The sequence below is a fragment of the Vombatus ursinus genome, unplaced genomic scaffold (assembly GCF_900497805.2).
Source record: "Vombatus ursinus unplaced genomic scaffold, bare-nosed wombat genome assembly UNPS02014786.1, whole genome shotgun sequence".
Taxonomy (NCBI): Eukaryota; Metazoa; Chordata; class Mammalia; order Diprotodontia; family Vombatidae; genus Vombatus; species Vombatus ursinus.
Genome location: NW_020954564.1, coordinates 35,144,932 through 35,217,020, shown reverse-complemented (window position 1 = coordinate 35,217,020; position 72,089 = coordinate 35,144,932). Strand labels below are relative to the sequence as shown.

The window sequence follows — 72,089 nt, the reverse complement described above, 5'->3', positions numbered from 1 at the left end:
ATATATATATGTATGTGTGTATGTGTGTTATGTATGTAAAATTATTTTATATGTACTTTTTATCAGTTTTTTTTCTGGATGCAGATAGCATCTTTCTTCATATGTCCTTTATAGTTAATTTGGGTATCTATGATAGTCAAAATGGCTTATTCACTCAAAGTCATTGTTAAAACAATATTGTTGTTAATGCATATGATAATTTTCAACTCTATGACAACACACATGACACAAATACAATCTCAATGACATGCAGGATTTCTAAAGAATCTAGACTTGATTAGCCCAAAGGGTATGACCATATTATCTAACAGATGCTGAATCCAGGGTCTACTGAAAACATTATAACTCTTTATGCTATATGAACCCTTTAAAATGTATATGCTTTAAAAATCATAAAAATGTTATAAGTGTATAAATATTACATGTGAATAAATGAATACTATGTGTGCATAAAATAATTAACTCAAGAAATATATATATAAAGAATAGACATAGTCCACATACAAATATACTTATAAAATGAATCTACCAAAGGGCCTATGAAACAAAAGAGCTTATAGCCTTCGAGACCATATACATATGTGTGTGTATATACACTACAATAATATAAGTGAAAACAACAGTAACAAAAAAAGAAACTGAATGCAGTGTAATTCTAATGACCAACCTTGGCCCTATAAAAGAGTTGAGAAAGCGTTCCTCCCTCCTTTCTTTGCAGACAGGGGCCTAGATGTATGGAATATTGCATGTGTTGTCAGGCATGGTCAATGTGTTGGTCAATTTCACTAACTGCTTTTTTTCTCCTTTCTTTTTAATTTTTTTTTAAATGCGGTAGTTCATTGGATAAGAGAGGTTTGAGGAATATATTGGGAAATGAAGGAAATATGAAAACAAAGGGTATTAATAAATTTCTAAACAATCAAAATACAATTTACATGACACATATAATTGGGGGCAAAGGTATCAAAAGTGAGAGATAATATATTACACTGATATTCAAATCACTGAAATATTAATGAATATTGAAATATTAATATTATTAATATTAGATATTAATATTAAGTAGAGGATGGCTTCCAGTGCATTGGATGAACCCTTTGTGGAGGTCTTCTGCAAGGACACAGATAATAATTGCACTGGATGAGAAGGTGTGGATGAATGGACTATAATATGCATCCATGGAGAGAGTAGGCATAGGAGACTATAGGTCCATCAAAATATCTAAGCACCCATTTCTCCAACTCTACTCATTCACTGTTATTTAAGGAGTTATACTATAGTGGAAAGAACATTAAATCTAGAGTCATGAGAACTGGATCCACATACCGGCTGTGTGACACCAACCTGAGGGAAGCCTATTCAGCTATCTGACTTCTCAACTCTAAGATGAAAAAATTGGACTAGATCACTGCTAAAATCCCTCTACCTCCTGTGAGCGGCTGTGGCTGTGACTGTGCGTGCCTTTGTGGGAGAGAGAAGGTGGGAGAGGGGAGGAGAGGGGAGGAGAGGGTCGGAAAGAGACAGAGACAGACATAAAGACATAGAGACAGACAGAGTCACAGAGCACTTACTAAGTATTTACTATGTGCCAGACACTGAGCTAAATGTAAGGGATATGTTAAAAAAAAAAAAGCAAACAAAACAATCCCTGCCATCAAGGACCTTACAATGTAATGGGGGAAGCCCCAACCGGAGGTGCCAAGAAGGAGAAGGGAAGGCTACCTACCTGCACAAGGGCATGGCAGTAAAATTGTAGGATCTGTGACCTATGGTCACTCACTAGTTTTCATTTAGTGTGTTTTTTTTTTAATTTAGTGTTTTCTTCAGCATTCCTAACAATAAGCCAAGGATTCAGAAAAGCAGTAGGAGAGAAAAAGAAGATATCACTGGCTATATATATATAAAACACAATAAAAAACTCTGAGATTCACATCTATATAGGCTATAAACATATCCCACCATTACCAAAGCAAAGGAGTACAACTGTTCTCCCTTCCTATTTCCAAAGGCATTTCAGCAAACTCTGTTGTGCCTTATTGTTGCCCTTAAGACTGTGCTTGATGGTATGCTAAGTTGGGTGGGGAGGCAGATGGGGTGGGAGGGTTAGCGGTGGGAGTAGCTGTAGTAGTAGGGAATTACAGGAGGGGAGGGGGAAGGAAGGGACAGAAGAACAAAGTTCCTCATGAACAAGAGGACCACACTCATGAAAATGCTCTCCAAACATAGTAATAATCCTGAGTGAAACCTTCAAAATTTGGATGATACAATAACAATTTTTGGAAAGAATAACTTTGAATATTGTCCTAGAAATAATGGAATGGTTTAAAATGTCATTGAGAAAGAAAAAAGAAGACCCTCATTCACATGTCACTAGAAAGATTTATTTTTTTAAGAGTACGGTAGGTTATAATAATAATAATAATAATTCACAATTATCAAACCCGTGAAGTAGGTAGTACAAGTGCAATATCTCAGTCAACAAGTATATGCTAGGCACAGTGCTAGGAGCTGAAGCACAAAGTCAAAAATGAAATAATCCCTGCCATCAGACCTTATGTTTTCTCAGGAGAAATAACATATATACATATAAATGTGAAATGTAAATAGATACACATACACATATAAAAGTAGAAAAAAAATCCACAAAGTAAATATGAAGTAATTTCAGGGAGAAGGCACTAGCTGTTGGGACGGCAGCACTTGAGTTTCAAGAGAAATGGGGATTCTGAGAGGTAGAAATGAGGAGGCAGCGTAGTCTAGGCATGGACAACAGTGTGTACAAAGGCATGGAAAGAGGAGATGCAGTATTGGGTGTGAGAAATAGCATGGAGGACACTAAAGCTGAACTGAAAAGTATTTAAAGGGGAGTAACATATAATAAGTCAGCCAATCTAGGCTGGAGCTACACTGTGACAAAGAAAATAAAGTTCAGAAATGTGAAGCCATTTGACCATGGTCCCATAGGAAGAGTTAAAACCATAATGCAACCCCCGATTTCCTGACCACATTTGGGGTTCTTTCTACCATGTCACTTCCCATTGCAGCACAGTTATGAAAATCATCTTTTTCTTGCCCCAGCTCTGTAATACTTAGGAAAGCATTCCACCCACTCCCCCCTCCATCCCCTACCACCAGGACACTCAGCAGAACAACCCCTGACTTGTCTATGTGTGACTCAAGTACTTTGATGGTTTCATGGTTCCATGATCTCAATGACATGAGTACTTCCTCCAAGAGTGTAGATGACAACCTGCCCATGTCTGTTCATCCTGTATAGTTTTTTTCTTCTATAGAGAATAATACAGGGACCCAGAGACCTTCCTCTAAGTCAGGAGTTCTTAACCATGGTTCCATAAACTTGTGTGTAAGGGGCAGCTAGGTGGTACAGTGAATAGAGCACTGGTCCCAGAGTCAGGAGGGCCTGAGTTCAAATCCAGCCTCAGACCAAACACTTGACACTTACTAGCAAGTCACTTAACCCCAATTGCCTTACAAAAAAAATTTTTTTTTAGATATAAACTTGTGTGTATATATATGTATTTACACATATATGTATATGTGTCAGTGTATGTATATGTGTATACATATATGTGGATGTATATTGTGTGTATACACACACGCATACACACACAGGGCAACTAGGTGGTACCATGGATATCTAGCCTCAGACACTTACTAGTTATGTGACCCTGGGCAAGTCACTTAACCCCATTTGCCTCAGTTTCCTCATCTGTAAAATGAGCTGGAAAAGGAAATGGCAAAGAAATGCCAAGAAAACCCCAAATGGGGTCATGAAGAGTAGGACATGACTGAACATCATATGTGTGTGTGTGTGTGTGTATATATATATATATATATATATATATATATATATATACACACACACATTTATATGTATATCCATACCCATACCCATACACATATATACAAGTTTATGGAACCTAAATTAAGAACACCTGACTTAGAGGAATGTGTATATGGAGATGTGTACATATGTGTGTGTGTTTACATGCATGTGCATATTCATACATATATACACATATGTATTGTATAGTTGTGTATATAAATACAAAATATATTTTTATAACTACATTTCAATATAATTGGTTTCTTTTGTAATCCCATGTGCTTTATTTTAAACATTTTAAAACATCATCCCAGAACTAATGGTGTCTGAATACAGACAGAAGCATACTATTTTTCACTTTCTTATTTTTTTCAGTTCCAGTTTTCTTCCACAAAATGACTAATATGGAAATGTTTTACACAATTACACATGTATAACCTATATCAGATTTCTTACCATCTCAAGGAGAGGAAAAGAGAGGGAGGGATAGAATTTGGAACTCAAAACTCTTTTTTAATGTTAAAATTGTTTTTACACATAATTGGGGGGAAAGTAAAATATCATTTTAAAAAAATCATTCCAAGAAGCATTCCACAGGCTTCACCAGATTGCCAAAGGTTTCCATGATCCAAAAAAGTTTAAGAATCCCTTTTTACCATTTCCTTGGTAGCAACACTTAAAAAGAATCTGTTCTGTTCTCACTTACAGTGGGATCTGTCCACAGCCTTTTTTAAGTCATGTTAACAAGCACTTATTAAGCACCTATTCTGTGCCGTGCTAATTTCTTCAAATCTTCTCCGCCACATCTTGTGAACGAACGGTAGTCTTTGGTGATGCACGGCACCCTGATTACCCCAGCTCTGTGTCTCTGTGTCTCTGCTCTTTGGGTCACTAGCAATTCTGACACTCTTGATTCCTGAATAACATGATCTCAGTTTAAACCTCACTTCATACAGTAGGCTTTCTCTGTTTTTCCCCCATTACCAAAATTACTTTATATTTACTTTTTACATATGCATATATAGATATTGCTTCCCTAAGTAGAATGTTAGCTCTCTAAGGGCACGGGATGTCTTGTTTTTCCTTTTTTCCTGTCCCCAGGGTTTAGAACAGTGCTGAGTTGCTGTTGCTGTTGTGGAGTCATGTCCAACTCTACGTGAGCCCACGAACTTTATCTATGGGGTTTTCTTGGCAAAGATACCAGAGCACTTTGACATTTCCTTCTCAAGTATATCCCCATTTTGCAGGTGAGGAGCTGAAGCAAAAAGGGGTTGTGACTTGCCCAGAATCACATGGCTAGTAAATGTCTGAGGTTAGATTCCAACTCAGCTCCCCCTGATTCCAGGCCTGGTACTCTTATCTACTACATTACCTAGCCAGCTAGCAGATATTTTTTAAACGCTTGTTAATAAATTAATTGATTGATATCCAGTTACTACTTCTATATTAGAAAAAGGCAAGAAAAATTGTTGATTAAATGTATGATTAATTTTTTATGGATATACATTATTTTTATATGTCAAATTTAGAATACAGCAAAGTTGTATTTATCACAGGTTATATGTGAACTTTACATGGCATTGGTGCTTCTATGATAATTTACATGGACGGTTCCATTGTGCCCATTGAAAAGGAACTGGAGCATAACTTCATTACTATAGAGATTTATAGCTGTTCTCTTTCTTTTTTATATATTGCTGGTCACATAGTTCACAGGATGTCATGTAGTTGATAAGAAATGTAGCCCCCAATTATGATGTCGTTCCTAAGGGAATAATAGGCTTTGCTTTCTGAAAAAGAAAATCTGTTTTATAATGGTTTCTGGAAATATACTATGGTGAAAAATAAGAATTATGTGTATACACATATATGATTGGCTTGGCTCCTGGATTTGCATAACCTTTGCAAAATGCAATGTGACCTATAACAACAATGAGGCTTTTGGATCAAACCCATAAATTATCTAGCAACATCTCCAGAAATCTTAAGGATGAAAAGAGTTTTATTTGGACCCTCCCATATGTGCATTGGCCCCATCTGTATTTCCCTTCTTCCCTTCACTGCCCTGTTACCTCCCACCTGGTGAAGAGAAGAAATGGGATGCAACCAGATCTGTGTATTGATCCCTGAACCTAGACTTGCAAGAAGATAAAATAGAAAGGGTCTATGAAAGTAATCTATTACACTTATAGTTTGCACAAGAGAACTTTCACTGAATCCCTACTGCAGTGTCCCATTGTGGAGTAAAGGTGACCTTGAGTTTCTGAAGGTCAAATCTAGGAGAGCATAAGCTTTGCCATATCCTGAAAAACCAGAAAAGTTTGGGATTTGAGTCCAGAGAGGGACTGTGCACCTTTTATCCCAGGACCAGCCTGGATAAATCTGGCAAAGTTCTTCACCAGGTTGGACACAGGATGATAAACTTTTTCACCTCAAGGAACTTTTGAACTAAATATACTTAGTTGTAGACAGGTTGTAATGTGAATTGGTAAAGGGAGTGCCCAAATCTACAAAATCAAAGATCCTTGAAGTAGGTGTACAGTGGAAAGGGGGCTGGATTTGAAGTCAGAGGACCTGAATTTGAACCCTGACCTGCCACTTACTAACTATAAAACTTAAGTAAGGCCCTTCACTTGTCTGGGCCTCATCTTCCTCATCTGTAAAATGAGGGAGTTGGTCTCAATAGCCTTTTAGGTTCCTTCTAGGTCTAATTTTATAAACCTATAATCCTAGATAGTCTATGAAATGGAAAGACATGGGGCATGCAGGTAAGACACAGCATATTACCAGTGTTGACTTGTATATAAGCAGTAATATAAAGGATATTATTGAGGACCAGGAAAGTATATGGACTGGATATATAGTGATAGAAAGCACAACTCATGCCCTCTCTCTCACTCCAGTTTGGAAAACCACAAGATTGCTTTCAAAGTATTTGGTAGGTCTACTTTGGCAAACCTACAGAAGACATGAGTAAGAGACTCAAAGGAAAAGAAATCATGGATGGCTTATGATCTGAATCAGTAGTAGGAGTGCCCACATCTGTGAGATTACAGAACTATCTAAGTACTTCTGGCACTCAGTGCTTTAAAAAATAACTTCTCAAAGTGTTTTATACATTTTCTCAAATCTTATTATATCTACTAAACCATAAACTCCTAATTTAAGGATCATATCTCATCTGAACTTTGCATCTCCCCAGTGCCCTACATATGACCCTCTGCATAGAGTAGGTGCTTAATCAATGTTGTTGCACTTTTGGATCCTTTTACCTGCCCTATCTTAACTGGTTTTTAGTTAGCTAATGTATATAAAATGCTTTACAAACCTTAAAGTGCAATATAAATTTGACCTACAAATAAATAATAGCTCAAGCATGAGCAATTATTATTATGAGCTTCATTTTATCAATGAGGGGAAAGGGGAAATGCTCAGGCCTTTATAGTAACTAAGTTTCCCATTTCTCAGTGTTGTTCTATAAGACGCAGAGTGGGTTAAGTATCTCATGAGCTTGGAAGCTTGATTTTTAAGCCTTGGAAATGGTCATTTTTGTGATAGCCATAAAAAAATGAAACAAAGTAAAATAAATTTAAAGAAATAAAACTAAAATGGAAGTTGGCTCCAACTATTGATTTAGCCCACAAAATAAACTTTGATGTTTTATGAAGCAATATTCCAATTCCTGGGTAGAAAACCTCTAAGGCAGGAAACTTACCAGTTTATCACATCTGAAGGTCAGACAGCAGGCTGTTTAACCTGATTCACAAGGGTATTATTTATAAGGAAACACATAGTCAATCTAAAATTAACACAATTCTTTTTAAGTCATATGCAGTAATACCAGCTGATAACCATACCTTGATTTATACCTGCTTTCTGAACCCCAGTGCTGGGGTGAGCTGACCATTTAATAAACAAACAACAAAAGAATTACTGAACAGTAGTAATAAAGCAGCTGCTGAAGTGTCATAGCAAGAAGCAAAGAGACACCACACTTAAAGCTTGCCTTCCTCCCCCAAGCTGCTCCAACTCACAGTTTTCCCAGCATTCTTTCCTCCCCTCAATTTTAATGATCCATTCAACCAATTGAGTTAGAGGGGATATTGTTATTATTTATTATCATCTAATAATAACTGACTTTATGTAGCACTTTATATAGGGTCCCAATTACAAATTACCTTATAGACATCATTTCAGTTGATTGAATACTGTCATTTTAAAGTTAGGAAATTAAGGTTTCAAATAGAGGAGTGACTTGACCAAGGTCATCAGTGACCCAGGAAAACTGAAATGTCAGGTCTCCTACTTCTGAGTCCCCTACATCATCATGATGTCTTCCAGTTCTAGAGTGGCTTAGGGAGGATCCAGAGTCAGGCGCATTTTGTCATTTGTCAATAAATTGCCTCTTAAAGATATATGGAATAAAGGCAGGTACTCACCTAAGCACTCCCAAATTCCCTTGCAAACAACTTTAAAACAATGTCTCAAAAGAAATTCTGGAGCAGCAAAACCAGTAAAAGGATGGAGTGAAAACAATTTTCCAGCATAAGACAACTTAGAAGGTCAGAAGAAAAGGATGAGAGAGGAATGCAAGCCAGTACAAGCCACACTCTGCAAACCAGCAGGAGGTCTTGGGGGCAACTGAATTAGCAGCAGTGACTTCTGGAGCTCTCAGCCTACGGACAGTAAGGGTGTCAGACAACCAGTCAGAAGGAGATTACAAAATACCTTTCGCTGGGAATGGATGCAGGACTTTGTTGCTTGCCCATACAGAGTTCCAGGTCACAGTCCCAGGGTGAGCAGGAGCATTAGCAGGGATAGAACACTGGTCACAGTGCCAATGAAGAGAAGAGTGCTTGTGGTCACTCACAGACAAGAGCACAGTCCAGGAGAGCAGTGAGCACACCTCTTCTTAGATCATACCACACTGGAAAAACTGAAGACATAGAGACCCCCAAAACTAGCTCTGAAAACAGCAATAAAAAAAAACAAACAAAGATGTAGCTTAGGATAGTGCCCATTCCACCCCAGAAGCAGAGCTCAACTTTAACATAAAGTTAAAAGTTAAGAAATAGGCTGGAAAAATGAGCACACAACAACAACAAAAAGAATCTTACCATAGAAAGCTACTATGGTGACAGGGAAGATCAAAACACAAACTCAGAAGACAATGAAGTAAAGACAGCTATGTGCAAAGCCTCAACAAAAAACGTGAATTGATCTCAGGACCCAAAAAAAATCCTGGAAGAGTTCAAAAAAGGATTTTAAAGATTAAATAATGGAGGTAGAGGGAAAATTAAGAAAAGAAATGAGAATGATGCAAGAAAATCATGAAAAAAGGGTTAACAGCTTGGTCAAGGAGGCATAAAAGAAATAATGAATAAAAATAATACCTTACAAAACAGAATACACCAAAAGGTAAAACAGATGCAAAAAAACCACTGAAGAGAAGAACTCCTTTGTTTTTTTGGGGGGTTTTTTTGTTTGTTTGTTTGTTTGTTTTAGGTAATTGGGGTTAAGAGACTTGTCCAGGGTCACACAGCTAGTAAATGTCAAGTGTTTGGTCTGAAGCCAATTTGAACTCAGGTCCTCCTGACCTCCGGGCCACTGCTCTATCCACTGTGCCACCTAGCTGTCCTGAGAAGAACTCCTTAAAAAGCAGAATTGGCCAAATAGAAAAGGAAGTACAAAAGTTCATTGAAGAAAATAATTTCATAAAAATTAGAATTGGAAAAATTGAAATTAATGACTCCATGAGACATCAAAAATAATAAAACCAAATCAAAAGAATGAAAAAAAATTGGATAAGTGAAATATCTTATTGGAAAAACAACTGGCCTGGAAAATAAATTGGGGAGAGATAATTTAGGAATTTTGGTGGGGGGCAGAGCCAAGATGGCAGAGTAAAAGCAGTGACTTGCTTGAGCTCTCCCCCAAACCCCTCAAAATACCTATAAAAAATGGCTCTAAACAAATTCTAAAGCAGCAGAACCCACAAAAAGACAGAGTGAAACAAATTTCCAGTCCAAGACAACCTGAATGGTTGATTGGAAAGGTATATCGCACTGGGCGGGGAGAGGAGCACAGTTCTGTGTGGGCACGTAGGCTGCAGCGACTCTGGAGCAGGCCTCAAAGGACTGAATTGTGGGCGGCTGTGGTGGTTTCCAGACTTCTCAACCCACAAACGTCAAAGACAACTTAGAAGGTCAGTGGGAAAAATCTGTGACTACGGTGAGAGAAGAAGCTAGATCTCAGCCACCCTGAGGGAAGCGGCTGCCTTCTGAGATTCTGGCCCACAGACTGAGGGGGAATTGAGTGGCTGATCAGAAGGGTATTGCAGGGATCTCTTTGCCAGTGCTGAGGCAGGAATCTCTTGCTTTGCCTGTGCTTGGATCTGGGTCACAGTTCTGAGGGGCGGTCCTGGGGCAAGGAGGAGCGCTGGCATGGTAGAGCTTGTTGTGGCAGTGGAGAGGAAACACCTCACCCCTTATCATAACACCTTGGAAGAACTGACACTTTTCAGGTCCCTAGAAGTATCTCTGAAAACAGCTGTACAAACCCCCGAAGCTTGGGACAGTACATTCTCCACATTGGAAACAGACTCTTACCTTAACAAAGAGTTTAAAACTCAAGTAATTGGTTGGGATCATGAGCAAGCAGCACAAAAAGAGTCAGACTATATTATTTTACTTTGGTGACAAAGAAGATCAAAACATACAACCAGAAGAAAAAGTGCGTAGTAACAATGACCTAAAACATGTCTCTCAACTTAGGCTCATTATTACTAGTTCTTCCCTCTGTCTAATACCTCTTTCCCAGTACAATCCTTCAGATACTCAAAGACAGCTATCATATCCTTTCTAAGGTTGCTTTATCCTAGACTAAACGTTTTCAGCTTCCTCCTTATGTGGCATGGTCTCAAGATCCTTTGCCATTCTGGTCCACCCTCCTCTGAATGCTTTTTTATCTTATTAATGTCCTTTTTAAAACTTATTGCTCAGAAGTAAACACAAGAGTACATATGTGGCCTGGTCAGGACACAGTATAGCCGAGTATATCTTCCCTCAGTCTGGACACTAGGCCTCTCAATGCACACTAAGAACCTATGAGCTCTTTTTGGCCTTCATGTCACACTGACTCATATTGGACCACTAAAACTGCCAGGTCTTTGTCAGATGAACTTCTGTCAGTCCGGCACAGCTCCGTCATCTGGTGCTTCTGGAGTTCACTTTTAAAAAGTCAAATATAAGATTTTGTACTTATCAATATTACATTCCATCTTACTAGATTCGGCCTAATATTCTAGATTATCAAGATCTTTTTGGAGCCTGACTCTGTTATCCAACACGGTAACTGTGCCTCCCAGCTTTGAGTCATCTCTGATGCATGCTTTCACTTAAGTCAGGGATCTTCACCTTTTCTGCATCATAGGCCTTTCTGGAAGTCTGATGAAACCTAGGGATCCCTGCTCAGAAGAATTTTTTTAATTCATAAAATAAAATAAATACAATTACAAAGGAAACTAGTCATAGTGAAAATAAAGATTTTTTTTTCATGTAAGTACTCTCTGAAATCTATCTCTAAGTCATTGATAAGGAAATTTAACAGCTTGAGCTAGTGAAAAATGTTACAGTGTAGGGTTGGGAATTCCTCATCATTAAAACTATGCACCCAAGAGCTAGATGACAGCCTTTCAGGTACACTATCAAGGGAATTCTCATTCAGAAGCTGGTCTAGAGCAGCAGTGTCAAACAAAACCATATGTATTTATATATTTCTTCTTTTATTAATACACCAACACATAAATATCAGATAGGAACTACATTTTAATCTAGTTCAAGATGCACTAGAAGGCATTGTGGGCTGCATGTGGCCTGCAGGCTGCATGTTTAACACACCTGGTCTAAAGGAATTCTAAAGTCCCTTGCAGTTCTAGTGAATTTTATCTCTTTCATAATTCTCCATATGCCTTGAAATAAGCATCTCATTCCAAAAAAAAATGAACCCTTTCTAGGACTTAGGACCACCTTTGAGAACATCAGTTACTGTGGTATAATGAAGCCAGGGGTCATCTAGGTGACGCAGTGGACACAGCACTAGACCTGGAGCCAGGAAGACTCCTCTTCCTGAGTTCAAATCAGGCCTCAGATAGTTACTAGCTGTGTGATCCTGGGCAAGTCACTTAACCCTATCTACCTCAGTTCTTCATCCATAAAATGAACTGAAGAAAAAAATGACAAACTACTCTAGTATCTTTGCCAAGAAAACCCCAAAAATGGGGTCGCAAAGAGTCAGACAGGACTGGAAAATGACTCACCAACAACAATGAAGCCATGCCATTAGGACCTAGACAGTTACGAAAGGTTATTTGTCCCCATGCTAAATGACTCCCAGATTGTGATGTTTTCAAAGTTCTCATACCTATTTTTTATAGCTCTCCTGTCTCCTCTATTACGCTGACTGCTACCACTTTTTTCCCAATTCAATTGAACAAACATTTGGGAGGTACTTCTAAGTTCTTAATATCTGTGAGTCTTGCAGCCCTTCGCCATTTCTACTTTGCTACTTCTAATCTTCTGTTATTTGGGAAATGAAATAACCGATTATAGAATCATGGAATTTAAGAGGTAGAAGCAACAGAGATTGAGTCTAACCCCTTCATTTTGGGATGAGAAAGCTAACAGTGAGGTGACATGACATGTTTAAAATAAATGACAGCCAGTCTTTCCACTGCCCTGGTTAGATCTCATCTGTATAATTACATTCAGTTCTGAGTGCTACATTTTGGGAAGGACATTGATTCCATTTGCTCTGCTTGGTCCCAGAGGATGAGACTAAAACAGTGAGTGAAGTTGAACAGAGGCAGATTTTAGCTCAACAAAAGGAAAAAGTACCTAAGAATTAAAGGTGTCAGAAAATGGAATGGGATGAGTCAAGAGACCTTGGTTTCACTCCCACGAGAACCTACTAGCAAAGGTTGGATGGGTACTTGTGTCCTGTGGAGAAGGGCAACATGACAAAATGGAAAGAAGGTTGACATTGTACTCAATATCCTTATGATCAAATTCCAGCTCTCCCATTTCCTACCTGTGTAACATTTGGAAAGTCATTTAACCTCTCTTGGCCTCAGTTTCCTCATTCTATAAATGAAGGCACTGGGGTAGATGACATTGAAGGTCCCATCAGCTCTAAATCTCTAATCCTAAATTGTAAAAGAGGTTCTTTGACCTCTCTTCAGCCTTTAACACTGCTGCTCACACTCTTCTCTTTTCTACTCTCTTCTCTCTAGGTTTTTGTGACACTGCTCTCTCCTGGTTTTCCTCCTCAGTGTCTTTTCCTGAACTTCCATCTAGGTCAGTCCTGCTAACCATAGGTGCCCCCTAAGCCTCTTTCCTGGGTCCTCTTCACCCTCTATACTATTTTGCTTGGTGATCTAATCAGTTCTCATGGATCTAATTATCATCTCTATTCTGATGGTTCTACAATCTACTTGTCCAACTCCAGCCTTTCTTCATACTTACAATCTTGAAACTCTACCTGCCTATTGAATTTCTTAAATTAAGATGTCTCATAGACATCTTAAATGCAACATGCCCAAAACTGGACTCGTTATCTTCCCCCTTCCTCAAACCCTTCACTCTCCCTAACTTCCCTATCATTGTTGAAACCATCATCCTCCTTGGCACTCAAGCTCCCAACCTAGGTGCCATTCTTTTCCTCACTCTATCTCATTCTCACCATATCTAGTCTATTACTAAGTCCTGTCATTTCTACCTTCATAATTTCTCTCATATGTGGCCCCTTCTTTCCTCTTACATTGCCACCACCCTGATGCATGCCTCATCATCTCATGCCTAGACTATTGCAATAGCTTTTTGTGGGTCTCCCTGACTCATATCTCTCCCCACTCCAATTCATCCTCCATGTTCTTCCTAAAATAGCTCTTCCTAAAGCATAAGGCTGATCATGTCACCCACCTATTTGATAAACTCCAGTGATTCCCTATTACCCAGGATAAAACCTCTGTTTGGTTTTTAAAGTCCTTTATAACCTGGCCCCTTCCTACTTTTCCACTCTTCTTACACTTTGTTCCTTTCCATGTTCTCTGCAATTCAGTGACACTGACTTTCTTGTTCTTCAACCGGACATTCCATCTCCCAACACTAAGAGTTTTTACCTGCTATTTCCCCTTCCTGGAACTCTCTCTCTCTCCCCATCTTTGTGCTCTGGCTTCTCTGGCTTCCTTTGGACTCTCTTCTTAAGTCCCACCTTTTTGAGAAGTCCTTCCTAGTCCTCTTTGATCTTAATGCCTTCCCTCTGAAATTATCTTCAATTTAGCTTCCATATGTGTCTCGATTGTACAGGGTTGCTTTCATTTTGTCTCCCCATTAGACTGTGAGCTCCTTGAGAGCAGGGACTGGTTTTTTGGGATTGTTTTTGTTTTTTGCCTTTCTTTGTAATCCTAGCACTTAACACAGTGCCTGGTACACAGAAGGTGCTTAAAAATGCTTTTTGACTTGACTAGGGACAGAAAGGATTATATGACCTTCCAGTTCTGAGATTTTTCAATTATCCAGTTAGGCCTTGAAAAAGCACTTAGAAAGTCATTGTAACATTTACATCATACTAGTTTACTTATACACTATAAACTATGGGCCCCCAAATAATCCAGCATCTTTCTTGGATATCTGTTCTTTCATTCATCTCCATCTTTCTCCAGCAAAGTATTCCCTTCCTTTCTCCCATACTTGGTCCTAGGCCTCACAAAATACTATAGCCTCTTGGACAAGGGAGTGGTGGAAAAAAACACTAGATAAGGTTCCAATTCTCTGCCATTGATTTGTTGTCTTAGCTTGAACAAATTCCTTTATGTCCCTGGGCTTCAATTTCTCAATTTCATTCTTTCTGGAAGATGGATGGGACCTATTAGAACCCAGAGAGGAATGTATGGATTATAGATCATAGATTTGTACCTAGAAGTAATCTTAGAGTTTATTTAGTGCAACTTTCATTTTACAGATTAGGAAACTGAGGCCCAAAGAGTTTAAATGACTTATCCAAGGACATAGGTATAGTAGGTAGGACCCAGGTCTTTCAAATCCCTATTCATTGATATTTCCACCATTCCACACAGTGGCACCATGGAGGCAATATAATTAGGGAGCTTCTATCAGTAAAGCTGCCAACAGAACATATGATTTTGGTACTGTACCAATGATTCCCCACTGACCCATCACTAATTTGCTTTGGGGACAACCAAAAACTGGTTGGCATCTAACTAGTACCACTTGCTTAGTCTGGATCCTCCCCTTTTCTCCAAGCCTATAGGAAGCACCATTGATGTGTTACCAATACATTTTAGAGTTTGGTCATTTTTAAAAGCAGATATTTTACTTGATTTCATCAGTGATGTCATAGAAAAAGCATTACCATCTAAAGACTAGCCCCCTCAGCTAAGCAGAGAGAGGTTCATCACCTGAGGTCTGACCACCAAAGGATAATATTCTTTGCCAAAAATAGCTCATGAAAACCTTCTACCAAGGCAGAAATAAATTGTGATATAATTTTGGGGGAGGTAGTACCCTAGAAATCTGGATTCACTTCTCTGTTTCATGACCTATTAGCTCAGTGAGCTTGGGTATGTCATATGATATGCCCCCAACTCAGCTTCCTAATCTGTAAAAAGAAGATGATAACACTGAGACTGCCTGTTTTACAAGGTTATTATTTAGATGAAATGAAGTAATGAATATAATGATAATAAATGTAAAAAATGGATGCCAAAAAAAGCATAAAGCAAAGAGGGCTTGTTCTAGAAGTCTTCTAAGGTCCTTTACAGGTCTAGATCTGTGAGTTTATGGATCATTTTCAAGGATCTGTGACTTTATCAATTTGGGAGTGCCTTTCACCAATGCAGACATCCTCTGGACCTTTGTTTCATGGTCTTCATGATGTGCTGTAGCCCCCTAGTGATATGCTTCTCCACAATTACTAAGGCTGGACTTATACACTACACTTACTTATACACTATAAACTATGGGCCCCCAAATAATCCAGCATCTTTCTTGGATGTCTGTTCTTTCATTCATCCCCATATTTCTCCAGTGAAGCCTTCCCTTCCTTTCTAGCATACTTCCCCAATTCGGTCCTAGACCTCACATTCCTCTACCATTGTTGGGTCGATAATTGAGGGTTATTGTTGTTCATTCTTTGTTCTCGAAGAGGCACAATGATATCAGGAAAGTGATGTCTTGACTTGCAAGTGAATTGGATTTAAGTGAGGCAGAGCTGGAAAAGTTATCCACCTCACTCTCTTCTCCAAAGTCATCAGAATCCAGTGGCAAGACATAGGTCAGAATGACTGGCAATGGCCCAGGATGCAGTGGGAGATCCCGGCCTTTTTAAGCTAAGGTCTTTCCCAGGTCTCAGTTTGTCTGAGGCAACACCCATTCAGTTGTTAAAGGTAAGAATGGAAACAATTGCTATTTATACTCACTCTGAGCCATCAAAACCCAAACAATAAGCAGGTGAAGGCTGGGACCTATTATTGAACAATCAGTGAGAGCCAGAGTGATTTGGGTTTAAAGGCATACTCAAATTGCTCCATTTGAATCCCAATGGGCTTTATCAAAGCCTGGTTTTTCAGAGCTGTATTTCAGTGTAGTCTGACTCTTTTTGCGCTGTTTACTCATGATCCCAACCAATTACTTGAGTTTTAAACTCTTCGTTAAGGTAAAAGTCTGCTTCCAATATGTAGAGTGTACTGTCCCAAGCTTCGGGGGTTTGGACAGCTGTTTTCAGAGGTACTTCTAGGGACCTGAAAATTTTCAGTTCTTTCAAGGTGCTATGATAAGGGGCGAGGTGTTTTGTCTCCACCACCACAAGTTCCACCATGCCAGCTCACCTCCTCACCCCAGGACCGCCCCTCAGAACTGTGACCCAGATCCAAGCACTGGTAAAGCAAGATTCCTGCCTCAGCACTGGCAAAAGATTCCTGCAATCCCCCTCTGATCAGCCACTCCCCTTCAGTCTGTGGGCCAGAAGCTCAGGAAAAAGCCGCAGCCCCGGGCCACGCTTGAGACTTGCAGCTGAGACCTAGCTCCTCTCTCACAGCAGTCACAGACTTTTTCCACTGACCTTCTAAGTTGTCTTTGATGTTCATGGGTTGAGAAGTCTGGAAACCACCACAGCTGCCCACAATTCAGTTCTCTGAGGCGTGCTCCAGGGTCACTGCAGCCTGTGCCGAACTGCGCTCCTCTCTCTGCCTGGCGCGATATACCTTTCCAATCAGCCATCCAGGCTGTCTTTGGCTGGAAATTTGTTTCACTCTGTCTTTTTGTGGGTTCTGCTGCTTTAGAATTTGTTTAGAGCCATTTTTTTTAGGTATTTGGAGGGCTTTGGGAGAGAGCTCAAGACAGTCACTGCTTTCCCTCTGCCATCTTGGCTCCACCTCCAGAGCTGTATTTCAAGAAATCATAAATGAAAACAAAGTAAGACAAAAGAGTTAATTGTCCCAGTTTAAAAAAAAATGACAGAATAAATAAGTAGAGAAGGAAAAAAATTAGCCCCCAAACCCCAAGATACCTTGCAAAGTATAAGCAATCAAAATTTATATTCCTTTGGACAGAGCACCCACATGTAAGGGTATGACTCCCCACATGGACAGAGGAAGAGAAGGAGTAGGAGGAAAAGTAGGAGAAGGAGGAGGAAATAGCATTGCCCAACTGGAACCAGCCTGTTGGGGCCCCAGGAGGGAAGCTACTACTACTCACAGATTGTTGTTCATCCTTCATTCTCAAAAAGGATCAATGACATCAAGAGGGTGATGTCTTGACTTGCAAGTTAATTGGATTTAAGTGAGGTAGAAAAAAGTCATCAGCCCCACTCTCTTCCCCAGAGTCATCAGAGTCTAATGGCAAGACATAGGTCAGAACAACTGGTAATGGCCCAGGATGCAGTGCGAGGCTTTGGCCTTTTTAAGTTAGGGTGTTTCCCAGGTCTCAGTTTGTCTGAGGCAACCCCCATTCAGTACTTAAAAGCTAGGTAAGAACTGAGGTAAAAGATGGCCTACTTTGCCTTCATCGTCTATAATTGAAGACTTTGCAGCTTCGGAGCATCTGCCAGAGCTTTCATTGTACTGGCAGGGCCTTTAAGAGCCCAAAGTCACTTTCAGGCCAAGATGATTCATTGGAGAAGGATTTTTTTCTCTTGCTAGATTGTTTATTTTCAGAAAAACACTAAGTAGGGAAATGGTTTTAATTTATCAAGCTGCATCCAAAGTTATGGATGTCAAAAATTCTGTGTTTGGATCATACCCTGACTTTTTTTTCCTTTTACTTATTTATTTATTTATTTTTAGTTTTCAACATTCACTTTTATAAGATTGTGAATTCTAAACTTCCTCCCCTCTTTCCCCTCCCCCCCCAAGACAGCATGCAATCTGATATAAGCTGTATGTATACAATCATACTACATATATTTCTATTTTAGTCATGGTGTGAAAGAAGAATCAGAACAAAAAATAAAAACCATGAGAAAGAAAAAACAAAAAAACAAGAAAAACGAGAAAATTGCATGCTTTGATCTGCATTCAGACTCCACAGTTCTTACTCTGGATGTGGATAGTATTTTCCATCATGAGTCTTTTGGAATTGTCTTAGATCATTGCATTGCTGACAAGAATAAGTCTATCAAAGTTGGTCATCTCACAATGTTGCTGTTATTGTGTACAATGTTCTCCTGGTTCTGCTCCCTTCACTCAGCATCAGTTCATGTAAGTCTTTCCAGGTTTTCTGAAATTTGCCTGCTCATCATTTCTTATGGAGCAATAGTATTCCATTGTGATCATATAACACAACTTATTTAGCCATTTCCTCAACTGATGGCATCCCCACAATTTCTAATTCTTTGCCACTGTAAAAAGAGCTGCTGTAAATATTTTTATACAAGTGGGTCCTTTCCCTTTTTTTATGATCACTTTGGGATACAGACCTACTAGTGCTATTGCTGAATCAAAGAGTTTGCACAGTTTTATAGTCCTTTGGGCATTGTTCCAAATTGATCTACAAAATGATTGGATCAGTTCACAACTCCACCAACAATGCATTAGTGTTCCAACTTTCCCACATCTGAAGAAGGATTTTAAAGTCAACATCAAGCATTCATTGTAGAGCTTACATTCTAATGGGAGAGACAGTATGCAAATTATATAAGTGCTCTACAAAGGTGAACTACTATTATCCCTAATTTGTTCTGTATCAAAAAATATCTATCATATAATATTGCATATAATAGTTATCAGTTTGGTGTCTTAACTCCAATTAGAATAAAGCTCCATGAGGGTAGGAACTATGCCCTATTAAAACTGTCTCCTGTATTTAACACAGTGTTGCACACATAGCAAATAGTCTGTTAATGCTTGATGAGTGGATAAATTAATGGATTAGGAATGAAAGAATTAAATAACCAAGATGATCACAATATTTAGTTAACTGGAAAATTCCCAGGGCACTTAGTCTTTTTATTAGAGGAAGGATCCAAAGGTTATTGTTATTCCCCACCAGTCTATCAAAAGCAGAAGTTCTTAATTTAATGTCCACAGAAACCTAAAAAGTTCTATGGATAGGTTTCAAAGTGTCCATGACTTTAGATTAGAAAAAATTACATCCTTATTTTCACTAACCTCTAACTGAAATTTAGCATTTCCTTCCGTTACAAAAGTAGGCAATAGAATCAGACCAAAACCAAATAAGGGAATGATAAGTAAAAGTGAAAAAAGGGGAGTTCTAACTCTGGCTAAGAAATAGAGAGAGGACTTCCCAATAGTTTCCTTTTGAACCAAAGCTATTTACATGAAAAGCTTCCACACACAATCCTGGAAAATCTAGGTTCTTTTTGCTCTTTCCCCTCTCACCACCTATACAAGAACAGACAGCTGACCAGATCCAAGACCATCAAGCTAGCATGCCTAATGCCATTTAAAAATAGAAGCTCTGAGAGGGGACACAAGATTTGGTAATCAAAATTGATTATCAATGCAGCCTTCGTATTTTTGTTTCAGTTTTGAAGTTTTCCAGGCAGAACCAAAATCTCCATTTTTCACCCTTTGTCTCTGCCTCCTTATGACCCCACCATGGTGAGGGAAGGTTGACTGTGATCTCCCTGTAAGCAAGTATCTAGTATTAGCTAATGGTTTTGTCTCCCAAATACCATGCACAATACTCTTTACTCAGTTGATATTTAGGTAAATTTGTTGAACTAAATTGAATTCCCCTTTTACAGAGGGGGAAATTAAAAGTCAAAGAAGTTAAATGATTTACTCAAGATAATTTATCTAGAAAGGAGTCCCAGCTAGGACTCTAAACCAGAGCTTCTTATTCTAATTATGATTTCCCAGATGGCCTCACTCTTAAATCACCCTCCTAAATGTGAAAGGATTAACCTAAAGCTTTACTAACACTGAGCTTTGCCAGAAAACTGGCATTTAAAGTTCTCTGCTTCATTTCTACCATGCAGCCACACTGGGCCTTCACCAAGGAATCCAGTAAAGTCATGCTTCTGGGTGAGGGATACCAAACACTATTTCCTTCCTGATCCATTTGCATGAAGTTAATGTTTCACATGAATTAATAATTATTTTCACCTCCCTCCAAACTGAACCACTGTGCAGTTCTGATATTTGTATATATAACAATAAGGAGTTGGTGTGAAACAAGGTTTGGATAAGTGAGGACTTTCCCTCCCACCTTTAGAATATGGGAGTTTCCAGCTAGTTCTATCCATGCTTTTTTTTACTCTGACCATGCAGTTCCTACTCCCTAATCACTGCTTTAGACTATACTCTTGCAGAAAGGTAAAGGGAGAGAAAGAAATGAGTAAGGACACATGACCCAACAGTCCCGGGCTTGTCCAACAGCAAAAAATTGCACTTTGATTTGGTTTTAGCCAAGGGTAATGGTCCAAATTCATGTCAACAATCTCTCACTTATTAAAAAGCTTAATTATTAATAAACATAACCACAATATTCCCTATTCTCTTCAGCTCAGAGACCCTAAATCAGGATGAAATCCTGGCTTTTAGTTCAAAATTTAAACCCTTATCCTGTTTTAATAATATATAGTCATAGTTATTCACCAACACTTAATCTTACATTATCTGTATATAAGTTTCTTGTTATTATTTTCTCACAACTTTATAGCACCCTATGACTTTTAAAGTGCTCCCAATTAACCTCATTTGAGTCTGTCAAATGCTTTGATGTGGATGGTACAAGTATTATTATTCCCATTTTCCAGATGAGGAAACTGAGATTGCAGAAAGTTAACAAGAAACAAACTCTGAAATGTATAGGTGCTACCTCAGTGCTACTTTTTACAAGCATGGAAAATAGAACCTGATTCCAAATCCAATGCCCAATTCCAAATCTTTTATGCCACACTGCCTACCCCCATCTCTTTTTCCATCCCTCCATTTTATTGTCCAGTTAATGTATGTTGAGAGACTATCCATGAATATTTATCTTTGTCTGGAGCCATACTATGCTAGAACAGGAAGAAAATTCAATTCCTTCAATAGATTCTCCCTTCACAACAGCTCTTGTTATATGCAGGTTCCCCACCCCTGAACTAGAAGCTTTTCACTAAGATCAGAAGTGACGCAAGGATGCCCATAGTCAACAAGACTGTTTGACAACAGTACTGGACATGCTGGCTACAGAAAGACAAGAAAACAAACTTAAGGGAATAGTCAAGGGCAAGGAGACAACGTTATCTCCACTTATTGATGATCTACTTAAAAGTCCTAGAAAAGCAGCAATAACAGCAACAAAACTGATCTAGTCAACTAAAAACTTCCTTAAATAGCAAGATACAAAATAAACACACAAAAAACATCAGCATTTCTCTAGGTCCACTGCATTTCTTCTGTCTTCTCTCATCCAATCCTTTTAGAATTCTAAAACAATCATCCATGCCCTCACTCCTGTCCTGAGTTCTATTAGCTTCCTCTAATAATTTGGGCTCTTAACAGATAAAGCCACAAAGAGGGGATGAAAATAGCATAGTACATTGGAAAAACCAACAGTTCTGGTGTCAGAGAAGCTGGGTTCAAAGCCCCATTTCTGATATGTGTTGTTGTTGAATTGTTGCAGTCATATCTGGAGTTTTCTGGATAACGATACTGGAGTGGTTTCCCATTTCCTTCTCCAGTGGATCCATTCTGATAGGTAATCAGAGGTTAAGTGACTTGCCCAGGGTCACCCTGATAGGAAATGTCTGAGGCTAGATTTGAACTCAGGTCATCTTGACTCCAGGCCCAGTGCTTTATCTACTAAGCCATTGACTACCTCTCTGATATATTTCATCTTGAGCAAGTTGCTTAACCTACATGTGAATTGTTTTTCTCAGCTGTAAAATGAGGGGGTTGGACTCATGGCGAAAAATGCTAACCAGAGAGAGAGCTGATGAACTCTGAGTGTAGATTGAAACATATTTTTTTTACTTCTTTATTTTCCTTGCTTTTTTTTTCCACAACAAGGTTAATGTGGAAATACGTTTCACATGACTTTATATGTATAATGAGTATCATATTTCTCACCTTCTCAATGGGTGGCAGAGGAGACAGAGGAAGAGAAAGAGTTTTGAACTGAAAATATTTTCTTAAATAAAGGAGTTGTTCTAGATGGTCTCTGAGCTGGAGCATCTAGCTCTAAATCCAAGCTTCTGTTATTCTATGAACTTGTTGTTTCCCATAGTGCTTAGTGTCTTTCTCAGAGTACTCAGGCTTTATAGTTTGGGGATGGATAAGCAAGCTCTGATTGGATATGTGTGTCAACAAACAAAATCCCAACTGTCAGATCTTCCAGCTTTTCCCTTCACAAAGCACTACGTCAGCCAGATTTCTCTACTTTATGTCCGATGCCTTTCTCCCAAAAGGACTACCATTTTTCTACCTCCATGCATTTGCTCATAAAGTCTTCTGGCTTTCTTCCACTAGAACACAAAATCCTTCCAAGCAGGGAATGCTTCTTTTTGTCTTTGTCCCCAGAACCTAGCATACATGTCTTGCATATAGTAGATGTTTATTTAATAAATGTGTGCTAAATTGCCCTTTTCTCTCCCCCTTTCCCCGATTCTGCCTCTGAAAATTTTACTCACACAAGGCTCAAATCCAACCAAGCCCACTCCCCCTTTTACTCACTGCGTGAGCCTGATCTCTCCAACCTAAAATGATCTCTTCCTATTCTGAAATCCTATAGGCTGTTCCCCAGAGATCCTGAGGGCATTGCTGCAATTCAACACAGGATAATAATGAGTCATAATAACAAGACAGACTATCATGGTGAATAGTGTAGGCCTCAGAGCCAGTTAGATCAGGGTTCAAGTAACACCTCTGACACATACTGTCTGTGTAACCACAGAAAAGTTACTTGGAGCCTCAGTAATCTAGGAAGCTCTTAAAGACTATAGGTTATACAGCAGGTACCAAGCTCTATCAGTGCAAGGTATTCCATACAGGTAATTAATAGCATTATTATAATTCCTTTGACCTGCACAACAACCCTGGGAAGCTGTTACTGTTATTGTCCCTGTTTTTAAGATAAGGATACCGAAGTAGAGAGAAGTGAAGTGACTTGCCCTGAGTCACACAGCTAATAAGCATGTGAGGCAGGATTTGAACTCAGTTCTTTCTGACTCTAATTTCAGTGCTCCCACCATTGTACCATTCAGCTGCCTAGGGGAATTCCAACCTAGACCAGTGAAGTCACAGGTCCAGTCTCCATCCCCCATCCATAATGATGATCATTAGTCTGAGAGGAAAAGTACAGTTATGTTCAATGCCCTCTAAGTGGAAAAAAAGAAGCTGTGTAATGTGTTTGAGAAATATTTCCAGGGGCAGAGCCAAGAGGATGGAGTAAAAGCAGTGACTTGCTGGAGCTCTCCCCCAAACCCCTCCAAATACCTGTAAAAAAATGGCTCTAAACAAATTCTAAAGCAGCAGAATCCACCAAAAGATAGAGTGAAACAAATTTCCAGCCCAAGACAACCTGGATGGTTGATTGGAAAGGTTTATTGTACTGCACTGTGATAGGAGTGCAGTTCAATGTGGGCACACAGGCAAAGACCAGGCCTCAGCTAACATGGAGCAGGCCTCAGGAGACTGAATCATGGGCAGTTGTGGTGGTTTCCAGACTTCTCAACCCATAAACACCAAAGACAACTCAGAAGGTCGGTAGGAAAGGCCTGTGACCACAGTGAGAGAGAAGCTCAGTCCTAGCCCTAGTCCCAGCACAGTCCCAGGGCGATGGCTGCTTCTAGAGTTCTCCGCCCACAGATGGAGGGGGAAGAGAGTGGCTGATTAGAGGGGCATTGCTGGAATCTCTTTGCTGCTGAGGCAGGAATCTCTTGCTTTGCCTGTGCTTGGATCTGGGTCACGGTTCTGGGTAGCGGTCCTGGGGCAAGGAGGAGCACTGGCATGGTGGAGCTTGTAGTGGCCATGGAGAGGGAATCCTCCTCACAATTTCAAGGCAGAAAAGAGTGCTTGTGGTCACTCATAGATCAGGGTACAGGCCAGGAAAGGAGTACACACCTCACCCTTGATTGTACCACCTTGAAAGAATAGAAAATTTATGGATCCCTAGAAGTATCTCTGAAAACAGCTGCACAAAACCCCCAAAGCTTGGAACAATACATTCTCTACACTGGAAGCAGACCTCTACCTTAACAAAGAGTTTAAAACTCAAGTAATTGACTGGGAACATGCGGAAACTGTGCAAAAAAGTCACACCATAGAATCTTTCTTCTATGACAAAGAAGATCAAAATATACAACCAGAAGAAGACAACAAAGTCAAAGCTCCTACATTCAAAGCTTCCAAGAAAAATATGAATCAGTCTCATGCCATGGAAGAGCTCAAAAAGGATTTTGAGAAGTAAGAGAAGTAGAGGAAAAACTGGGAAGAGAAATGAGAGTGATGCAAGAAAATCATGAAAAACAAGTCAACAGATTTCTAAAGGAGACTCAAAAAATACTGAAGAAATATTTCTATCTGAAATGAAGAAAATAAGTTTTGACTTTTGAAAAAGTAAATTTTAGTTGTCTGGAAAATAGAAGCAGCTGGATGAAATGTGTAGATAGAGTGCTGGACCTGGAACCAAGAAGACCTTAGTTCAAATCTGAGTTTAGACACTAGCTGTATGACCCTGGGCTAGTCACTTAACCTTTGCCAGCCCCAGTTTCCCCATCTATAAAATGGGGATACTAATTGAACCTACTTCCTAGGATCATTATGAAGATAACATGAGATATCTGTAAAGTATGTTGCAAACCTTAACATGTTATAGTACTATTATCCTTTTATGGACTTTGCAGCCTGAATAATTCTGATTAAAATATTACTTCATTCAATAAATATTTATTAAGCACCTATCATGTGCAAGACTCTCTCTCTTCTGGGCACTGAGAACTAGACTACAGACTACAAAGAAAGACAACAAGCAGTAGGCTCAGTGCTAAGGACACAAAGGAGCTTACAATAGTTTCTCCAAATCAGAGATGACAGGAAAAGGATAATGCTCCTACTGCTTCTGCAATAACTGAGAAAAAGGGATTTAGGCTCCAAAATATTATTCCTGAAATAAGATCCTTTTCCCAGATGGGGGACAGTAGGGGGGAGGGAGAGGGGAGAGAACTTGGCGTAATTATCCATCCCAGCTTGCCATCTATTAACTGCAGGAAGCCCAGGTGTCCTAAATAAGTCATGGTGCTAGGTTCTCAGTGCCAGTCAGTTATTCCAGTCTCCCATCAAGTCTAACCACCTGATTTGCACACATTAATTTGGGATTGCCAGGGCACTGCCTGAGAAAGGCAGTGCTACATCAGTAAGTTCCTGTACAAATCCGGAAGACACCTGAGGCCACCCAGCCCAACCTGTAGCGCCAGATGGGAATCAGCACAATCACAGGAAGAGACTTTAAAGAATGTTGCATACATCATAGAACATAAAATGTCAGTGCTGGAAGAGACCTTAGAACTAGAAGGTCCGAAATATAAAATGCCAGCCCTTAAAAGAGGCCTCATAGTGGGAGGTTAAAGCTGGGAGGACCCCTCAGGGTCATCCAGGCCAACCCCCTCTTCTATAGAAGAGGAAACAGGGATCTAGAGAGAGGGAGTGACTTACCCAAAGTCACAGAATGAGTCAGGGTCATCGCCAGAACATGAACTTAATATTCCCAGCTTCCCAGCCCCAGCCGATTCCCATTGCATCATACTGAAATAACTGACCCAAATGAGCCTCGAATGAGCTCAATTCCTCCCCTTGAACCAACACATTTGCCATTTTTAAGGCAATGACTTCCACACACACATTAACATGAAATGAAAATAGAACACAATTGTAAACAAGCTAATGTGGGATGTTTCTAAGCACTCCATGACCCGGACTGGACACTGTTCTTGGGAGAGCCCCCGATAAGGCAATCCAGCTGGGAAAGAAAACAAAGGATGAAGTTATAAAAAACCTGGAAAGTTACTGTTCCTTAGACTTCCTCTCTAAAATTTCAGGTATGGCTTTCACCCCTGCCAGAAGATTTAGAGCTGGAAGGGATACTGGAGATAATCAAGTCCAACCCCCTTATTTTACAGATAGGGAAACTGAGACCTAGAGAAGTGAATTGATTTGGCCAACACACTCTACTTTGTGTTGACAATCTATAACTTCCTTCTGCCTCCATGCATTTGCACAGGACACCCTCTTCTCCTCCCCTCTCCCACTTAAGGAAATGCACTCCTTCCTCACCTTTGCCTTTCAAATTCCTTCTCTTCAAGGCTCAGTGCAGGTGCCACCTCCTCCCAGAAACCTTTTCCACCTCCCCTCTAACTTTTGCTTCAACCAAATTTTCTTTCCCCTCAAACGTGCCCTGTCTATAGGTCTCTCCTTTGCCCCCAATCACACCCTACCCTGTATTATACTAACCATGTAAATGGGGAACTTCTTAGCATTCAGAATCAACTCCTTGAGGGCAGACTGTGTTGTCTTTTTATCTCCAGGGCCTAGCACAGTGACTTGCACATAGTAGGTGTTTAGGACATGTTTGTTGAATGCTGAATAAGGAAACTAAACCTCCAAAAATTGTAGTGACATGACTTACCCAGGGTCACACAGCAAGTGAAAAAACCGCTTTTCAGCATCACTATCTTTAAAATTCTGATATTTCTGTTGGAACATAGGGATTACAGCTTTTTCATAAGAAGTGGTATTTGATCTGTCTACCTAGATATTAATACCATACCTCATCTGTGGAATTCTTCTGGACCTTCTCCCAGTGCTTAAGGCCACCTTACTTTTGAATATCAGTGCAGATCCACAGTATTCTTCACCTATCACAGGCATCCACTATCTCAGCTGCCTTGTCTCGTTGGTGCTTTTTCTCCAGAAGCCTCCAATTTGATGAAGTGTCCAGCCTGGGCCATTGTTCATTCCCCTCCAGATACTTCTTCTGACTTTCTAGACTTCATTGGAAAGTGAATACTGTCCCACAACTATAGTCACATCCTGGGAATGTCCTCTGTGCCTACAACCACCTCACCCCAAAACATACATTTATCCATGAGGACTTTTCAACCTGAAACGTCCCTCTCCCAAACCAGCCCTTTCACCCACTGCATGACTTAAATGTAGTCTTGTACTGGAACTTCCTACAGTACCAGTGCCTCCTCAACCTTGCAATGTCCCTGCTACCCACCAAACTTCTTGACTTGACACATTGCTTTACCATGCCAGCCCACTTTTCCATTGCTGAATTATACCAGGGGCCTGGATTTGGACCAGGGACCCAAGGCAGCCAACTTTCATTCACCACCAACCTGTGTTTCTGAATATCAGATTTCAACCCTCTTTAGCTGCAGCCTTATCCTGTAATTTCATTCAGCACCTGGGATACAAGGCTAGCCAGCCCTTATTCCCCATACAGCTGTGTTTCTGACTTACCAAACATAAACACAAACACCATGGATCAGCTGCAGTGTCACCAAGGTTCTTCCTTCATTGCCTGGAACCACTTCACCCTGAAACACCAATGTTCATCTGATGCATTACACCCTGGAAAGACACTCCACCTAACCTTTGAGATCATTTCTCCTTGTCTCCTCACCTGGAATTCACCATTATCTTGAGAAATTCATCTTCCTAAAGGTTCATTTCCACTCTGCAGCTCATGCCACCTCAGTACTCCCTTCCTCTTGGGCCGCTCCCTCCCCCTGATTAGAAGAAGGTCAGAAGGTGGGCATGGAGAGCTCCTCTGAGACCCTCTCTTTAAGGAGGGGTCCCGGGGCCTATACCTCACAGTTTCCCAACTGGTTACAGGACTTCATACTACTGAATATCCTCCTTGCCTTCCCTTTTTACTCTTTTCCTCCTCTCCCCCACCCCCCTCACCCACCCCTGCATGTCAACTTCTTTTTTGGGTGCTGTCTTCCCCAATTAGATTATGAAGTCAGTGAGGCCAAGGACTGTCTTTTGCCTTTCTTCTGTGTCCCCAGTGTTTAGCCCAATTCCTAGCAAATAGTAGTTACATAATAAATGTTTATTGACTGAGGGAAAAAAGTGGTATTTGAACTAACACTTCTACTGGGAGAGCAGAACACATCAGCAGGCCAGAGTGTGGTACCTTTTGTCCATCAGTGTTCTCCTGACCCACCAAGTAACCCCCCCATCCATACTCAAAGCCACATCATGGAAAGCATCAGCCTTAGAACTGAAATATACCAGGGTTAGAAGTCCTAGGGAAATGCAGAGCTATTTTCTTTGGCCTCCTGCGGCTGTCTAAGGGCTTGATATTCACCCTTTTCTATCTCCTCCATTTTTAAAATTCCATAATAATAATAACAGCTAACATTTCTATAGCTTTTACTATGCGCCGGGCTCTATGATAAACACTTTACAATTAAGATCCCATTTGATCCTCACAACAACTCTAGGAGGTAGATGCTATTATTAATCCCATTTAACAAATGAGGAACCAGGCAATCAGACATTAAGTGACTCATCTAGGGTTACACAGTTAGTAAGTATCCAAGGCTAGATTTGAACTCAGGTCTTTCTGACACACAGGCCCAGGGCTCTATCTACTGTAGTAACCCCACACCTAGATCAGGAGTTCCTAACCTGAGGTTTATGTTTTGTTTTGTTTTGTTTTGTTTTTTACTTATGTTTTTTTGTTTGTTTTTAGATTTTTATAACTGTATCTCAATATAATTGCTGTCTTCATATATTTTATGTTATGGTTTTAAAGACATTGTGCTAAGAAGGAGTCCTTAAGCTGTCTCCTCCATTTTTAAAATTCCATAATAATAATAACAGCTAACATTTCTATAGCTTTTACTATGCGCTGGGCTCTATGATAAACACTTTACAATTAAGATCCCATTTGATCCTCACAACAACTCTAGGAGGTAGATGCTATTTGAGATCATTTCTCCTTGTCTCCTCACCTGGAATTCACCATTATCTTGAGAAATTCATCTTCCTGAAGGTTCATTTCCACTCTGCAGCTCATGCCACCTCAGCACTCCCTTCCTCTTGGGCCGCTCCCTCCCCCTGATTAGAAAAAGGTCAGAAGGTGGGCATTGGAGAGCTCCTCTGAGACCCTCTCTTTAAGGAGTTAGGACTTCCAAAGAAGTTCAGGACATAAAAAAGGTTAAGAACCTATAGTCTAAGGGCAGCAAGGTGGCTCAGTGGATAGAGCTCTAGCCCTGGAGTCAGGAGGACCTGAGTTTAAATCCAGCCTCAGACACTTATTAGCTTTGTGACCCTGGGCAAGCCAGTTAATGTGGATTGCCTTCCAAAAAAAAAAAAAAAGAGCCTATGGCTGATGATATTTCTTGACCTGGGCACTGCCCCTACAAGGTCCCATCATTGTGCAGTCCAGCTGAGAAAGGAAGAACTTACAAGAGGTTATAAAGAATTTACACACCAATCACTGACCACTAGGCCTCATGAAGATTTCAGATATGGCTTTTACCTGAATCATTTCAGTTGTTGCTAAGTTAGTTGTTTTTCAGTTGTGTCCAACTCTTTGACCCTATTTCAAGTTTTCTTGGTAAAGATGCTGGAGCGGTTTGCCATTTCCTTCTCCAGCTCATTTGACAGATGAGGAAACTGAGGCAAGCATAGTTAAGTGACTTGCCCAGGATCACACAGCTTGTAAGTATCTGAGGCTGGATTTAAACTCGGGTCTTCCTGACTCCAGGCCTGGTGTTCTAACCACTGCACCACCTAGCTACCCGTTACCAGAATCATAATTTCCCCTCATCAGAGGATTTAGAGCTGGAAAAGAACTTAGAGATGATTAAGTCCAACTCCCTAATTTTACAGATCAAGAAAATGAAGTCCCAAAAGTTGTGACTTGTTTAAGGTGATACAGTTAGAGTAAAGGGCTGAGATTTAAACACCAGGTCTCCTGGCTCCAGATCCAGTATTTTTTCCCACTGCATGACATTTATTCTCTTAGCAGAACATTTACTAAGACCCAACTATTTGCCTAGACCTGTACTAATCAATGAGAGACAAGATGAGAGGAAGCACAGTCCCTGTCCTCAACTGTTTCATTATCTTATTCTCCAACAAACGATTCATGCAAACATTTACTAGACACCTGCTATGTGCAAGGCCCTATGATTTCAGTACTTTTGTTCAGTCATGCCCAACTCTCTGTGACCCCCATTTGGAGTTCTCTTGGCAAAGATATTGGTGATTTGCCATTTCCTTCACCAGATCATTTTACAGATAAGAAAACTGAGGCAGATAGAGTTAAGTAACTTGCCCATGGTCATGCTTCTAGGAAATATCTGAGGCCATGTTTGACCTCAGGAAAATGAATCTTCCTGACTCCAGTGTGATCTACGCCCTCCATAACCTAATTCCAATAGTGCAACATTATAATGGAGAAATCTCTGCAAAATAATCAGATGTAGAGCTGGGCAGGACCTTAGAGATCATGGATCACACTTTAGGGTTGGAGACAGACAGAAACTTAGAGGTCACAAAGTCCAACCCCTTCCCTTTACAGATTTCTACTTTTTTTTTTTTTCTTTTTTTTTTTTTTTGGTGAGGCAATTGAGGTTAAGTGACCTGCCGGAGTCACACCACTAATAAGTGTCTGAGGCTGAATTTGAACTCAGGTACTTCTGACTCCAAGGCAGGTGCTCTATCCACTGTGGCACCTAGCTGCCCCTCCTTTACAGATTTAAAAACAAAACAAAACAAAAAACTGAGGCCTAGAAAAGTTGTTGTAAGCTGTCCAAGATCACAAAGTGGCAGAGCCAGAAATCATACTCAGTCCTCAGACTCCAAACCTAGAACTCTTTTTTCATGACACCTTCTAATCAAATGATTCCCACCTTTACTACCTAACTAAAAGTAGCTCAGAAAATGAACAAATGAATTGATTGATTCTTGGAAGTTCTACCAATTACTGAGTGTTCACTAAGGACCTACAAGGTACAAGACATATTGCAAGGTACTGCTATCAAACAAGAGAGAAACTTCCTTATCTTCAATGAGCTTAAAGTATAACTGAAGAGATAAGACCTAAAAGCATGAAAAGATAATTAATGTTCCAAGGAAGTACGTGGTAAGTGCCAAAGTTAACAGGAAGTAGGCCAAGACAAGGATATGATGATCAGGGGTGACAAAACCCTAACTGGTCTCCATGGGTGGTTAGTCATACCTTAAAAATGTCATCCCTACTCCCAAGGTCACCTGCCAATGGCCCTGAGCCCTCATTTCCTCCCCACACTCCACTTCCTATTCCTTTTGACTTCTCCACCATGCTCCCAGGAAAGTTATGATAGGGAAATCTCATTATCCTGCAAGACGGAATCAGCCTTAGCAATCATACCTTAACAATAATGTCTGTCCCTCTAACTACAGTATAGAGCCATGAATTCTTTCTTTCTTTCTTTCTTTTTTTCTTCCTTCCTTCCTTCCTATCTTTCCTTTTTCTCTCTCTTTCTTTCTGTCTTCCTTTCTTTCTTTCATCTTTATTTTTCTTTCTTTCTTCCTTCTTTTTTTCTTCCTTCTTTCCTTCCTTTTCTTTCTTCATTCATTGATTCACTCATTTGTTTATTTGTAATACACTTTTATATTATATGTGTGTGTGTTTGCCATGAATTTCTAAACCTCTATTTGAGAAGGGAGCCTGGGATAGCCATCTCCTCATTTTCCGTCTGGCTGTCCTCCTTTTGGACTTCTTTGACTTCTCCATCATGTCTCCATATCAGGTACCTTTTTTTGTTCTCTTTCTAGTCAACAGTCAATAAAAAATGTATTAAGGGTCTACTATGTACCAGGCACTATGCTAAACTCTAGAGGTACAAAATGAATCAAAAAAGAGTTCCAGCCCTCAAGGAACTTACAATCTAATGGGGGAGACAATAAGCAAACAAATATTTATAAACAAGCTATATATGCAGGATAAATAGGAATAAATAAAAGAGGGAAGGCACTTGGTTGGAAAATGCTTCCTGTAGAACATGGGATTTTAGTTGATTTAAAGAAAGTCAGGGAAGCCAGAGACAGAGATGAGAAAGGAGAACATTCCAGGCATGGGGGACAACCAGAGAAGATACCTGGAGCCAAGAGATAGAATGTCATGTTGTAAAACAGCAAAGAGGGCAGTGTTATTGGCTTGAAGAGTAGGTGGCAGAAGTGGGGAAGCAAGGTATAAAAAGACTGCAAAGACAGGAAAGACTAGGTTATAAAGGGTTTTTAATGCCAAATAGAGCATTTTTGTATTTGCTCCTGGAGGAGACAGGGAATCACTGGAATTTGTTGAGTAAGGAAGTGACATGTTCAGATGACTTTAAGGAAAACCACTTTGGTGACTGGATGGAAAATTGTTGGAATGGGGAGAAACTGAAGCAAGCAGCTTTCCCCTTCCCAACAGGCTATTGCAGTAGTTCAAACATGAGGGAATGAGGTCTTGCACCAGAGTGGTAGCAGCCCCAGAGGAGAGACAGAAGTGTATTCCGTGTTGTAAAGAGGAGATCAATACATCTTGCTAATAGACTGAATATGAGGGTAAGAGATAGTGAGGAGTCTAGGGTGACACATGGGTTGCAAACCTGAGGAACTGTGAGGATGATGTTGCCCAGGGTTTAAGGGGAAAAGATAATGAGTTCTGTCTTGGACACATTGCATTTAAGATGTCTACTAGACATCCAGTTTCAGGTGTCTGAAAGACAATTGGAGATGTGAGATTGGAGGTCAGAGAGTTTAGGTCAGGATAGACATATTTGCGAAATGTCAGCCTAGAGATGGTAATCAAACCTATGGGAACTGATGAGATCACTAAGTGAACTAGTATGGAGGGAAAAGAGAAGAGGTACCTGGACAGATCCCTGAGGAACACCTATGGTTAAAGAGTGTGATCTGGATGAGAATCTAGTAAAGGAGACAAAGAAGGAGCCAGATAGGTGGGAGGAGAACCAGGAGAGAATAGTGTCCCAAAAACACATAAAGAAGAGAATGTCAGGGAGGAGAGAGTGACCAACAGTGTCAAAGGCTGTAAAGAGGTCAAGGAGAATGAAAACTGAGAAAAAGCCATTGAATTTGGCATCTAAAAGACCATTGGTAACTTTGGAAAGAGCAGTTTTAATGAAATGATGGGATTGGAAGCCAGATTGTAAAAGGTTAAGAAGAGAGAGAATGGAAAGAAAGTGTTTTCTTTTGTGTGTTGTCTTCACCCATTAGATTGTAAGCTCCTTGAGGGCAGGGATTATCTTTGTTTTTTCATATTTGTATCTCCGTTGCATAGCACAGCGCCTGGCACATAGTAGGTAAATGTTTACTAACTGACTGCTGGAATAATCATTGAAAATTCAAGCTCACCTCCCCACCATAATGAGACATTGAAGGAGGAAGAGGAGAGAGGGAAAGACTTTAGTGGAAGCCAGGATTATGAAAGAAGAAATGCCAAAAACTTTAAGCACCTGATTCACACACTTGAGTTTCATAGATCATGAGCTCCCTGAGTGCAGGGCCTGGGTCTTACTTCATCTTTACATGACTATCACCTCACAGAATGCCTTCCTCGCACATAGCAGGTGCTTCACAGTTTGTGTTTGACCTCAACTTTCTAAATACAACTTTGTCAGACAGATCAAAGGGAGAGAGCCAGAAGGACTTCAGAGACCATTTAGTCCTCCAAAACCTCCTCATTTTACAGATATGGAAAATCAGACCCATTATGACATGAAGTGGCTTGCCCAAAGTCATATAGAAAGTCAGCAAAAGAGGCACAGTTTGAACCCAGGTCCTATGATTCCAGAGCCAATATTCTTTCACTGTACCATGTTGCCTCCCCAACATTAAATCACAATAAATAGAGTGCTGAACCTGGAGTCAGGAAGACCTGAGTTCAAATCCAACTTCAGATACTTACTAGCTATGTGACCTTGGGCAAGTCACAAGTTTGCCTTAGTTTCCTAAACTGTAAAATGGAGATGATAATAATAGCGCCTACCTCCCTGGGTTGCTGAGATGATCAAATGAGATAATATTTATAAAGTGCTGGCATATTGTAGGCATTTAATAAATCCTTGTTCCTCTTGTCCCTTCCCTTCCCTTGTGTGGTGATTCTATATAAGCAAAATTGTTGAGTTGGGATGTTTCTAAAGGCATTCCCTCAAACATGAGGGAATGAGGGCTTGCACCAGAGTGGTAGCAGCCTCAGAGGAGAGACAGAAGTGTATTCCATGTTGTAAAGAGGAAATCAATACGTCTTGCTAATAGACACTACCTGCACACACTATTCTGTCTGTAGGGAGGAAGTATGGTACAGTGGGAAGAAATTATAGACTTGAGAAAGGAAGACCTGGGTTTTAGTTTGGGTCCTGGTGATTGTTAGCAGGCAATTTGTTTCACCTGCCTAGACCTCAACTGCTTGATCTGTGATAATACTTGCCTAGTCTATTTCACAGGCCAATAGTGAGGTTCCAATGAGATCTGACTCCAAATTCAGTGCTTTTCCTATCATGTTATGTAGCTTCTCTTAACAGACCAAAGAAATTCATGAAGTGCTTTGTGATTACAAAGAGCTATGTAAATGCGACATACTCATATTGGCATTGTAAGCCAGTCTCAAAACACTTTGGTATCAAAACCTCTCCTTTTTGGTAGAAACCAAAACCCTGCACCTGCATGAGGGACATGGAGGGGTTGTAAAGAATAGGAGAGAGTGAGAATCTTAGATCTTGCCCAAGGGGAAGTTCCATGGAGTCTTTAGAGTAATAAGCTGACTATAGGGACATGATGAAGACTGGCTGCTCCTCTCATGTTCACTTCTTCCCAGAGTCTTTTCCTTGAACTTGAAATGGTGTTGGCCTCTTCCATCTTCTCTCTATAAGCTGGAAGCTAGAAGCCCCCAGTGCAATAGCTGAACCCAAAGAGTCTAAAGAGATTCCAAGAACCCAAAGAAGATTGAAGAGTTCTCTCTTTGGCTCTCACCAACTCTGCCTCACCCCTCACATAGTCAAGGAGCATTGATCTCCACCAATAAGGAGAGAAGCCATACCAATGGGCTTTGGGACTGGGGTTACAGTAGCATTAGTGGAAGATGTGATTTGAGATTAAATGCCCTCCTCCACTCAGAATTTTGCTTTACCCAATCAACCAACAAGAATTTATCAAGTACCTACTATATGCCAGGCACCGTTCCAGGCACCATGGGACAAAAAAAAAATCCCTGCCCTTAAGAAGTTTATATTTTGTCATGGAAGCCATCACTCTGTAGAGAAGGCAGATAATGGGGGCAGGAAATTATCTCGTTCAATTGTCTTAGATGACTGAGCAGCCATGAAGTTGGAGTTATAGGACCTAGGTTCAAATCCCAAGTCTTCTCTTTTCCAGTTCTGTGCCTCTTGTCTAGTCACTTAACTCCTCTGGGACCCAGCGAACCAGGCAATCTCTAAGGTCTTTTCTAGGTCTAAATTGTCTAATCCGCAGGTTAGGCCTTCCCTGACCTCTCTTACCTTCTCTGGGCAGCTCCACCTTCCTAGTGAGAAGAGTAATTTCCTGTCCTTTTACTCCCACAAGTGACAAGTTCTCTCCTCTTGCTCACATGGAGCAATAGGGTAATCAGCTCAAGGGCTGACACAAGCTGGTGCCTTTTCATTTGACCAGCCTCCTGGGCCAGACTGATCCTCTTTCTCCTCCCTCAGGGACTTTCCTAACTTCCTTCTCTAAACTAAGGAAGCAGCACACACATGCAAGTCCTTCTCTAACAAATATGCTTGGAAAGGCTTTTTTTTTAAAAGCCAAACCTTGGTTTCTGTTGTAGGCGGTACATTCCCCAGCAGGGTGGGGGGTGTGTGTGTGTGTGTGTGTGTGTGTGTGTGTGTGTGTGTGTGTGTGTAAATGTGCGTGTGCCGTCAAAGGGGAGGAGGGAAGTGGGAAAATGGGAGGGAAGAAAAGAGGGAGGAGCAGAGAGATTCATTCATCCACTTTCACAAGTTGTTGGTATATAATGGAGAGTTCTGGCATAGGGAGAAGCCAGAAGTTTCAGAGTGAAGGCTGCTGTAGGGAAAAGCCATGCCAAAGGGAGAAGGCCCAGCCCTGGAACCAGAAACAGGCATGGCAATGCTACAGGAAGGAGGCAGTGACTACAGGACCAATCACAGCACCAGAAGAGACCTAAGGAAGATGAGCCCAGCTGTCACTTTCTGTGCACTCCTGGCTTTCATTCTTGCTGTACTCATGGCCTATCTTCTTGTAGACAACTTCAGATCCCAACAGGAAATGTGTGCAATGGGTCAGGTAAGGCAATCAATGCCTCTGACAGCAGTGTCAGATGGGGAGTAGGTGCTCTGGGTTGGTACCTTCAAAGCCAAGGAGAGGTCCAGTTTGCCAGCTATGGCCCTGGACAAGAAATCAAGAGTTGTAATATTGTGGAGACGCAAGTACTAATGCCAACTGATGGCCCTGAGCATGCCCACTACCTCTGGCTTCTTTTGTTAGCTCATGAAAGGAACCAGAGTGCAGGAGAGTTTCTGGTTTGTGAAGCTTTTCAAGGTTATGATTTTTTTGCCCCTTTACCGTGTATCCATGGGGGAAAAAATAATATCAAGTCCTTCAGCAGTTAGGGGAATCCATTGCTTTTAAATATTCTCTAAGTCCCTTCCATATCTGATACTCTAAGCTTATCTCTATGTGTCCAAAAATTAAATAATTTCTCCTACTCCGTAGATCTTTCTGGTTTCCCTTAAATCCAGCCTAAAGGAAGGTAAGAGAAGAATACAAATTTAGGCTTGCAAATAGCAAAATTATCTCCCAACTCCAGAAAAAGAAATGTTGTTATTCAAGAAATTTTGACCTTGAAAAGAAAAAACAATTTCCTGACAGAAAAAAAAAATGAAGTCAGCATGTTCAGGTGATGATTGATCTTATAACTGTTAAAAGTGGTAAATCTTGGTGAGAAACAATAAGGTTCAAAGAATATAGAGATGGATAGGGTATCATTTATAGTCCAATTCTCTGGAATCTTCTTTTGCCACTTAATGGCTATGCAACCCTGGACAAACAATTTAACCTCTTTTTTCCTCATTTGAAAAATGGGGTAAATCATTCCTATAATACCTCCCCTCACATGATTGCTATGGGATTCAAATGAGAAAATGTATGCAAAGAATTCTACAAACTTTAAAAACCCATGTAAAAGTCAGTTATTATTATTATTGCATATAATGAAATTGAAGTATGGAAAACGTGTATGTGGTCACATTGTGACCACAGAACAGGGATTCAAACCCATGTCCCTTGTCTACTGTGTTCTGTGTCTATGAATTTTCTTTTTTGAAAATTTGTCAGTTCTAGCTAAGCCTGTAAAACTTCAAAGCCAAGAAATGGAGGGCAAAAGCATCATTTGTTTGTGACTGCAGCAGCCCAGATAGTAAAAACAGATAAAAGGCAGACAGAAAACCTGTGTCTATTTCTTGTGGGTCAACCCAACATCTCCGTTCACATTGATCATAACACCAGAATCAAACTTGAGATAAACCCCGTCTATGTTAGATAATAGACCCTATATATGGCACGTCGGTTTCTGAGATGGCAAAAAAAAAAAACCCTTTCATTATATGAGCCATATCTGTATCCAGAAACAATACTATAGTTAAATATTAACTTCTCAAACACTGCATGAAAAGACATTCAGCTCATCCTGTAAAAAAAAAAAAAACCAGATTGTAATACCTATATTATCCACTTCAGAGGGTGTCGTGATTCTTTAATGAAGTGCATCTACAAACCTTTAGACATACAGGGTGTCCCAAAAGTTTTTGCTCAGTTTTAAGATTTAGTGGCTTAATGTCAACAGTTATTATTGTTGTATTATTATTGTATTATTATTATTATTATTGGCAAGAGAAATAGTTTTCCCTCTACTCAGTTTGTCCATTGAAACTGAAAAGAGATCCTGTTACATATAGTCTGAAGCAGATACCAATAGAAAGTTGAGCTAGAAGGGACCTTGTTGAGGACTATTTAATTCATTCTTAGAGAGGAAGAAACGAGGCCCAGAGTGGGCAAGATCACATCAAGAGTTAGTGTTTAGCGGAAGAGTTGAAGGTAGGACCAAGTCTCTTGGTTCCCAGTCTAGAGCTCTTTCTGCTCTACACCCTGAATGTTAGCTTTACTTAGACCAGGGGTGAGGAACCTGGGGCCTCGAGGCTACATGTGGCCTCAAGGTTGCAGGTTCCCCACTCCTGACTTAAACTATGCACTAAACTGACTTGATGAGATGTATGCAGTTTCTAGCTATACTGATATGCTGTGATCCTGCCCAGTCCTTCATCCATAGCCAAATCTCTACAAGATTGAATTGGGAACTTTGGGTTGAAGAAAAAGGCAAGTGACAGCAGTGTCCAATGTGTGTTGGCAATGACCAGAGAGAAGAGGATCTATGAGGAAAGGTACCCAGGACTATCAACTAGAAAAGTGACAGTATAGGGAAATTTTCAGGCTTTGGTTAAGCAAAGAAATATGACTGACTCTCCCTGAGAAAGGAAAAGTGAAAAAGACTTAGGGAGTTGACATATAAAAATGAAAGAGATCTTAGAGATCACCCAGTTCAACCTTCTCATTTTGCAGAGGGGTGGAGATAGCATCCTTCAAAGGAGAAGGGAATTACCCAGATCCAAAAGCAGGAAGAGAGTTCGGAAAATGAAACTAGGTAAACAATACCATCCTGACAAATCCAAATCATTCCGAGAATATTTGAACCAAAGCCTATTAGCCCATGTGCTGTGTACTTTGTTCTCAGACACATCACATAAATAAACTTATTTGATTTTCCCAAGAATTGTGTGAGGTTGTTGTTATTGTTCAGTCATTTTCAATCGTATCCAACCCTTTGTGGTTAGCCATTTCCCTCTCCAGCTCATTTTACAGATGAGGAAACTGAGGCAAAGAAGCTGTTACTTGCTCAAGGTCACAGAGCTAGTAAGTGCCTGAGGCTATATTTGAACTCAGGAAAGTAAGTCTTCCTGACTTCAAGCTCAGCACTCTCAACACTGTGCTACCTAGCTACCCATGAGGTAGGTGATATTATTATCCCCACTTTACAGATGAAGAAACTGAGGCTAAGAGAAGTTAAGTGACTTGCCCAGGGTCACACAGCTAAGCCAAATTTGAAATTAGATCTTCTTGATCCCAGGACCAACATTCTAATTCAGTTTGACACCTAGTTGCCTTCAATCAATCACTACAATCAAAAGAAACCATTTATGCTTTGAACAAGCACTGAACCTAAGAGTTAAAAGGACTAGATTAGAACCCATCCTATCCCCTTCCTTGTTATATAAAATTGGGCAACTCACTTCATTTCTGTTTGTCTCGGTTTCCTCATCCATAAAAATGGGAATAATTCCTGCATTGCCCTGGATTGTTGCAAAGATCAAATGCAATTTGCTATGTAGACATGAGCTATCATTATCTCATCAAAGGCCGAGCCAGAAAGTCAACCATCCAAATGCTGCCACTTATATGTGGGCAAAAATTGTGACCTTTGTTTCCCTGAGAACCTGATAAGGAAGCACACAATCACAGCTCCATTTCCATAGAGCCCTAAGGTTGACAAAGAGTTCTCTTAAAACAACCCTTGGAGATAAGTAGCACAAAGATGATTTTCCCCACATTACAGAAGAGGAAATTGAGGCCCGCAGAGATTGAGAGACTTGCCTAAAATTATGCAGCTAGAAAGCAGCAGAGCCAAGATGGGAATGCCAAGTTCACTTTTATTATCATTTTATCCTCACATAAATATTATGTATGTTACTGCAACATTTACTACTTGATCAAAATTATAGCTACTTCCTCTCTCTGAGCTTCAATTTCCTCAACTGAAAAATGAAGATAATACTTTGTACTCCCTGCCTCTCAAGGTTACTGGGAGGAAAATAATTTGTCAAGTTCAGGAGCTACAGAAAAAGTGCTGTTATCGTTGTTGTTGTGGTTGTGGTTGTGGTTGCGGTTGTGGTTGTAGTTGTTGCTGCTGCTGCTGCTGCTGCTGTTGTTGTTGTTGTTGTTGTTTTAAATTTAGAAAGTAAGCTATAAAGAGCAGCTAGGTGGCACAGTGGATATAGCAATGATCCTGGAGCCTAAGAGGACCTGAGTTCAAATCCAGCCTTAGATGCTTACTAGCTTGTGTGACCCTGGACAAGTCACTTAAGCCAGATTGCCTCAAAAAAAAAAAAAAAAGGTAATAGACTTGGACTCCAAAAGGCCTTATTTTGAATCCTGCTCCAGATGTTTAGTGTCTAAGTGACCCTGAGTCACTAAACTTTTCTAGGACTCAGTTTCCTCATCTATAAAAGGAGAGTGTTGGACTCCATGACCTCTAAGGTCGCCTCTGGCTCTAAATCTATGAACCTATGATTCTACACCAAATGATTTTGTAACTCTCTACCTGCTATTCTAGGTTTAAAACAACAACAACCTAACTCCCAGTCATGTATCCTTTGCACTGTATTACACAGCCCCATTTCCTATCTTTCAGCAGGTAGGAGCTGCCAGAGACAGCAAGTGGGCAAGAACTAGAGATGTCTACCAAGTTAGTGTCTGAGTTGTTTTTCCAAGCTAATTTTCAGTTCAAGCCCTAAGGCAAGCCAACTCAAGCATCTGCAGAATCCAAAGACGGAGCCTAGACTTCAAAACCAAGGCTAAGATTTTGAGAGTCAGCTAGCAATTAGAATCCTATCTCTTGATCAGTCAGGGTATTTCCAGCATTAGGAAGTTTTATTTTCAGTCTAGATGAATGAACAGGAAAGAAATCTTCCTGCCCTTTCCTTCTTCACTACTCCTCCCCATTATGCGTAGGTGGGGATTTAAAAGTAGTCATATTAATTTGTAAGGTAGATTTTTTTTTAATATCTAACTTGTGATTTCATAGTCTTGGAAAAATTGCCTGGGCCACTAACAGATAATGAATAGTAAAAGTAATTTCATGGGGCAGCATGACTATGTGTTAAGCACTGGATTCTATCTTAGGAGACTTATTAAGTGCCTACTCTGAAACAGGCACTATGCTAAGCACTTTGCAAATCTTATCTCATTGGATCTTCACAATAACCCTGGGAAATAGATGCTTATCCCCATTTTGCAGTTGAGGAAGTTGAGGCAGATGGTGATCAAATGACTTGCCCAGGGTCACACAGTTAGTAAGTGTCTGAAGCTGGATTTGAACTCAGTGTTTCCTGACTCCAGGCCAAGTTTTCTATCCACTGCACCACCTAGCTGCCTCTCATATACAAATTGTATCCTCTAATCGAATGTATACAGTTACTTTCATTTTTGCATTTGTATCTCCAACATCTAGCTCAGTGCCTGGCACATTGCAAGTACTTAATAAATGTCTGTTGATGAATTGATGATCTGATAAAACTCAAGTGGATATCAAAGAAGGAGTAGCAGGCCACATCTGTGGCAGAAGTTTATCGCCAAGAGTCTGACCCCACTCCCCACTACACGATTAAAAAGTCAAGTTAATTGTGCCTTTCCTGTAAGTCCAGTGAAGTAAAACTTCCCATCTTAAACAGCCACCCACGTGAGACCAAAACAACGTCCCACTGCCTGACATTCCCATCTGATGGGCAAAGCCTGTTCCCTGTACGTGATGTTCTCATTCAGACAACTACATTCCAGGGAGAAACTAAATTGGGAAGTAGGAGAAGCCTTTAGTATCTTTAACCTGCTTATTTGGCTTTTAAGTGAAATGACAGAACTCATCCTGTTGGATCTGTTGATGCATTTTAGCTAAGACTTATTTATGTTGTAAATTATTGCATCATGCTTCATCTTATTGAATCAAAACAAAACAGCAAATAGACACCTAAAAGGAAGGAATTTTAGTACATAGAACACTGGAACACAGATCAGAGAATATTAGAATGCAAAATGAAGAATGTAAGAAGAACAAGAAGGAACCCTAGACTATAGGATGATAGAACTAGAAGGGATTTAGAACATAGGTTAGAACAAAAAGGAACCTTAGAAAATAGAATGTCGAACATAGAACATTAGAACTAGAAGGGCTTTAGAATACAGAACATAGCAGGTAAAATCAAGAAAGGATCTTAGAACATAGAATGTTAGAACTAGAAGGGCCTTAGAACATAGAATGTTTGAACTAAAAAGGACTTAGAACATAGAATGTTATAACTAGAAGGGATCTTAGAATGTAAAATGTCACCAGAGCTATAACAAGCAATTCTGGCATCTAGAGGAAACAAAACAAGATGGTGAGCTGGGGGAAGCATGGTGTCAAATGGTGTCTAAAATCGACTTTTTAAAGACAAATTCAGTTGAGGGTGGGGGAAAACACTGGATCATAAGACCTTAGGGGAAGAGACCTCGGGATGCAGAGTCCATCCACTTAGGGATGTGGGTAGGGGAATGGGAGAAGATCTGTTGCTAAAGGAGGAAGAAGGGTGGAGACAGACCAGAAAGGAACTTTCCTGGGATGTAGCAGCTTGGGGGACAAGGCACAGGAAGCATACCATCTGGAGGCTTCCTATTTTAGCTCATAGTTTTTGCTAGCCAGATGCAAAATTCCTTTGTTGCTAACCTGATAAAAGAGAACAAGTACACTCTAAATTTTAGTATCTGTCCACCTTGATTATGACTTTGAATGCCAAAACATTGGTTATTAGAACCATGACAGCCCTAAGAGAAAGTGGAGCAGAGCATGTAGAGACCTGGCCTCAGAGTCAGGAAGACCTGAGATCTAATGTCACCTCTGGCACCTACTGGCTGTGTGACAGTGTCCCAGGCAACTCGTAAGTTGTAAAGCAGGTTCTAATCTATGTTGGTGGAGAGAGATCCCTATATCAATGAAATCAGAGGTACAGTCCAAAAGGTGGGGCAAAGGAGGGTGGGGGGAGGGTAAGAACATACACTGTTAGACACAAACTATACAGCACATACCTTCAGTGGCACATGCCTATAATCCTTGCTACCAGTGAGTCTGAGGCTGATGGATCTCTTGAGCTCAGGAGGTATGAGTTTCTTTGGGCTAAGGCAGCCAGTCAGGCATCTGCACTAATTTTAGCATTAATACGGTGAGCCTTTGGGAAGAAAGGCCCATAAAGTTTCCTGAGGAATGAACAGGCCCAAGTTGAAAACAGAGCAAGTCTATTAGAGTGGGATTGGGCCCCTGCATTTCCAACACACACACACACACACACACACACACACACACACACACACACACACACCCCCTTATTACAAAAAAACTTAAAAAGAATCTAATACTATAGAATAGTAGAGTGCAAAACATTAGAGCTAGAAAGGACCTTAAGATACAAGATATTAGACCTGGATGAAACTTTACGATACAGAATGATAGATTTGGAAGGAAGTCAGAGATCATTTAGTCCAACCCCTTAATTTTAAAGAGGAGAGATGTTAACTTGACCAAAGTGATACAGCACATTAGTCCAAGTCTCCTCATTTGCTGGCCTCTTGTTCTTCCCTACACTATCCTGTCTCTTCTCCCATATTCTGGGAAGATCTCGCTAGAGGGAAATCAAGAATTCAATGGCCAGAACAACCAAACTTTTTTGCCTAATTTCTAAGTAGTGATAAACAGAGATAAAATGACATGGGTAGGGGAGGAGTGGCTAGAGGGAAAGAGAGAGAGGAGAGAAAAAAAGAGAGAGAGAAAGAGAAGAGCTAGCTTTAAGGCAAAGGATAAATCAAGGTTCATTGAAAATTTCCTCTTGGAATAGTTCATTCATAATTTAAAGGCAATGAATAGAATATCTATTAAGCTGACATATATCAGTCAGTTCATTGACCCCCATAAACACAGACAGCACAAGAAGGCAGAATCACAACAATATTTACACAGCAATGAGTGTTTATCTCCTTAGCATATGACTCTATACAAAAGCATGGCAGATGATTGGAGGGTGAGCCCAAACAATCCAATAAAATCATGTCAGGACTCCCACAGTTGTGTTCTGAGAGAGCACAGTGTCTATGAACAATTGCTTAACTGAAATGACTATTTAAATGCCTGGTGGTAGAAAGAAGTTAAATGATGTCCTTGATAGATTTAAATCTAACTTGAATGTAAACAGGAAAGATCAGGCAGAATTTAGAAAGCTAAATTGCAAAACTGAAGCCAAAGCACGAGATTCTTCTGTCTTGTCTTTGTTCTAAAGCCAAATATAAAAAGAAAACAAAACAAGAACAATAACATTTTTTTTAAAAACTCAGACTCTATGAACATGGGAAGAGTACTAGCAGTAATAAAAACTCACGTCCTTGTCAATCTATCCTGCAGTGAAGTAGAAAAGGGACCTCACAAGCCATCTAGTCCAATCCCTTAATTTTTATAGATGAGGATACTGAGGTTCAGTATCTTCACAGAGCTTCAGTACTCTGCACACACTGGTAGTAAAAATCAGAAGTGAGATGTGAGCCCAGACCCCCTGATCCCTGAGCCACTATTCATTTCATTCTACTGCATGAAGTCAGAGGCCCAGAGTTTGAGTTCTGGTTCTGCCATTTGTTGGCTGAATGACCTTGGGGTCATTCATGGGGGTTGGACTAGATCGAAAGTCCTTTGAGCTCTGATCACCTGTGATTATGCTGTCAGTTCAGCTCACCAAGTACTTATGAGTTTATGCAAGTATATGCAAGGTTTTGTGATTAACATTGGAGATATGACAAAAACCTTAATTCCTAAGTCTAATAATTCATTAACCTATTTTCCTTTTAATGAGTAATAAGTAAACATGGAGCACAGATTAAAGAGTGCATTGCTACTTAAAAACTAAATGAGAAAGAGTTCCTTGAAAAAATTCAGGTCGACTGCATTTCTGCATTAATCTAATGATTCATAACCAACCCAAAAGAGCAGAGATCATTTGATCATTCAATTAATAAACATTTGTTAAGCATCTACTATGTGCTAGGCATTGTACTTACTAAGTACTGGGATGTTTGATAGAAGTGAGTAGTGAACATGCTAGTGCTGATTGAAGGACAAGGTTATTTTGAATTATTAAGCAGCAGTCAGCATGAACCAAATAAGAAAGAAAAAATAGATTAAAAGTGGAGCAATGAGTGCCTGCATTGTTGGAATTAGTGGGTCAGGGAGTCCAAGTTATGTCTCCTTGAGCTAATCAGTCCTGACAATTAAGCAGATCTTGTGGCTCTATTTCATGATGATTTCAACCTACCCTTGACCTTGTAGAAGTGAAGTGAATGGGAGCAAGAGGGTTAGCATCCAGCCTGCTGGACCATCACTGACCATTAACAGAGCCTGACCAATGGCAAACTCATGGTTGATATTCTCCCTCTAGGCCACTGGACATTAACCAAGTGGACATTCTTTAAGAACTCTCTACTGTGATGTATGGCAGTACAAGAGACAGAAGAAGGAGAGAGAGAGAGACAGAAAGAGAGAGACAGACAGAGACAGACAGACAGACAGATAGAGAGACAGAGAGATAGAGAGAGACAGAAAGAGACAGAGAGACACACACACAGAGACAGAGACAAAGAGATAGAGACTGAGACAGAGAGAGGAAGGAGGAGGCAGAGAGAAAGTCAGAGAGAGAATGAGAGAGACAGGCTGAGAGACTGAGAGACAGAGAGAGATAGAAAAAAGTAGAGAGACAGAATGACAGAAAGGAAAAGACAGAAAGAAAGAGGGGGGAGAGAGACAGAAAAGGAGAGAGACAGAGAGAAAGAGAGAGAAAGGGAGAGAGACAGGCTGAGAGAAAGAGAGGAAAAAGAAAGAGGGGGGAAAAGAGAGAGAGAAAGAGAGAGAGAGAGAGAGAGAGAGAATTGTGGGTAATAGAAACTGGAGTGAAAGGATTTGGGTTCCAGTCCTGGCTCGGTTATCTTATTTTACATGTGATCTTGAATAAGTCACTTCCTTCCTATGTACCTCAGTTTCCTTATCCCCCTAATTGCCAGTGTTCTCCTTCTCCTTACAACACCTTATGTAAAAGCCAATAAACTAAGTGACTCAGCACAACGTTTAGAATTCCGATCTATCAGCAACGCATACTTATTAGTTTTATCAAGTAATTAGCTATCTGGCACTGAGTCCTCTTAAAAGTCAAGAATTCCAGTTTAACAGAGGCAGTCTCAGATTTATATCTGCTGTCAAGGGGCTTTCAGAGAATTCGAGGCAATTACCTCAAACCACAAAGCTTACATAATACACTGCAGCTCAAAAACATTGTTCATCTAACAGAAAGGGAAAATAAGTCAAAGACATATCTGCAGCATTAAATCATGACAAAGTAATAACATACACCCTTGAGGACTCCAGAGTGTGATAAAGGTTTTGAAGATCATAGAGATTCCAAACAATAATAAATTATGAGAAGAGGCAAATTCTATCTGGTCACATCCCAAGGATTATCATAACCTCCTGATACCTTGAAACATATGCCAGTAATGGCACCAGGCAATTTATCTTGATCAAGAGCCAGTTGTTTAATTTAACAGCCTCATTAATTCTATTACTGTGTTAAGGCCTTTTAATTCTACTTATAAGCCTGAGACTTCCATTTTCCTCTTTTTCACCTGTATCATGTACATTTGTCTATTCATTGTCCCCCAGTAGAATATGACCCCTTTGAGTGCGAAGACAATTTTCTTTCTTTTATGTCTTCATATTTCCCTCAGGGCCTTGCACATAGTAGGCACTTCTACCTACCTCTCAGGGTTGTTGTGAGGTACAAATGGGATAATAATTATAAATAATAAACACTATATAAATGTTAGCTGTTATTGTTAACTATTATTTCAGACCATTCAGGAGCAATGCTTGATGCTACACAAGTATTAGCATCAGTGGCACAGCATTTGTTTTCATCTTTGTAATGTCCTGACTTGTACAAAACTCTTCAATAGCATTAAATAATAATATTTAACATTTACATGGTGCTTACTATATGCCAGCTACCATGCTAAGAGCTTTACAATTATTATGTCATCTGATCATCACAGAAGCCCTGCAAGGTAGGTGCTATTATTATCTCTATTTTACAAATGAGGAAACTGAGGCAAACAGATTGTTTTTTTCTTCAAGTGACTTGCCCAAGGTTAAACAGCTAGTAAGTGTCTGAGACTGAATTTGAACTCAGATCTTCCTGACTCCAGACCCAGTGTTCTATCTACGTCACTCCCTAGCTGACTCAGCAAAGTAACAGAGACAAAATTAAGTCTTTAGTCTTCAAGGAATTCATATCGGATTGTAGATGTACAATGCTAGGTTTTTCTATTAAGCACCCTGTAGACAAAAAAACTTTTAGAAGACTGATTGATTGACCTTTCCCCATTTTTCACTGGAACACTATGAGAGTCAAGCACAGGATGCTGGAAGTAAATGTCCACACCTACTGCACCCCACCCACCCACACACACACTTCAGAAAAAAAAAGGAACAAGGGAAAGAGGGAAGAAGGCATAGTTACAGAAGCTTGGTCCCTTTCCAAAGTATTGTTCTGTTTTGTTTTTATCTTTGTGCCAATGGAATGAGAATTTTGAAGTTAAAGAGGGAATAAAAGAAAGGAGAACTGGAAATGGGTGGAGAGTCAAGAGGAGAAGGAAGAGGACTAGAAAAGGGAGAGAATCCCAACATATCAAGCAGTTATTAAATACCCACTGTGGAAAGCACTGTGTTCAATACTGGGATGAATGAAAAACAATTCTTTCTCAAGGAGCTTATGATGTGCTGTTGGGTGGAGAAAAGAGGGAAGAGAAAGCATCAAATGACCAAAACTTAGAAATAAAGTTGACAGAATTCAAATGCTGCTTTGTTCCCATGGTTTAGACACAGATTTTTCCAACGTTCAAAAATCATGAAACATTTTTTATTTATTTTCCAAATTGTGGAACCTTAATCCGTGGTAAAATTTATCTTCTCAATAAGTCGCTGACTGAACTGGGGAACAAATACACCAAAGAAAAGAAGAGAATATGATTTGGAGGTAAAATAACAGGACTGAATTTAGATATATAAAACAAAATGAGAAACAGTCCCCGCCTTCAAGAAGCTTATAGTCCACATTTCCTAAGTGTAAGTCTGACTGTGTCACTTCCCTATTCAATACATTCTGGTGGTTCCTTAATACTTCTAGAATAAAACACAAACTTCTTTGTTTAGATTTTAAAGCTCTTTACAATCTGGTCCCGATTTCCCTTTCCAGACTCATTCTCTTTTACTCTCCTTCCTGCACTCTACAGTTGGGCAAATTGGCCATCTGACTATTCTTCACAGAGAGCACTCCATTGCCCATCTCCCATCTCCCCATGCTTGCACTGGCCAATCTTGGAATGCTCTGCCTCCTTACCCGTGCTCAGAGAATGCTCACTTTCTTGATGACTCAGCTCAAGTACTAACCACCTTCTATGCTTTATGGGAGTACAGTGAGACCTCTAACTGCTGCTTTTCTCCCTACCTAGCCACCTTGTATTTATTTTGATTTTTTTCTGTTTATATTTATACATATACATGTCTTCCCAACAAAATGTAACCCCCTTAAAAGCATTACTTTGCTTTTTATCTTTATAGCTCCAGCATCTGAGTGCCTAGCTCATAGTAGATATTTAATAAATTCTTACTGATTATTGACTTATTGATTGAACTGAACTCCATTTGTGAAATACCCTTATCAAAACTCTATACAAAAGTTAGGTAGACCTTTGTCTAGATGACCAACTTTTAAGATTACTCTTTGAGACTTGGTAAGATGCATTCTAGAACTTGTTTTGGGTTCTTGTTGGAAGTATTTATTTATAATTTTAAATAAGAATTGAATATCATCTCATTGCTATTTTATCCAAGGCAGATTCATTCTGAGAAGTGCAATTCAAATGGATAAGCTTTTACTAAGCATAGGCTATTATATTGCAAGGCACTGTGTTCTAGGTTAGAAATACAAAGACAAAAAAAACAGCATGAAACCTCCTTTCAAAGAGTTTACACAGTCGTAGAAAGGGTGCTGGTCAGCGAATAACTATGACACATGGTAGATTGTGATAAGAACCACAGAGAGATGCAAAGTAGGAAAATTTGTGGGTGAAGAGAATATTTTCATTTGGGTTAAAGAAGGCAGGGATCATAAAATTATTCCTAGAGTAAGTGGCACCTCAGCTAAGCCTTGAAGGAAGAAAAGGAATTTTAGGAGAAGATAAAGTGATGGGGAGCAAGGAGGGGCAGCCATGTGGAGTGTTTGTTTTCATTGTCAAAACAAGAAATGGAGTCTGCGAGTGACTGGGTTTCACAAGGTGGTTCTGTGGAACAAAAAGGTTTCACAGTCCCTTTTCTGGACCATGTAGACAGGCCCTAATTGGACATGCCTTACACATGTAGTAGCTGTATAGTGTAGTATGTAATGAATGTTGAATGGATGGGTACCTTTGAATCTACATCTATTTTGTCCTCATGATCAATTTAGAATAGTGGCTACTATAGGTAAAGCCAAGTACCAGAGCAGCATTTTCTACAGGGTATTGTTGGTGCTTAACTCTGCCCAGGAAGAGAGAAGAGAGAAGATAGCCATGTGGGAGGCAGGTGCTGATAGCTCAGTCACTTCTGCGCGAAGGGATAGAAGAGCCCCAGTTCCATTACAGTGAGCTATCCAATTAACAAATATGAGGCTGGAGGAGCAAAAAAAAAAAAAAAAACCTGAGATAAACCCAACTATAAATGTAACTCCACAGATTTTTAACTCTCAAGCATATAGCTATAGTTTGGATCTAAGCACTGCTAGACACTGACCAAATAGGGTTGTCCAAAAATGAGATGGGCAGGCTCACTGTGGTGTACTTTATTTCCCAACACTGGAGATATTTAAACAGAAACCAGATTACTACTTAGCAGAGATATTGTAGAGGAAATACATAGGGCAGAGGGTTAAACAAAATGACCTCCAAGGTGCCTTATAACTCAGGATCAAATGAGATATATGCAAAGCATTTTGCAAAGCTAAAAGGACTTCATAAATATTGGTTGTTGTTATTTGTTATTATTATCATTATTTTATTAATATCTCTCCCTAAATGATCAATAGAGGAGAAGTTAGAGGCAAGGTATGGATATGGCAAGATCATACTTCGTAAGGATTAATTGAAGAAACCAGAGATACCTACCCTAGGGAAGATGAGCACAGGGGCATATTTGTCTTAGAGTATTTGAAGGGCTATCATACAGAAGAGAGACTGACCTTGTTCTGCTTAGCCTCAGAGATCAGAAGTAGGAGCAATGGGTAAAAGTTGCAAAGAAGCAAATTTTGGTTTGATGGAAGGAAAACCACCCTAGCAAGAAGTGCAATGGAGAAGTGGAATGGGCTGATTCCAGAAGTAGTTGTTTCTCATCTCTGGAAATCCTCAAGCAAAAGCTGGTTGAGCACTTTGTGGGTATAGTGTGGAGGGAATACTTGTTCAGGAACAGGTCGGACTAGATGATCACTGCTGATATTCTCTAACAAAGCTGGTGTTTCAAGGAAAACAGCAATACCTGTTATCTAAAGTGTGTTGCATCCAAAAGCAAACCTAAGCAGGAAAAAGAAAGATGGGTGTAGTTCATGCTTTACTTTGTGACAAGGGTTGGGAGGAATTGAGACTTCTCTGGAAACAACTGTGATACGAGAACAAAAGTCTTCAGTAAAATTAAAAAGAAACACTTTGTTTACAAACCTAGAAACCTTCAGGCACATTCAGTTTTCTGCCAGTAGCCAAATGGAAGCAGGATTGAAATCTGGGCGTGTCTCAAAAATATGATTGCCTCTGGTTCACCCAATACATGGTTCCCTCAGGTAAAGAGGTTGTGAGAAGCTGAGCCAGTTGTATTTAACAATGTATCTGCCTCCTCACCAATGAAGGAAGATCAAAAACACATTGATTAAGGTGGCTATTCCTTATTACCTGAGACCACAAGCAAGTTATTTAACTATTCTATTTCCTCATCATTAAAATAATGGGTTGGACCGTATGGCCTCTGAGGGCCTTTCCAGCTCTAAATTCTATGAATTCTATTTTGTTCAAAGCAACATATAAGATACTAGAAGAGATTCAAAGGAAACCTGTCTGCATGGAGCTTATAGTCTAGTAGGGGAGAATATATCTGAGTAGATTGGCATCAGGGACAGGTGAAAAAAAGTTACATTACAAAGATACTGATGATAAATTATGTCATACTAAATTTGTGTTAATTTTTTTCCATTAGAAATTAACATGACCCCATATTTCTCATAAAATATCTATAGCCTTTAGGAACAGTTGGTATTATCACCATTTATTTGGAATCATGAGATCCAGGTTCAAATCCTAGGTTCAATTCTTGCTACTCCAGGAGCAAGTCAGTTCTCCTTTCTGAGCTTCATTTTCTCCATCTGTAAAATGGAAATAATACTTGCACTACCTCACAGGATGATTAGGAGAAAAGTACTTTTGTCAGCTCTAAAGCACAATAGATCTGTGTTTTAGGGAGTTGTTTATCAGACAGGTAAAATAAATCAAATAAAGAGAGGTCAAGTGATTTGCCTAACAGTCAGTTATCAGAATATACAGGTTCTGAAATTTTGGTTTAAGTTACCTCCACTGCTAAATGATTCTGTCACTTATTGACATAAGGAAGTACCAGGGTATTAGCTATAGAGACTACCATACCTTTAAAAATTTACAGATGCACTGATTAAGTGCTTCTTGAATCTAAGTTGGTGGGATAAGTTAGGTAATAGATTGGATAAAGAACTCTGTAGTCAGGAAGATATGAATTCAAAAAGTTAAGTCAAAAAGTTAAAGCTATTATTATCCCCAATTTACAGGTGAGAAACTGAGGCAAACAGAGTTAAGTGACTTGTTCAGGGTCACACAGCTAATAAGTATCTAAGGAAGGGTTTGAACTGAATCTTTGTGACTCCAAGACTCATGCCCTAACTTTTGTGTGCCCCCTACCCATCTAACAAGATACACGTACAACTATAAATCAAAATAAATCTAGCTTCATTACAGAAGGTTTTAAAGAGTGAGAGGAATTATCAATCTAAGAAAAAGAAAGTCAAGCTTACAACCAATGATCCCTACAGATGTGACTTCAAAGTCAGAAATTTAAGGTGCTAAAAAATACAGGCAGGTCATTTAAAAAGGAAGTTTAGAGTTTCAGTTTATAGAAGGGGAAGATCTGGGCACTCAGAGCTACCCAGGAACAACCTTTTAGTTACAATTGCCCTCACCCCATTGTAGCCAACCTGAGCAGCGGCAGCATTTCTTTGTAGCTGAGAATAACTTAAACCACATCTGTCTTTTCCAACAGTTTCTGAAGGCAAGGGAATCTGACCGGTTACATCAACGAGCTTGTAAGTCTATTTATGTTCTTTTTTCTTTTCTTATGCTTAAAAAAAAAATGATGGGGGCAGCTAGGTTGTGCAGTGGATAGAGCACCAGCCCTGGAGTCAGAAGGACCTGAGTTCAAATCCAACCTCAGACACATAACATTCACTAGCTGTGTGACTCTGAGCAAGTTACTTAATCCCAATTGCCTCACCAAAAAAAAAAAAAAAATGATGGTAGTAGCTTTGAGGTTCTTCCTCAAATATAGGGCATGCACAGGGGAAAAAAATTAGCAAGTCCCTATCCCAGGTATTAGGACCAATGAAAATGTTTGTTGAGTGGATTCTGATGGGCTTCATGCCCAAACTGCCTTTGCTTCAATTTCACCAAGGGTCTGCACCAAAGAAATGCTCTGCCCTATTCCCTATTCCCAGGAGGCATAGCCAGGGCATTGCTAGATATAGAGGAGTAGAGCAAGTGTGTAAGAGGTGGGCCTTTGCAAAAAGGGCAGCCCAATAGATAGGAGAGAGCACTGGAGTAGGCATCAGAAGACCTAGGTTTGACTCCCAGCTCTGTAATTCATTAATTCACCACAGGCAAATCTGTACAGCTTTCTGAACCTCATTCTCCTTATCTATAAGGCAATTTGGCCTAAGAAGCAAGGTGATGCAAAGAACCATGGATTTTAGGAGTCGCAGGTCCAAATCCAAACCCTGCCACTTACCATCTGTTTTACCTTAGACAAATCACTTACCCTCTCTCTCTGGACCTTAGGATCTTTATCTATAATATGAGGGGGGTTGGGTTAGATGGTCTCTAAGCCTTTCCAGCTTTAAATATATGACTCTATTTAGATAAGTGGTTCTTAAAATATGGTCAGGGGACCCCTAAGGGTCCCTGAGACCCTTTCAGGATATCCACAAGGTCAAAACTATTTTCATAAGAACACTAAGACATTTTAATTTCTAACATGGCCAATATCAATATATATATATATAACAAAAGCTCTTGGGGGGAGAGATTCTCAATAATTTTTTTTTATGAGTACAAAAGGGTCCTGAGACCAAAAAGTTTGTGAACCAAAAGGCTAAATGCACTCCTAGTCCTATGATGTCTAAATTTTGCCTGAGGACCCTTTCTGGAAGAAAGGGTGGAGGGTTTATGAATTGAGTCACCCCTCAGGACAATCAGAACAGAGGTCACCCAGAGTAAAAGGTGTGCATGGTGGCCTTGATTCTACTCAACCAAGGATACCTCATCTTTTTAGTGCCGTGAACCCCTTAGAATCCAGTGAAACCCATGGACCCTTCTCAGAACAATGCTTTTAAATACATAAAATAAAATGCATAAAATTACAAAGGCTATCAATGATACGGATATTAACTTATCAAAATACTTTTTAGAAAGTTCATAGGCCTAAGGGAAAGAACTGGACTAGGCCTTCCATGCCACAATGCCTAGAATTAAAGGGAGCATAGGGATAACAACAGAGGGAAACAATTAACTACTCTGAGGATCAGCAGGTACAGACCACTGAAATGCTCCATCATTGCCTCAAGTACACCACTCCTAGGTCACCCACCATGTTGTCCAGTCATTTTTCAATCATGTCTGACTCTCTGTGACCCCATATGGGGTTTTCTTGGCAAAGATACTAGAGTGGTTTGCCAATCCCTTCTCCAGCTTATTTGACAGATGAAGAAATTGAAGCAAACAGGTTTAAGTCACTTGCCCAGGGTCACACAGCTAGAAAGTGCCTGAGGCCAGATTTTAATTCGGGAAGATGACTGTTCCTGACTCCAAGCCCCGTGTTTTATCCACTATACCACCTAGCTACCCTACCCAACCACAATAGAATAGAATTTGATTAAATCCTGCCCAATACTCCCTTCCAAAATACAAAATAGAATGTTCTCCTATCATCACACTTCCAGGCAGAGCTACAAACCACTACTGTTAGCCCAAGGCAAACCAGGACATGTATAAATTATGTTTTGTCTTCTGTTGCAGATATACCCCCCAGGTCTAATACAGATAAGCCGAGAGCACACCTGACAGGTAATTTTTCTTCATTGGCAATAATTCATTCCCTAGGAAACATCAACTGAGATACGTGGCCAGAGAGAGGAAATTGCAGGGTACTAAGCATTGAACATTCCCTATGTTTGGGACGGTATGATTTTCTTTGAGGGTTCAGGGGCAGAAGTCAGGTTTCAGAACTATGACATATCATCAGTGGAAAGGGGCTCCTCTGGGAGGATATACCCTCCATCAATGGAAATCTACAACTACTCTGCAACTTACAGGCTCAGGGAGTTGCCTGGGACATTGAGGTTAAGTGATTTGCCCAGGGTCATACAGACAGTATGGAAGGTTTGGAAAGGACCTAAGAGAATATCCGGTCCAACTCCTTTCCATGGAATTTAGGGAGGAGCCCTCTCTACATCTGCTCTTTGATGCCCAGGGAAAGCAAAAATGTTTTAACTGCCCACAAATGTTTCTATTTTGCAAAAAGACCCCAGGGAAACCCTCTGAGTGTATTGGGCAGAATATGAAACCAGGTTTCTCGCCTTCGAGTTTCCTCTCTCATCATCTCACCAAACTGCCTCACATATAAATCAGGGTGGAAAAATAGCCATGCCCTGAAATAGCCTCATTGTTTCGTTTTAAGGATTTTCCAAAGTTGTAGGATATAAAGGATATCAGCTTCAAACTGGGAATCACATCTCTTCAGAAAAAAATCTTTCAAGGCTGGGATTTCCAGTTCTTCTGTCTTGTGAGGGAACTGGACAAAAGTGTTACATGAGAAAAATCCTTGGCATTTAAACTCTCAGGGATTTTAGAAAATTATTATTATTATTATTATTACCAAATGCAGAAGGGCATAGGGATTTCCTGAGGGACTGAAGGTTACGGTTTTCCTGTCCAATTCCAAGACGTGAAAGTATAGGGAAAAGTTAAAACAATAGCCTTGGTTCTGCTAAGCACCACAAAGGCTAGGACCATGGCTTCTCTTCCTAAGTACTTAGCACAGGATTCTGTGCACAGTAGATAAATATATATCTAATGAATTGGGAAAAAAAATCAAAATAACCTTAATACATATATGTACATATATACACACATACACACACACCATTACAAAATCAGCTTTTTCCCAGACACAAAAAATCAGGATTATTGGTATAGAGGCACAGTGCCTGCCCCTCATTGTGTTCTGCAATTCAAGATTCCAAATTTTGTCCCAAGCTTAGAAGGGTATCTTTCCAAAATCCTTCATTCTTGCTGAGCTATGAGGGTACATCTAACTTAGTGAGTGTCACTTATTTCAATATACTAATAATAAAATATTATAATAAAAACTAACATTTATACAATGCCAACACAGCACGTAACAAGAGTTTATATGGTGCTTACCATGGACCAAGCACTATGTTTAGTGTTTTACAATTATTATCTCATCTAATCCTCAGGATAACCTTAGGAGGTATTATTATCCCCATTTTACAGTTGAGGAAACTGAGTCAAACAGAGATTAAGTGACTTGACCAGGTTCATACAGCATAATAAGTGCCTGAGGATAGATTGGAACTAGTCTTCCTGACTGCAGGCCCAGTGCTCTATCCATGCTAATATGTTAACAAGCTACAATTTCAAGGGCTTGAGTAACGCTTCCACCCACACAGATTGCAACCCACTACAATTTAACCAAAATTCTTCAAAAATTGCTACAGCCAAAAAACTCATCACCCTGCATCCCTGGTGAAAAGTCTCTCCAAATTAAATGATATTGTTCCCATACTCAAAGTCTTTAGTGCTTGGAAGGAAGAACCACCACAAGTATAGACTTCAAGAGCCCAGCATCCCTTCCACATCACAACAAGGCCTCACTGACCAGTGGCAAATTCTTTACTTCCACACCAATTAGCTGTTCTTCCACAGACTACCCACATAGTGTCTGAAATGCAGAGCACAAAAAAACAGTAATAACTTGCCTCAGAAACACACCAGAGAAGGTTTTGAGTCCAGGCAAGACATGCAAAAACCCATTCAACAACATCTACTTCCTCTCCAATTAATTTTGTTGTTTTTTTTGCTTTGTTTTTGAGAGTTGTGGTTGTTGAGTTGTTTCAGTCGTGTCTGATTCTCTGTGACCCCATTTGGGGTTTTCTTGGCAAAGATATTGGAGCAGTTTGCCATTTCCTTCTCCAGCTCATTTTACAGATGAGGAGAATGAGGCAAACAGGGTTGAGTGACTTGTCCAACGTCACACAGCTAGTAAGTGAGGCTGAATTTGAACTCACATCTTCCTGACTCTAGGCCCAACTGCCTCTTATAGTGTTGCCTGAGGTTAAATAACTTGCTGAAAACTCACAGTTAGTATTTATAAGAGGCCAAAGTTGGAATCAGACTTCTCTGACTCTGAGGCAGGATCTTTAGCCACTATACCATATTGCGTCTCAATGAATTTTGTTCATTTAGGACAATTTTTTTTATTTTTTAAGATTTAAGTAATTAGTTCTTGTATAGAATAGTTTGTAACCAAAATATCCCTAAGGCCTCCCTGTGACCTTCTCCTGTGATCCTGCCTGAATGCCTTATCAAGGGGTGCATTCCTTCAGAATGAAAATCAGACACAATTAAATATACATGGTTGTTGCCACCTGCCAGAAGGAATAATTGAAATGGAGTAGCTTAGACACCATTACACATTAACCCGACCCATTCAAAGGCAATCTCAAGAAGCTAGTTACTTGTATTCAGCACTTTGACCTTCCTTCCATGATATGTGATTACTTTATAAACATTAACTTTACTAAGCAACTGAGAGGCAGATGAAAAATATCACAAAGAAAAAGGAGGCTCCTACAGTAACTAATAAGAATGCATTCCTATTTTTTGTTGGACATCTCTCCTTTTGCAGGAGAGATATCCATGGATCATTTACTTGGGAGACAAGGGAAGACCTTCTCACACTTTGTGAGAATGTGTGTGTTTGTGCATGGGCATATGCACGCATGTCTGCTGGCTAATGACCAAATGTCAGATTGCCTCTGTAGAAGGAGAGCTGGCAAACTAGTGGAATGAGAGCTTTCTTTAAATTTCTCTTGTGAAGAATAATCAATCACTTTAGGGAAGATTCACTGTGGATGTCAGTACGTGAAAGTGTCAACTAAGCCTGGCTGCCTTTTACAAAACTGAAACATTCTTGTGGGAAGTTAAAACGTTTCTGCTTGCCCTGGGCGTTAAAAGCCAGATGTTGGGCATCACAGGCCACATGTCATAGAGGGGATTCCTCCACCACCCCTGTAGAGGAGATGGGTTGTGCCTCTAACTGAGGTTTAATGTGCCTGTGGTTCTGGTCATGTGGCTTCTATTAGAAGACCCACAACCCCTGAGGCAGGCTATCCCCCTTTGGGACAGCTGTCATTTTTAGGAAGGCTGTCCTCACACTGAGCCCAAATCTTCCTTTCTATGACTCCTATTCATTGCTCCTCACTCTTCTTCTTCCATATAATAGCCCTACAAGTATCTGAAGAGAGTCATCATGTCTCCTCCAGCTCACCCTTCTCCAGGCCAAATATTTCCATTTCTTTCAACCAATCCTTTTAACACTCTCTCTCCAGTCCTCTCATCATTCTGGCTCCTCTCTTATGGATGCACTGCAGATTTTCATTGTCTTTTTTAAACTGTGGTGCCAAGATTTGAACATTACACTCCAGTTGTGGTATAATCAAGGTGGAGTACAGGGAAACTAGGAGTGTACTGGAGCCAACTCATCCTCAGCTCTCAAGAGCTGATTGTTAAATTTTCAGTGTGAGCATTTGCTGATCAGAAACCAGCAAACACTACAAATCAGAGCTTGATTTGTTTTATTGATTTCCTATATTTAAGAAAAGTCAGCCAGGTAGAATAGTGGATAGAGTGCCAGGCCTGGAGTCAGGAAAAATCATATTCCTGAGTTCAAATCTTGCCTCAGACACTTCCTAACTGTGTGACCCTGGGCAAGTCACTTAACCCCATTTGCCTTAGTTCCTCGTCTGTAAAATGATACAGAAAAGGAAATGGCAAACCACTGCACTATCTTTGCCAAGAAAATCCCAAATGGGATCGTGAAAAGTCAAATACGATGGGAACACCTGAACAACAACAAAAAATTAAGAAAGCAATGCAAAAAATCATAATAATGTAGAATTAACTTTAAAATATCATGGGTAGACTTATTTTTTTCAGAGAGATACTTATTAAACATTTCCCAGCATACCACTGAACAGCAGTACTACCTCCCTTTTCTTTGCCCCACTTCATGTAACTATGGGGATTATAATTGTCCAACCTACAACAAAAGAAACTGAGGCAGAGCTCTAAGCCAATGGCACTTTATTGATCCATGGTCCCCTCTAATGAAGTGAACCTCAGATCTTCCTCATGATCTGAGATGTTCCCTTCTTCCAGGGCCTGATTTTTATAAGGCTTAATGCCTGAATATTCTAAAGAGGCACTCTATCCACTGAACTACCTATAAGCTTACCAAAAAGTCTCCCAGTCATCATGTTCAGTAACTCAGTCAAGAAGATATCCAAATTTATTGTTTTAGGGTTAAACCCTCTGCCCTAGTTCTGCTAATTAGGGCAGATGCTTTGGAAGCCTCAAAACACCAGATAATTGTGAGTCTCAAACTCTGCATCAAAAATCTACAACTTGGTAAAACCTGCCCCAGCCTATGTTCACCTGACATATTATTCAAGAAGCCAGAGTCACCTCCATGCCATAATGGGGGCAACAGAGAAGGATTTTGGCTAACAAAAGTGCTATATAAATGTGTTATTGTCATTGTTACTGTTCTTATCATTATCTTATTTTCATCTTATTCAATGGAGCTCAGATGTAAGAAGTCCCGGCACTGATCACTATGCTGCTGGGATTCTTTTATATTGAATATTCTATAGAGTCTTGCATAAGTAGGGAAAATGGCCGCTTTTTGTAATGAAATAGAAGTATTAGGATGTAGGCTCACTAAAAGCATCCTTAATGCAATTCCAGTAGCAAAGAAGAGGAGGAAGGGTAGGGGCACGCACCTCATCATTTTCCCACAAGTTTGATTTTTCCCATTGGATCCTTATATTTTAAAAGATTTTTATTCCATGTGGCTTTGAGATTATGGGTATTTATGTGATGATATCTAATAAAATCATTCATTTTTATTGATGTGATAGCCAGGTGATTGTGGGCAAGGGCTCCATCTATAACGATACTCTGATTCCACTAAGTTTATTGGTTGAATTCTCAAGGATATTTTGACATCCATATTTGTAGCATGTGTATTTATCATCATGGCGTCTCAATGAAAGATAGAAAGTTTTTGATATGCAATTCGAACCATTGGGTCACATCTTGCTGGCATTCTTTTATTATTTGTACTTACATTTAGCACCTAGTTATTTGGTAGGTACTAAATCTTTGCAGCCTGCAGGGATATGCTACATAATTTCTTCTGTTCCCTCGTGTAATGTGTATTGATCACCAATTCCAGGCTCCTTGAGGATAACTCTTCTGTAGTATCTGGTGGTGAAAATCTGGTCCTAAATTCCCATCATAAACAATTCTGTTTCCAGAAATATATCCACATCTCTCAGTCAACTATTTCACTCTTCTTTGTCAACATGTATTTGAGCTCATGGGCATGTCACCTTAGGGAAGGATTTTTGATGACACTTAGATTTTAGCTTTTTCATAATCTCCATAGGTAACTACTTCTGGTTACATTCAACAAATCCAATACTGTGTACCAGTTGTCAGCATTTACTATTGCCTGACAAAATAATGTCTGTCTGTCCATTCTAAAAGTATTTCTATAGGTTTTGGAACACTTAATCATGTGCTCTGAGAATCCCTATCTATCCTCTTCCTCCTTTTGTGTAAGAATTAGTCATTATTCCATAGTTGTGCTGCCTTACAGTAATGAGCCCTGTGTTTTATTAATATTGTATGAGCTTTTATTAGGATATTTTTCAAATCAGCTATAGTCCATTTTATTGTTCAGAAGGCATACATTAAGACCTATATTGCCTAAGTATCGTTGCTTTCAATATAATCTTCCTATTGATGATGAAGGAAGGAAGGAAATAAGAATTTATTAAGTGCCTACTACAGTTAGCCCTTCCACATTGTGGGGCTTAGGGGTGTGGCACCCTACAACCTGGAAAATCCACACAAAATTTTTTTGCCCTCCTTTCGTACCAGAGAAGAAGTCTGAATTTTTTCTTTTGCTTTTATGGAGTGTTTACAGTGCCTCATTATAAAATTGGGGTTGATATTATACAATACTATACATATATTTTATGCATTTCTGAATTTCTAAATTTTTTCTGTGTTGTCTGTGGGCCTTCATGTGTTGTCTCTGGCTTCCACAAAACTCCCCAAAATTTCCCATTTAATTTCTTATGCTGCAATATACTGAAATAACAATAGGGAAAGTTGTGATATGAAAGGGATAACTATATTACTAGGTAGTGTGCTAAGTACTTTACAAATATGATCTCATTTGATTCTCACAACAACCCTAGAAGGTAGTCGCTATTATTGTCCCCACTTTATAGTTGAGGAAACCGAAAGAAACAAAAGTTAAGTGACTTGCCCAAGGCAGGGTCACACAGCTAGTAAGTACTCGAGGCTGGATTTGAACTCAGGTTTTCCTGCCTTCAGATCCAAAGCTCTATCTGGCACTGTGCCACTTAGCATATCTGATGATGTTGGTGATGATAATGAGAGTAGTTTTCCAAAAGCTGAATGATGTATAATTAGAACAACCAAACTCGGTGCTATAGAAGAGGTGAGAAGATGCACCTCCCTCCTTTCTTTGTAGTTTTGGGAGATTCTGGGCATGGAATATTGCCTATACTTTCAGACGTAGTAGATGTGTTGGTTGCATTTGTTTTTTTGTTTGTTTGTTTTGTTTTTGGTGAGGCAATTGGGGTTAAGTGACTTGCCCAGAGTTACACAGCTAATGAATGTTGTGTGTGGGAGGGATTTGAACAAAGGTCCTCCTGACTTCAAGGCCGGAGCTCTATCCACTGCCACCTAGCTGCCCCGGTTGTATTTGTTTAACTGCTCTTTTCACTTTCTTTCTTTTTTATTCTTTCTTTCAAAGGATGGATCCCTGGATTGTGGGAGGGGGAAGGATATATTTGAAAATGAAGGCAGTATAAAAACAAAAGATATCACTAAAAATGAAAGAAAAAAAAAGAGTAAAGGTTCATTGAAAAGAATGCTTTGTCCTTAATGACCTGTCATTTATTTTACAGGGGTCTGTTGATCCCATGTCAGTAAAGTTAGCTTATTTTGGTCTCTCTAGCTGTTCGACAGAAGTCTATGACTCCCATGAAGGACTCATGGCCAGCTCTCCAGTGGGAACATAAACTTGGCTCTGCCTTCATCAAAAACCAAATGAATTACACCAACAAGTTCCTCGTGATCCCAGAGTCAGGAGACTACTTTGTTTATTCACAAGTCACTTTCCGAGGCAGCACGCCAGAGTGTGGTAAAATCAACCAAAAGAATCGGTCCACCAAGCCCAATTACATAACCCAGGTCATCACCAGAGTCACTGACAGATACCCGGAGCCAACACAGCTTTTAACAGGGACCAAGTCCATCTGTGAGATAGGCAGCACCTGGTTTACTCCAATTTACCTGGGGGCTGTTTTTCCTATGCAGGAGGGGGATAAGCTGATGGTGAATGTCAGTGACATCTCTCTTGTGGATTATACCAAAGAAGACAAAACATTCTTTGGGGCTTTCCTGTTATAAGGATGAAGGAAGTTATCACTGTGAAAGGGTATTCTGTTTTCATTGAATATTTCCAATTCCTAATTTTAATCATTTGTACGTACTTAAACCCAGAATATTTCATGAAGGGGGAGGGGAGAGAAGCGGAGAGAAATTCCACTGTCTGTAGTTTAGGTGGGAAGTTCTGAGCTAGGAAAAGCACTTTACAATATGCCTAGAAGATGAGAATTCTAAGCAAGATAGCAAGAGAAAGTGGCATGGAACACAGAACCTCAAAAGTAGAAGAGATCGTGGGCATAGAATGTCTGAGTTAGAAGTTGCCTTAAAACACAAAATGTCAGGATTTGAAGAAACCTTAAAACACAGAATTCTTTAGCCAGAAGGAAACTTAAAATGCAGAATGTGCAATCTAGAAGGAGACTTAGATAACAAAATGTTAGAATACAGAAGATCAGATCTAGAAGGGGCCATTTTATAAATTATCTAATCTAACCCCTTGATGTTTTAGGTGGGAAAACTGAGGTCTAAAGAAGGGAAATGACTCACTCAAAGTCACACAGTCAGCTAGCCCTGACTGAATAGCCCCTGAGGGGGAAAGTAGGTACTAGGGAAGGAAATAAGCACTTAGCTCCTCTGTATTCCCGGCACAATATAAATATAATCTCATTAGATCCTCACAACAATCCTAGGGGAATGTACTATTATCATTATTATTCCCATTTTACAGTTGAGGAAAAAGGCAAACAGAGGTTGGATCCCTTTAGTCCTAAATTCTATGAGCCCCTAATCTTCAAGAAAATTGTTTTCCTTGATGTACTGCTATAGATTTCTCATTAGTAATTTGAGTTATTTCTTTCAGCACAACTTTGTGAATCGCCATGCATTTTCTCAAGGTTTGGGTTGGATGACCTTTAGCAATCACAATGTTTTCACAATTGAACTTTGAGATCTCCTTGAAAGTGAAAAAGCAAGATAACATTCATCAGGAACTCTGCCGAACAGGGATTTTTCTCATGCCAGATGGGGAATGTACCCAAAGTTGTGTTTTCTCATCATGACATGTATGCACATCATAATGAGTGAATCAAGAGGTGGACATATGCAATAAAAAGCAAGCACCATGCAAAGAAACCCTTTCTGAGTACAGGAAAGGGCACTTGCTATGGCAGAAAATTAATCTGGCCTTCAATGCCAAAAATATCAGTTCACTAAATCCATACCTTCCACCAGTTCTAAGAATTAAAGAAACGACAGCTAGACCTGTTATTCAAGATGGCAACTTCTTACCTCACTCAAAGATGGTGGGAACATTAAAAATCTTCAGAAAGCTCACTGCAGAAACACCAGTGCCCACCTTGTTCCCACTCCAACCAGGTATACTTAGCCTTTGTTACCTGGAAGTTCATAGAAAAAAATGAACTTAGAAAATGTGTGGCCAATCACCAAACCTGAAGAAAGTCAAAATGGAAGCTAGGTCTAATTTGGGGCTGGGTTTGGGTTGGTTTATTTCTTTGTTTAAATCTGTTTGTATTTATTTTATCATCATTGTAAGAGGGGACAAAGTGTTGTGGGGGGGAAGGGTTTATAATCTTCAACAAGGCTTCATATTATGATTAGGAACCCCTTGATAATGAAAGAATATCTCTTGAAGGAAAGATAAAAGAATTGAAGAATTTAGAGCTAGACAGAATTTTAGAGGTCATCTTACAGTTAGGAAAACCAAAATGAAAAGAGTTTAAAATGTCTTATTTGAGGTGACACAACTAGTGAGTGGCAGGGCCAATATTTGAACCCATGTCCTCCAAGTCTAGAGCTAAGATACCTTCCACTACACCACAGATCCAGGAATGGGGAAATGCTTGCCTTTTCACTTCCCATCCTCTCAGTTCCCATTCTCACCATAGCATTCTGTTGCCTTTGGTATGCCATACCTCCTTGGCCATCTCTCATGGATGAGTCACAACAGAAGAAATTTGCTGAACTTAGCTGGGGGAGAGGTTGGCAGGACAAATACCAACCAAAGAGATATGGTTGAAGAGGAAAATGTGAATTTAGACTCCTATTTGTGAAGCTAGTAAGTTAAATGTCCTTCTTGCATTATACACATTATCCCCTCTGTTGACCTGCCTTCATAAAATAATGCAGATAGATTAGATCAGGGGTTCTTCATTTGGACCCACAGACCCAAGATTTCAAGGGATACATGAAGTTAGATGGGAACAACAATGCCTCTAACTGAAATTTAGCATTTCTTTCAATTATTTAAAAACATAATTCTGAGAAGTCCATACTCTTCACCACAAAATAAGGTTAAGAATTTCTGCACTAAGTGACTTCAATGGTTTCTTCCAACCCTAAATCCTGTGAGCCCCTGATTCTCTTACAGTGTTTCTTGCTCTCTCTTGATTGAAGTGATATGGAAGGTTGCTTAAAGAGATTTCCTTAAAAAGGGAAAATCTTCACAAAATCTTACGGGGAAATCACAAAAGAGGACTACAAAGCAGGAGCCCTTGTATACATTTGCTCTTCTACGTCAGGTTTCACTGAATGGATCAGGCTAAGAAAAGAAATCTTGTCTGGACATGGATGTTTACAATAATAGGACTTTCCTACCATACATCAGGAAATGAGATTCTGGAAAACCCCTACAATTAATTTATTTTTGTCCAGTTATAAGTTTAAGTTATTTGTCAGCCTTCCCCTTCTGTCTTTCATAGAAAGATGGAATTTGGCATCTAGCTTACCTCAGGTATTTAAGAGCCATTTCATATAACTATTCAAGATCCATTTGTCAGTGCATAAATGTGTCTGTGTTGTACATACACATAATGGTAAGTGCTCTATTGTTTTAGTGTGGCATGGAAGACATTTTACAGGTGACCAGAAGTTGATTTCTTTTCTATTCAAATAAGCAAACATTTATCTACTATGTGCCAAGCACTGTGCTAAGTGCTAGAAATAAAAAGAAAGGCAAAAATAGTCTGTTCTCCAGGTGTTCACAGTTTACTGGGTGAGTCAACGTGAAAATAACACCGTGAAAAAAAGATATATACAGAGGAAACTGGAGATAATCTCAGAGAGAAGGCATTAAGATTAAGGAGGAGTGACACTGGCTTCTTGTAGGTGAGACTTTATCTGAGACTTGAAGGAAGCCAGGGAAGCCAGGAGGCAGAGATGAGGAGAGAAAGAGTTCCAGTCATTGGGAACATGTAACATCTATGTCAGCAACTAACCTGCCCCCAAAAAATGTGCTTAAAAGAATAAATCATAGGATAGGAGATTAAATCAAAGGGATATACTCAGGGCACAGATTTAGGAAGTGAATTTGACTCTGCTACTAATGAATAGGACTGTCTATACATCCATATAGATATATATAACGATATAGAGATATTCATGTAAATATATACAAGTACGGTTGCATACATCCATATGTGTGTGTGTATGTATATACATACATACATAAGTATATATACATGTCAAACTGTATTTAGAAACAGCACATGTTTTGGTTTAGACCTGTGATTTTGTATGTGTTGGCAACTACAGATAAAGGAAATTCCTTCCACCAAAAGAGATCAGTACCTCGGGGGCAACTAGGTAGTGCAGTGAATACAGCACCAACAATGGAGTCAGGAGGACCTGAGTTCAAATCCAGCCTCAGACATTTACTAGCTGTGTGACCCTGGGTAAGGCAAGTCACTTAATCCCAATTGCCTCAAAAAAAAAAAAAACTAAAAAAACAGAAAAGATCAGCAACTCATATATACCTTCCAATATTGGAAAGTTGTCAGGTGAATAGAAAGGCTAAATGACTTACTGATGGTCACACAACCAGTGTAGATCAGAAGCAGGACTTGAGCCTTGGCCTTCCTAACTACAAGGCTGCCTCTGTCCACTACTCCAGGCTGCCTACCCTGATTTTAGTTACTACTTGGGTTCACAGGGAATTCACTCTTCTGGTTCTGAGGATACAGAGACAAAAAAAAAAAAACAACTCATACTCATCTATGGATACCTAGACATTATTCTACCCATTTTCAACTCCCAAGGATTCAAAACACAATATAATCTAGCTATCTAAATCTCCTCTCTATTCAGATTCCTAGAATGTCAGAGCTAGAAGAGACCTTGAGATGTAGACTCACAGAATTCTGTGATACAGAATATTAGAGTTAGAGAGGAGCCTTAGAACATAAGAGTGAATCGGAAAGAGCCTCTGGGATCGTCTTAGTCTGACATAAGCCCACCTACAGATAAGGAAACAGAGGATGAGAACAAAAGTGATTTGGCCAACATCAGATAGCTGATTGACAGCAGAGATGAAGCTATGTGTCTCCTGAATCCTAACCTAGTCATTTTCCCACTCTACCTTTGCAACTGATTAAAGTCACTAAAAATATAGCTATTCCTATTTTTTGTCACAAAACATATAAAGATTAAGGTAAAACGTGAGATCAGACAGTTGATAATAAATTCCTTGTATTTTCATTGGTCTTATGTTTTATGTTAAAACGTCACATACCCAATGTAAAATGCATTTTATATATTGATGGACCTGTACCTCACTGGTATTGTTTCCATATCTTTGTGCACTACTGTACTAATGCTTATTAAAATAAATGTAATATTGTGTTTAATAGATAATGAGTTTTTTAAATGGCATTGAAGCCCATGAACTATTTCCTGTTTAATAAATGCTTTCTTCTGTCTGTGGATCTGTGGAGTTTTAATGCAATGAGAGAACCTATTAGCAACAGAGATATTGAATCTCAAGATAGATTAATTATATGACACCAAAAGCTACATCAACCTAGACAAAACAAAAGAGAGAATTAGACTAATGACCCTGATAAGAAATAATAATTAGGAATTAGCCACTAATCATCTCTACTTTCTGCTTTTACCAGGGGATAGTATATCAAAGAATATAAAGTCAGTTTTCAAAAGAACAGACACAAGCTCTCAGCCACCATGTAAAAAGTACTCCAAATCATTAATAATTTGAGAAATGCAAATTAAAACAACTCCAAGATGCCACCCCACATCTATCAGATTGACTAAGATGATAAAAGAGGGAAAAAGTAATTTTTCAAGAGACTATGGGATGGCAGGCACACTCATACACACTTGACAAAGCTGTGAAGTAGTTCAACCAATGTGGAAAGCAACTTGGAACTATCCCCACAAGGTCACTAAACTGTGCATACTCTTTGACCCCATGATGCCACTACTAAGAATATACCCCCAATGAGGTCAAGGACAGAGGGGAAAGGGACCCATATGTACAAAAATATTTATAAGAGCACTTTTTGTACTGAAGAAACGAATTGGGTGTTCAGCAAGAGGGGGATGGCTGAACAAATTGTGGTATATAGATATAATGGATATATTATGTTATATAATATGATGCAATGCAATATAATATGTTGCATTATAAAGCAGCATCAGCATTAGAGAAACTTGGAAATACTTATATAAATTGGTGCAGAGTGAAGTGAGCAGAAGTGAAGTAACCAGGACAGTAATTTACATGATGACTGAGATACTGTAAAGGAGAACAGCTTTGGAAGATTTTGGAAAATCTGATCAAAGAAGTGATCAACCATGACTTCGGATGACTAATAATTAAGCATGCTAACCACCTCTTGGCAGAAAAGTAATGGACTAGAGAAACATACATTTGCAGATATAGCTAATGTGTAGATTTGTTTTACTCAACTAAATTTATTGGTTAAAAGAGATAGCTTCTCCTGGGAAAGAAAGGGAATTAGAAGGTAGTAATGATCTGAAATGCCAAGAAAACCATGGACAAAGTCTATGGGGTTATGTAGAATCAAACACAACTGAATGACTGAACAGCAACACCAAGCTGAAATGGGATTCTAGGCCTTTGTATAGAATAGGCACTGTGCCAGTCCCAGTTTACTGAACAACTGGCAGACAACCAGCATTTGGGACTGAACTTTGAAATTCCTTCCTTAGATCCCAGTAGGTGATGCCAAAAAAGAAGAAAAGAACATCAATGAAACATTTTAAAAATACACAGATGATAGCAGAAGGAAGTTCAGAAGGGGTCAAACACAAGCAGGGAAGGTGTTTTGTTTTGTTTTGGGGTATTTTTTTTGCTATCATTTTAAATATAATACACACTTTAAAAAACTACATATAACAGAAGTTCAGTCTCTTTCTCATTATGTACACTGGAATGTTTGTGTTTGTTGATGTTAAGTAAGTTCATCATGATTTAGTCATTTCAGTTGTGCCCACCTTTTCATGACCCCATTGGGGTTTTCTTGGTAAAGATATTGGAGTGGTTTCCCATTTCCTTCCCCAGCTCATTTTACAGATGAGGAAACTGAAGCAAACAAGGTTAAGCGACTTGCCCATGGTCACATAGCTAATAAGTGTCTGAGGCCGGATTCAAATTCAGAAAGATGAGTCTTCCTGACTCCAAGCCCAGCATTCTATTTACTATGCCATCTAGCTGCCCATTTAGTTCATAGCAGAAAACAAAATTTAAAGAGAAACTGAAAAGGAATGAAAGTTAGGTTGTCATGGTAATTTATTGGGTGGCTTTGAGGAAGATCATTGAGTTTTGACATTTCTTCCAAATCTGAGATAGAATGATCCTATGAAGCTCTAGTGTGAGCATGGAGGAGCAGAGAGGAAGGTAACCAGAATGATGTTTGAAGGACCTAGGGATGTTTAGCCTGGTGAAGAGAATACTTACGGGAAACATGATAGCCAACTTCAAGTATGTGAACAGCTATGTAAGAGTGTCTAAACTTGTTTTTTTCTTGGCCCCAGAGGACAGGACAGAACTTGGTGGAAGTTGCCAAGAGACAGAGTTTAACCAAAAACTTCCTAAAAACAATTATAACTGTCCAAAAGTAGAATAAGCTGCCTTGGGAGATAAATGGGTTTCTCATTGCTAGAAGTCTTCAAGCCAAACCAAAAAGTAAAAACTTATCAGATCTATTTAATAAACATTAATCCCATTCCAACTAACTGAAAAGCATTGTGCTAGGTGCTGGAGATACCAAAACTAAAAAAATACTGTATTAACTACCTACTATACTTGACAAGATATTGGACTATGGACTCCAAGGTACCTTCTAATTTTGAGATTATGCAAAATTGAGGCTCAAAGATGGTCTCTAAGGATGCTTCAAGCCCTAAGCCATTTGTTATGGTCAAGGTATGCAAAATTGAGGCTCAAAGATGGTCTCTAAGGATGCTTCAAGCCCTAAGCCATTTGTTATGGTCAAGGTCACACAGCTAGTGTCCAAGTGAAGACTTGAATCTAGAATTTTTAATTCCAAATCTAGCATCCTTTCCACTACACCACATCTGTTTTTCCTACATAAATGGTCTTTCCTTCTTAATGCAGAAAGTCATCAAGAAATCCTATGTAGATTTCCCATTTCTGCCTTCCTCTACCACCATCCCAGTCCCACCCAACCACTCAGGGTCCCATCCCCCATCAATCCTTCCCTCCAGAATTAAGGAAAGGAAACCAAGTTTAGCAAATCATGAGATTTGTTTAAAATGGCCAGAGGATTCCAGCACAATCATACCATGTGGTTTAGGATTTTTTTTAAGTTAGCTAATATTGGGACATGTAATATCCCAGAGTACACAAGGGAAATCCTCATGATTCATTTTGTCATCTAAAAATTCCTGCTTCTTGGTATGAATTCCTGAGATCAAAGGAAGTCATTTCAGAGTTCAATACCAGTCCTCTGCCAGTTCATCAGTCAACCAGTTTCCTAGTATCTACTCCATGTAGTAGCCTGGACTCCCTCTTCAGTGTTTTGTTTGGCACATCCCCATGTCCACACACTGCCTTAGCTTTCCACCTCTCAGGAAAATTCTCCTACTGCAGCCTGGGAGTTAACAAATCAGGGTTTTTCCATCTTTCTCTGTGACATTTTCTCTGGTACTTTCCAACATATGACAATCTTGTTGGACCACTCCCATTGTACATGGGATCTAAGATTTATCCAGTCTATTCACTAGTATATTGTGAGATGTCTTTGACACTTCTCCAACTCCACTCCATCTCCCACTCTGAGGCTATGTACTTCTAATTGATGAAAGATCATAATTAGAAGGTCCCAGATCCACCATGATACTCTCTGGATATCTTCCTGACATGCCACCTCCACATACCTCACCCTCAGTTTTCTAGTCTGAGATATTCTGAGAATAATTATCCAATAAAAATCAATACCATTCCTGAAAAAGACAAGTCAATCAATTGTCCTACAAGTTTGCTCACCATTTCTTTGACCTCCCAGACCAAAACACCCTTCCTTAGCCACCACTACCACATATGTGTTGCGTTCCCCTATTAGAAGGGAAGCTTCTTAAGGGCAGGGACTGTCCTGTACTTTACTTGTTTGTTTGTTTTTGTATTTGTCTCCTTCTTCCTTCTCCTCACCCCCTCCCTCTACTCCCAGTACTTTGGCACATGGTACACACTTAATAAATGTTTCTTCATTCATTCATTCTTTTCCCTCACACTTGCATACCATGTAACATATATTCACGTGGAGAGAAAGGTTGTATAGTACACATTAAGAGCCTCGATGGTACATTTATATTACACTTAGTACAGAGAGTTGGCTATCCAGATTTTCATCTCCATAGCTAATAATGAGCGGCTAATACTAATCAATCCAGTGTGTACACACTGGTCAGAAAGCCAGAATTAAGGGTCTAGAGATGAAAATAAATGGATTCTAATCCCAGATTTGCCAAGAGATCCCTGGGCAAGTCACTTTTCTTCTCTTGGTCTCAGTTCCCTCAACTACAAAATGACAATATTTTACTGAGTGATCTCTAAGGTTTATTGGTAGTTCTAACATTCTACATTCTATATTTAACATTCTATGTCTTATGGTAACTTCCACTTCTAACTGGCCATATTTTAAGGTCATTTCCAGCTCTAACATTCAATTATGCTATAAGTATGTGTATAGTAATGTATACACAAATGTACAGAGGAATATATTGGTGTCCACTCTACCACTGGGCTGTGAGTTCTTTGAGAATAGAGACTGTTTTATTCCTTTATTTGTACCCCCAGCACTTACCACACTGCCTAGCACATAGTAGGCACTTAGAAAATGCTTATTGACTTGGCTTGACTTGAAAGGCAATATAATAGAGTAGAAAGAGTGCTGGCACAAATACATTTTTGGAAAAGCTGAGAGTTTACCCAATAATTCTGGAAATCTATTTGGAATTATGAGAGAAGAGTTCCTAAATTATTTATCTCTTTTGACTCAGGAATCCCAGTCCTTTATATTGGAGGTTAACGACAGAAAAGTCTCAGTTGCCAAAATATTCATAGCAAAAAAAAATAGAAATAAAGTGGGTACTCATCAATTGTGGAATGGCTGAACAAATTGTAATATGTGAATATAATGTGATACTGTTGTTCCATAAACAGTGACGTATTGATAAATATTTAACAACTGCCCCTCCAGGAAAAAAAAAAACAGTATGCAGGATGGACTTTTAAGTTCAATCTACATTATCTAAATTTTCTCCATCACTTTCTCAAGTCTAGACTATCACAAAGCAATAAAT

At 39.6% G+C, this 72,089-nt stretch overlaps 1 protein-coding gene across 2 annotated transcripts; it reads left to right on the top strand.

The window, feature by feature from the left end:
• The first annotated feature begins 36,385 nt into the window (after positions 1 to 36,385).
• On the top strand, positions 36,386 to 64,214 carry LOC114047077 (tumor necrosis factor ligand superfamily member 15-like). 2 transcript variants are annotated; one of them, XM_027867781.1, is made up of 5 exons: positions 36,386 to 36,659; positions 52,684 to 52,726; positions 54,711 to 54,758; positions 62,056 to 62,538; positions 63,349 to 64,214. In XM_027867781.1, exons 1-4 carry the CDS (start codon positions 36,435 to 36,437, stop codon positions 62,508 to 62,510), a joined length of 771 nt encoding a protein of 256 aa, XP_027723582.1. In that variant the 5' UTR covers positions 36,386 to 36,434; the 3' UTR covers positions 62,511 to 62,538; positions 63,349 to 64,214. The 2 variants fall into 2 exon arrangements, with proteins under 2 accessions (XP_027723582.1, XP_027723580.1); XM_027867779.1 differs by having other exon boundaries at positions 62,056 to 64,214.
• The last annotated feature ends 7,875 nt before the right edge of the window (positions 64,215 to 72,089 follow it).

Coding starts and splice junctions, on each gene's coding strand:
- LOC114047077 (XM_027867781.1), top strand. CDS start 36,435: ATGCCAAAGGGAGAAGGCCCAGCCCTGGAACCAGAAACAGGCATGGCA. Junction 36,660..52,683: donor AAATGTGTGCAATGGGTCAG/GTAAGGCAATCA, acceptor CTTTTCCAACAG/TTTCTGAAGGCAAGGGAATC. Junction 52,727..54,710: donor CCGGTTACATCAACGAGCTT/GTAAGTCTATTT, acceptor CTTCTGTTGCAG/ATATACCCCCCAGGTCTAAT.